A 72,089-nucleotide genomic window follows, 5' to 3' on the forward strand; every position below is an offset into this window, starting at 1 on the left:
ATTGGGACACAGATAGGAGATTATGGGAAAGATGAGGAACATACAAGGTATTTGAGAGAAGAAAATTATGGGTGGGAGTGGGTAATAAGGCCGAACCTGTATGAGATATGGGAAAACTGTAACCACTATCCACCTTTACCTGATCTGTGCCGATGTATTCAGTAGGAGCAAGAAGATGGGAAATATCGTTGGTCATATGATGAGAGGCACCGCTGTCAGGAAGCCAATCATAAGTGTAAACTGGTGCAGCAGTGGTAGCATAAGCCGTTGGAGCAGAGCCTTGCGAAGGGTTGGGTCTTGAGTTCCTATTAGGCGGCTTCTTCCGAGGAGGCTTAAAGTTGCGATCAAAACGATTCCAACAGTCTTGGGCAGCATGGTGAGGTTTGTCACAGAGTTGAAAAATAACAGGACTCACGACGGTATTAGGTGAGGATACCTTCCCACGGTTGGAAGGAAACTTGACTACATTTGCTTGAGGCTGCATAAGAGACTTATTCTTCTTGTCAATATGACGTTCATAAGACAAGAGGTGAGTCTCAAAAGTTTCAACAGTAAAACGATCCATTGATGTTTGGAGAGAAGCATAAATAGTTTCAAAAGATAAATCAAGTCCATCGAGTAAGATATGGTGAAGTTCCATATCGGATATAGGGTGGCCAGCAGAGGTGAGGGAATCTGCAAGTTGGTTAGCATGGGCTAAATATTCTGTAATAGATCTGTTACCCTTTTGAATATGCTGGAGTTCACGCCGAATAGCCAAAATATTAGCCTCGGATTTGGAGGCAAGCAACTCATCGATCTTCGTCCATGCCGTAGTACTAGAGGTACAACCACGAACTTTAGCTAGAATAGGTGCCGAAAGGGATGAAAATAACCACCCAATGAGGATTTTATCTTCACGAATCCAAGTGGTAAAGACTGGATTTGGAAGACCACCAACAACAGCAGGTGGACGAGGCTTCGCGCCTGTGAAGTAATGTTCAAGATCATAACCCTGGAGATATGGTTCAAACTGTGCTTTCCAAAGCAAGAGATTCATGTTGTCAAGTTTGATGGTAATTGCATTTTGAAGAGATGTCATGGCCGATTTGAAAGAAGAGGTCGAAGACGAGATAGAAGCAGAGATACTATGGTTAATAATGGGAATAGTCTCTGAGTTGGTAGAAGCGGAAGAGCTGGAAGTGGCCATAGGATCGATGTTAGGATCATACCAAGTTGGAACAAGGTATTTTCTGTAGGTTTCTCAATCGATAAGAAGAACCCAAAAGAAGAATATATTTATAGACTAGTCTGTACATAAAGAATATATGTTGTCATAAAGAAAAACTAATCCTGGTTGTTCACAGAATGTACAAGGGTTGGTGACTGACATGCTCTAACAGTTATCATAGTCGATACTTATAGATAAAGATAACTATCAATACCTAGGATCGATGGCCAAGATTATTTCTAATCAAAATATCTACGACTATTATTCACTGGGTATTATGGTCCGGTACCTTCCGGGAATTTTCTTAAAACCGGTCCCTGCACCTATCCTAGACCGGTTCTGGATATCATTCCCGTTCCCTGTACCGTCCTGATCGGTTCCTCTTCGGTTCCAGTCCTCCGATTCCGGTCCGGTTCTTGTGCAGCCTTACCAAAAGTGGAAGGAACTTTCTCAAGTTGACTCCAAAAAAAGTTACATTTTACCCCTCAGGGGTATTCGTGCAAAATCAACTAAAATTGAGAAGTATTTATAACATTCCACTAAATTTATATACAATAATTTTTGTTCCCTATATTTTATTCTTTAAAATATTACTCCCTCTGTCCTAAATTATCTGTCCTAATTTCTACTTTGGTCTGTCCATTTTTATCTGTCCGCTTGTTTATAGACATACTTTTCCCTTAAACCATAAAATATACCATTTATTTTTAATAATCATAAAATCATTTTTAATATAAACTTAATTCAAAATCTTAAAAATTATCACCATATATAAGGAAAAAAACTTCCTCAATATCTTTGTATTAATTGTCGTTCTTTTTTTAAATTAAAACACTTATGGATAGTTATAAAATTCCTAATAAAATTTCTACTTATTCTTACATAACATTTTCATATGTATTAATCTTTTCATCTCTTTTTTTCAAACACCATGGAAGAACATAATCTAGACTATCTAGTTTCTCTAGCTATGACAAAATTTCGAACTCATGGTCGAGTATATTTAAAGAGGAAATAATCTACAATTTCAATTTTTTTCCCTCTTAAATAAAAATTCCAAAGGATCCAAAGTTTTAGTGCAGGAAACCAAAATCAAATGGAGGAAAAAAAATTTCTTAAATTGTGGATTTCATAATAAAAGCAGTTTAATTTGCTTTTATTTCTTAAAACATTTCCTAAGATAATAATATTATCCAATTTATAATTTTTAACAATATTAATTTTAGTTTTGGTAATAACATAACATTAAATAGGCTAGTCAAGGGCTAGTCATGACATTTTATAGGATTTCCTTAATATCTTGACAAAGACAAAGCGGACTGTTAATTTAGGCCGGAGGGAGTATCATTTTAACTTTTCAAACCATCTTATATACCAAACTTTTTCTTTAAATTGATTAATAATAAAAGTAATTACTTAATGTTAGTTTGATATTTTGTTTCAATAAAGTACCTATAATAAAAATTGGTAAGTAAAATAGTCTTTTTTCAAATAATAGTAATAATTAGTAATCTAATATTATATACATATTTATTTTTAATAGTATAAAAATTAATTGTTTTTGAGCCCAATAAAATTTAATAAAACTATTTTTGTACATAGCTTGTTTATATCATTTACTATAAAAAAACAGTTAAATCTGACATTTTACAAACACATTTTGATCGCTTTTTTAATCAGCTTTAAATTTAATTTATATTTACCAAACGTTGAACTGCATTTTATACACAACACATAGAACAATGGACAACAGAAAAGCACTTTTTCAAAAAGCACAGCAATACCAAACTAACCCTTTATCTCCTCGGAAAACCTTAATGTCAAGTTCCAATAATGCCTTAATTGTTAAAGTTTATCTCAAGTCTTCAAACCCTTATGCGTAATGGCGCCAAGCTCTCAATCCCAAATATCCACCATCACCCATAACATGCAAAGGGCTTCCATTGGCGGATGTATCTCTATACCTACAAGAAAAAAAAAATCTAATATCAGCTGAGGAAATTGACGCAGCTACTTCCAAATGGTCAAATAGCCTTATTGGTAAAATCATATCTCATGATGAGCTTGATATTGAGGCTATCAAGAAATACTTTTCAATCAAATGGAGAAGGTATAAAAACATGAAGATGAAAACCATGGTCACAAATCTTTTTGTATTCAAGTTCACCAAGAAAGAAGATGTAGATGATGCTTGGAGTAAATCCCCATAGAATATTATTGATCATCTGTTGGTCCTTCGCGTATTTTGTTCTGACACTTTACTAGCTGATTACAAGTTCATGCACCAAGTGTTCTCTGTGAAAAAACAAAAACTAGAGCTGGAACATCTTGATAATTTTATTATTGATAAATTGTGTAATGAAACTGGACGGATGACTGACAGGAGCCATCTTGTATGGAGGAAAAAAGTGGGTAAGACTATCAACGCAAACATTGAAGTTAAAGACGGTTACTATGACAGGTTTCTAAGGAAAATCTACCCCGAGTGTTATGTCATATACATAACCAAGATGAATATGCAGAATTAGCTCACTAGCAAACGATTTTCAGATTCACCACAGAGGATGGAAACAGTTACTATGCTATTATGCGGAACATGCTCATCTTATGCAAAAAAAAATCACCAGTCTCCAGAAGAGCAAGCTACAACATCACAGTCTGGAAGTTTTGCAATCAGCAATATTGGGCTCATACGGTTTGAGCCATCTGAATTTGAGATGGGGCCCAACGACCCCAAAAATAGTGGCCCAAGGAAAACAAGAGGAGTATAAAAGATTCTCCATCGTTTTCATCTCATAATTCCCAAATCAGTCACCCTCCTCAAACCTAAGAAACTCAAACTACTGGAAATCATCAGATTCAAAACCCTAATGTGGTGATGATTAATCCGCTGTTTGTGACTATGAGCGATGAGAGCAACAATCAAGCAGATAATTCCTTTGTCAATCGTATTGATACAGAAATGGTTTCTTTGGAAGAAGGCGGAGTTGATTCACTCTTTGTAAATCGTGATAATGCTCTAAGAAACAACTTGTATCTACAAATCAATTTATTATTCTTATCCTCTTTAGTCTAATTTTTTATTCTTTCCCCGATTTTAAAAATCCAAATTAGGGTTTCTGAATTTTTAGTAGAAAAATTTAGAACCCTTATTGATTCAATCGGATACCTCGTTGTTTGCGTTGATTTACTGCCTAATTGCATACTATTTCACGGTAATTTCAACAATACATCATTTTATTCTATCACAACGTACTTTCCCCTTTGTAGATGCAGTTGGATGCTCTATTGGTGGTTCTGTAAGATTCAATTACAAGTGTTTGTTTACCCTATACTTTTTATTACTGTTTATACTTTTAGTTTCCTAGTTGCCTGAAATATTAGGGTTAAACAAATATTAGTTATTGTTTATGTTAGTATCCTGCTTATGGTTCCACCAAAAAACACATTCATATCTATAAACTTCAACATAAATAACACTTTCTTGTTTTGTGTGGTGTATATTATTTACTCTGGTTGTTTTGCCTTCACTTTTTTCTGTGGTTATCAATATAATTTGATTTTGTTGCCTTGTTATATTAGATAATCATTGCAAGTCATCTTTAAGTTGTGTCTTTGTCTCTTTGTTTATCATAACATTAGGAGAATTTTGTCGTGGAACTGTCAAGGTCTCGACAACCCTACAACTAGGACTTCCTAATGGAATTTGATCAAGGCTCAAAAAAAGTGACATGATATTCCTTTATGAAACCAAAAATGAGTTTCCTAAAATGAATTAATATCTTAGGAGATTCAATATCCTAATTCTTCGATTTACCCCCTTCTATTGGTATAGATTGTGGCATTTCCCTTTTCTGGAAATCAAGCTTCAACTGTGAGATTTTCCTCAGCACGGACAAAATGATCAATGCCATGATATCTGATAACCCCAGCAAGCCTGAATTCCTTGCAAATTTTTTTATGGTTCTGTGTACCATGATGAGAAACTACAACAATGGAATTATATTGAGAAAATATTGGTCAAAGAATTAATATATCATGGCTCATTATGAGATCTTAATATTATTGTGCATGCCCATGAGTGATCTTGTGACTACTCATTTTCATGTAGTCTACGTAATGTGAGTAGCTCAGAAAATCCGGTACTAAGTAGTATGGATACCTCAGTTGAACTAATATTGTTGAGTAATAAAAGGTACTTTCGAAATGAGATCTGCTTAAAATATCATATACTAAGTAAGTAAGGATACTTCGCAAGAGCAGATGCTAAGAAAATAAAGGTATCTCTGTAAAACAGAGACAAGTAAGCAAATAAGCTAAATAAAGAGATGTCTCAGATGACCAGAGACAACTCCGAGAACAGAGATAACTCAGAGAACAAAGATAACTCATAAAGCAGAGATAACTCTGAGAACAGAGATAACTCAGTAAGTAAATCACTAAGAGAGAAAATAATGTAAGTGCAACTAAGTTAATAAATCACACAAGAGATTACGTGGTTCGGTTAATCTTAACCTACGTCCACGGATAAAGATGATAAGTTTATTATTGATCTTGTTACATTTGGGTGGAAGAACTCCATTAAAGGAAGTATGAAGCTCTAGTAAATAAGAGAGAAAGTAGAGAGATTAGTCTTTTCTCTAATCTTAGCTCACCCCAAAGTCCCCCTTCTTTGTTGGTGAAGCTTGGTATTTATAGCCTCTTCTGCTCCAGATATATCTTTGTTGTCTTTGGGTCCATCATATCCTGATATATCTTCCGTACCAATGGTACCTTCGTTCACCGCAAACTTTATCCAATCGGACTCTGCCACCTCAGTTGACCCACGTTCCTTTGGGAACTACCCAGCCTTAGTACAGATTGTACCTTCGTTGGTCGCCCACCATCTTCAATCAGACGATGCCACCTTAGCTTCCCCCACGTGCCATCGTGAATTGTGAAACCTCCGTACAAGTTGTACCTTTGTTGGCCGCGTACCTTCGCCAGTCAGAGGATGCCACGTACTCTGAGCTCACGTGGTTGACAACTGCGCCTTCGTACTAAAAGTTGTGCAGACTGCTCAGCTACCTCTGACATACAGACACACCCATGTGCCTATACTACAACCTATTTCTTAATAATTAAGCAATCTTAGTAGTGATTTGGTGTACTCCGTTATAGCGTACTTTGGTACTCCCACCTTTAACATTGCGCCACATGTTGATAGAGATAACTTCATAACTTAGCATCCTAAGGAGAGATGTAGTGTGCGTTGTTGTAACATAATAATTTGCCCCACCTTTAATATTTTGCCACGTGGCACGGTAGATTTTTGGTATCTACAGTTTTCCCCTTTTCTTGAGGGTTGTTCGAAGAACGATCCTTGAGAAAAAAAATCCTAATCCTCCTTCATTTATTTCGCTGAAGTATCATCGAAGTATCGAATAGGTTTGCTGAGACACCTTCGAGGTATTTTGCTAAGGTACCTTTGAAGTATTGAAGTAATTTGTCAATGCAGAGAAGTATCGAAGTAATTTACTGAGGTACCTTCGAAGTATTGAAGTATCGAAGTAATTTACTGAGGTACCTTCGAAGTATTGAAGTATCGAAGTAATTTACTGAGGTACCCTCGAAGTATAGAAGTATCGAAGTAATTTGCTGAGGTATCCTCGAAGTATAGAAGTATAAAAGTAATTTGTTGAGGTAGCCTCGAAGTACAGATTCTAATGCTAATATAATCACACAAATATGTGTATGTTTGTATATATATATATATGCATGTATGTATGCATGTGTGTATATATGTGTGTATGTATGTATGCATGTACGTACCTATGTATGTATGTACGTATATATGCATGTATGAAGTCCACGCCTTTGTAAATGAAAGATGAGACTGGGGTAGTGGTTTTCACCCTTTTAAAAGTGGAGCCTTCGCTCGTTGCTTAGATATTTTTGCTAACTTTTGGGTTAGCCGTCATTCGTTCAAGATATAATGGGTCCAAAGGGTACCCCCTCTTAGCATGCAGCTAAGTTTTAGCTGAGTTTGAGCTTATTGATTAAGCGTATATTATTTACCTTTTAGTTTTTATTTCGGCTAAGGTGACTCTAAGATATCTTTTTACTTGCCTGGTATGGAGTTGTCTCCTGGTGTACCTTCGTTGTTGTAACTTCACTCCTTTGCAATGGAAGTATACCTTTTGGAACCTTTATCGTTGGTTAAGCTTTTCGTCGTATTGTTGTACCTGCGTAAATAAAATATGTACATACGCCATCTGGTATTTTTCACTTTTTGGTAATGTGTGTTATAGCATTTTGCTTGCTTTATTTACCAATATTTACGTGCGTGACATAGTATGTCACGTTTGTTGCACAATCAAGCCATCACTTGGTGTTAAGGTATGATCAACCTTTGGAGGAACATTCATCATCCTACCTAAGTATCCTTTGGCCAGAAGGTACCGTGGTGGCGAAGGTTCCTACGTGGGCAATAGTTTTCCTATAACCCTACGCGTTCAGCGCGAAGACTGCTTTATTTCGACAAGGTGTCTGTATAGAGGATGTCTTACTTTTTCTTACTGCCTCATGAAGGGAGCTATTGCCCCGAGGATCCGAGTACTGACATATGCGCAGTTATGTCTTGCCTTGCCTCATCGTCAATTCTGATGGTGGGTGTCATTTCTAACCCTTCGTTTTTGTCGTCAATTCTGACGGTGGATGTCAGTTCTAACCCCTTGTTTTTGTCTGTTTGTTTTATTTCACACACATTAAAAGATATATTCCAAATCCAAGCTTTATATTGATTTCTACGTACATAAGCATACCTTACAATTGTATTACCTTCACCAAGTATTTGTTGTTTATAGTTGATATTGTAGAGGCGCCATGATTGATGTACATTTCCCCCCTTTTGCTTTTGAAAGCTGGTTCTTGCAGCTTTTGAAAGGAAAAGTATTTGCATTTATGGAGCCTTCGTCCATGTAATTTGAGGTTTCCTCCTCGTCTTTTCCAGCTACATGTTCGACTTGGGTGGCACAAGGTACTTTGCTTGTAGTGAGATTCCCCTTGTAGGCTTCGTTATAGTTGCAGTGAGTTTCTCTTGTAGGCTCGTTCCTGCATAGAAATACAAATTCCTTTGGCACCCTCTGTATTCGAAAGGTACCCTCTAGGATTGAACTGTTGCTTCTTCTTAGTATTGAAGAATTTCTTCTTGCAATGAACTACCCCTTGCATTAGTCTTTGGCACTTCGTTTGTTCCTCAGATTGGAGAGTTGGGGTATACATATGTATACAGACTTCGTTCTTCATTGCATTTGAGTTTTACACTAGTGGGTATACAAATGTATACAGTCTTCGTGCATTTCTAGACTGGGAGCATCGCAACAGTGGTGGTTGACGGTTTGCGTCTGCTTATGCGTCGTCGTGCGACTCCTCGTAGCTGAGTATGGTTTGTAGCCTCTTTGCGTATGCGTACACCTACGCACACAGGCTTTGTTGACTTGTACATTTAATTCGTATATTTAGATTGAAAAACCCATTCTTTGTAATGGTGAGTCTGCCTTTAACAAGCTTCGCTCACATGCATGTCTAACGGTGGGGAGTCTGCCTTTAAGGGTCTTCGCTCTCATGTGTGCCTGATGCTGGGGAGTCTGCCTTTAAGAGGATTCGCTCCCATGTATGACTGATGCTGGGGAGTCTGCATTTAAGGGTCTTCCCTCCCATGTATGCCTGATGCTGGGGAGTCTGCCTTTAAGGGGCTTCGCTCCCATGCATACCTTCGGATTCAGACTTAAGTTGTAAAATACAATCATTGTTGATGTCTTTGGATCCAACTATTATGACCTCCACGTTCGTTTGTAGGTCCGGTTTGGGGGGGATTGACCTTCGTTGATGATGTTGATGCTACATACCTTTGCCCCCAGAAATTCGCAAAGCGATAAGCTTAATAATTTTAGATAAACGAAGCTTTGTCCTTCCATGCGAGTTGTATTTTGAATCTTCGTCCTTATGCTTCATCTTCGTCCTTAATTGCTCGCACTTAGATAGTACGAGTCAAGGACAGTCTTTGGAGCTATCAGCCTCCGGAGCGTTGTTAGTGCTTGTATCCTTAAGCGAGGGGGCTTCGGGAACCTTGAAGTCTTCGTTCTTCACTTCGTTGGTGTTCTCCCTTCTTCTTTTCCTTTCAAGTTGTTGTTCGGCGGCTCTTTATTCGTTCAGCCTTACCTCCGCTAGGTTGCATAGCCTTGCATCCTGTTAATCTCCCTTGATTTCAATATGAAAATACTCGATCCAAAAATAATCTTTGCTTTTTCCCAGGAATGCTCGTACTTAGATATGCACGAGCCAAGGGCAACCTTCGTTATAGTCTATGACTGCTGAGAATGTGTATGGACACGTTCGAGCCAAAGTTGCCCTTCGTATTTTCCCTTGGATTCGCGTAATTATATACGTACGAGCCAAGGACACTCTTCGTAATTGTCTTTGGTTGTTGAGAATGTATATGAATACATTCGAGCCAAAGATAAGCTTTATATTTGCCCTTGGCTGCTCGCACTTAGATATGTGCGAGCCAAAGGCAGTCTTCGTAATTGTCTTTGGCTGTTGAGAATGTGTATAAATACATTTGAGCCAAGGATAAGCTCTATCTTTCCCCCTGTATACTCGTACTTAGATACGTACGACCCAAGGGCAGCCTTCGTAATTGTCTTTGGCCGTTGAGAATGTATATGAATACATTCGAGCCAAAGATAAGCTTCATCTTTGGCCCTGGATGCTCGTACTTAGGTATGTATGATCCAAGGACAGCCTTCGTAATTGTCTTTGGCCGTTGAGAATGTATATGAATACATTCAAGCCAAAGATAAGCTTCATCTTTTCCCCTGGATGCTCGTACTTAGGTACGTATGATCCAATGATAGCCTTCATAATTGTCTTTGTTGTTGAGAATGTATATGAATACATTCGAGCCAAAGATAAGATTCATATTTGCCCTTGGATGTTCGTACTTAGATATATACGAGCGAAAGGCATTCTTCGTAATTGTATTTGGTTGTTGAGAATGTGTATAAATACATTCGCGCCGAAGATAAGCTCCATCTTTGACCCTGTATAATCGTACTTATATACTTACGAGCCAAGGTCAGCCTTCGTAATTGTCTTTGACTGCTGAGAACGTGTATGAACACGTTCGAGCCAAAGGTAACCTTCGTATTTGCCCTTGGCTGCTCGTACTTAGATATGTACGATCCAAGGACAACTTTCGTGTTTGTCTTTGTCTGTTGAGAATGTATATGAATACACTCGAACCAAAGATAAGCTTCGTATTTACCCTTTGATGCTCGTACTTAGATATGTACGAGCCAAAGGCCATCTTCGTAATTGTCTTTGGTTGTTGAGAATGTACATAAATACATTCGAGCCAAAGGGAAGATCCATTTTTGCCCCTAGCTTTGTTTACTTAGATAAGTACGAGCCACGGAGTAGTCTTCGTTTTTGTCTTTGGCTGTTGAAAATGTAAATAAATACACTCGAGCCAAAGATAAGCTTTATCTTTGCCCCTGGATGTTCGTACTTAGATATGTACGATCTCAAGGGAAGCCTTCGTTTTTGTCTTTGGCTGTTTGAAAATGTAATAAATACACTCGAGCCAAAGATAAGCTTTATTTTCGCTCCAAGGTATCGTAATTTTGACCTTCGTATTTCCATTTCCTGGGGGTAAAGAGAAAAAGGGGTAGGGTGCGTTCCTAGTAGCCCCCATTACGGAAATAAAAAACAATAAAAAACAATAAAAGTTTAGTATAGAACTTAACATAGATATGTTTGATGATTTCGTATTTAATATAACTGTCCAATGGTTGGGATTTGTTCTTAAATGAACCTCAGATTCAAAAATGACAGAGAGTACTGCAAGCTGAGTAAAAGAAGGTGTCTGCTAAAGAAAGCGACCCTCAGTTCGAAAATGACCTTAGGGATTTTACTCCCAAATTTTTTTACTAAGATTCCCTCGAAAACATAGGTATTCAGATCCAGCAAAGGTTTGCTCAGATATTAAAAAACGACAGAAAATATTGCAAGCTGAGTAAAAGAAGGCGTCTGCGACAGAAAACGACCCTCATCTCATAAATACCCTTAGGGATTTTACTCCAAAAATTTTACTCATATTCCTTAGAAAACAGAGGTATCCAGATCCAGAAAAGGTTTGCTCATCAAGCAAATAACAATAAAATAATAGCTTTTTAAGCTTTGAAAAGTATTTTTAATGGTGTTTCATAACCATTTTTTGTAGATCCGAAAGATTTCAAGGTTTAATACTCGAAAAACTTGTCAAAGAATGATAAATATTTATTAGAAAGTAAGATCCAACTCTCTTATTCTTAGATCCGATCTTCCAACGAAGATCTAAAGAAAAAAGATGATGAAATAGCAAAAATAACGAAAATCGAGAGCTTTTCGGTCCCTGTTTCTAGCGCCAAACTGTGACTACTTATTTCCCGTAGTCTACGTAATGTGAGCAGCTCAGAGAATCCAATATTAAGTAGTATGGATACCTTAGTTGAACTGATATTGTTGAGTAATAAAAGGTACTTTCGAAATGAGATCTGCTTAAAATATCATATACTAAGTAAGTAAGGATACTTCGCAAGAGCAGATGCTAAGAAAATAAATGTATCTCTGTAAAACAGAGACAAGTAAATAAGCTAAATAAAGAGATATCTCAGATGAAAAGAGACAACTCAGAGAATAGAGATAACTCAGAGAACAAAGATAACTCATAAAACAAAGATGAGAACAGAGATAACTCAGTAAGTAAATCTCTAAGAGAGAAGATAATGTAAGTGCAACTAAGTTAATAAATCACACAAGAGATTACGTGGTTCGGTTAATCTTAATCTACGTCCACGGGTAAAGATGATAAGTTTATTGTTGATCTTGTTACATTTGGGTGGAAAAACTCCATTAAAGAAAGTATGAAGCTCTAGTAAATAAGAGAGAAAGTAGATAAATGAGTCTTTTCTCTAATCTTAGCTCACCCCAAAAGTCCCCCTTCTTTGTTGGTGAAGCTTGGTATTTATGCCTCTTCTGCTCCAGATATATCTTTCCTGTGTTTTGGTCCATCATATCCTGATATATCTTCCGTACCAATGGTACCTTCGTTCACCGCAATCTTTATCCAATCGGACTCTGCCACCCCAGCTGACCCACGTTCCTTTGGGAACTACCCATCATTAATACAGATTGTACCTTCGTTGGTCGCCCACCATCTCCAATCAGACGATGCCACCTTAGCTTCCCCCATGTGCCATCGTGAACTGTGAAACCTCCGTACAAGTTGTACCTTCGTTGGACACGTACCTTCGCCAATCATAGGATGCCACGTACTCTGCGCCCACGTGGTTGACAACTGCGCCTTCGTACTAAAAGCTGTGCAGACTGCTCAGCTACCTATGACAGACATACACACCCATGTGCCTATCCTACAACCTATTGCTTAATAATTAAGCAATCTTGGTAGTGATTTGGTGTACTCCGTTGTAGCGTACTTTTGTACTCCTACCTTTAACATTGCGCCACATGTTGATAGAGATAACTTCATAACTTAGCATCCTAAGGAGAGATGTAGTGTGCGTTTTTGTAACATAATAAGTTGCTCCACCTTTAATATTGTTGAACGTGGCAAGGTAGATTTTTGGTATCTACAAATCTACTTTCTCTACTCTAACCACCATAAAATTTCCTAGTATTCAACATGTTATTGATAACTCTGATTTGTCTGATTTAGGCTATATTGGTTCTCAATAGAATAATAGACAATCTGGTCCTAATCTTATATGTAATAGACTAGATAGGGCTTTGGGAAATGGTTATTGGATGAATCATTATGATAACTCAAAAGTTTATCATATAGATTCAATAGGCAGTGACCATATCCCGATCATAATTGGAAAAATGCAATGTCTTTCCAAGGTAATAATCCCTATAAATATTTCAACTGTTGGAGTAACAACCCCTCTGTTAGAGACATTATCCATAATGCCTAATCTAACTTTATGAGAGGTTCTGTACCATACCAATTAACCAATCATCTTAGGTTTATCAAACATGATCTCAAAAAACTAGAATCTCTTGCATTTTGGTAATATTGATCGTAAGGTAAGAACTCTTGGTAATCATCTCCAAGATCTTAATAGCCTCCCTCATCCTATTCAGAATGTTAAGCAGATTAGATAAGTTGAATAGGAGTTAGAGCATTGGCAAAACGTGCAAGAAAAATTCTATGTTCAGAAATCTCGTCAAGAGTACTTTGAATATTTTGACCATACTAGTTATTACCACAACCATGTCAACAGAAGAAAATATTTTTAATCATATAAATGCTCTTAAGATTAATAGTGGTCAGTGGGTTAATGATAGATCAGGTATTGAAACCCTTCTTGTTAATCACTTTAGTTCTATAAGGACTAATTCACATCCCTATATGAATAATAACTTTATCAACTGCATTGCTCCGTGTATTTCTGAGGAGGATAATCTCAATATTCTCAGATCCATTGCACAACAAGAAGTCAGGGATACAATAAACCAAATGACGCACTTGATAGCTCCAGGGATGGATGGTTTCCCTCTAGGCTTCCATAAAGAAAATATGGACCTCCTTTTAATAGATGTTTGGAAGAATGTTAAAAAAAAATCGATAACAGACATCTTCTTAAAGAGATGAACCACACTTTCCTGTCTCTTATCCCAAAAATCAATAATCCTTCGTCGCCTGTTGATTTTCGGCCAATTTCTATATGTAATGCTAATTAGAAGATCATCTCCAAGATCATTTTAAATGAAACCACTCTTGATTAAAATAATAAGATCTTTTCAAGCGGCATATGTCCCTAATAGACATATTCTATTGAGAGAAAAGGGAAAAATGACAGGTGGGGTGTTATGGGTCTTAAGCTCAATATATCCAAGGTATTCGATAGAATTGAATCTCATCGACGTCCTCAAGTCTTTTGGATTTTCGGAGCATTGGTGTGAGCTGATTTACCAATGCGTAAGCACTACCTGTATTTCAGTCATGTTAAATGGATGTCCATGTAAGGCATATAGACCAACTAGGGGTCTGAGACAGGGAGACCCCTGTCTCGATCATAATCTGCATGGAATCTCTTTTCAGATACCTTATCCATGCTGAATTTTTTAAGCTAATCCATATATTTAAGGTCACTAAAGATGCACCTAGGATCGGTCATCTGCTCTTTGCAAATGACTATCTTGTTTTTTCCAAAGCTTCTCATGCCGATGATGAAAATATAATGGACCTGATCAAAGACTTTACCTAGTCAGATCATGAAGTTTAAGAAATTGGAATGTCGATCCTAGCCTTCCTGTCTCTCTTATCAGGTCCCTTAATGTTAAGAATATTTCCCTTAATGAAAAATATCCAGGAATTCCTCTTTTCATCACTAAGTCTAAAACTGACTCTTATATCCATAACCTTACTAACCTGTTTGACAAGAGAGTAGCAAAATGGCCAGGTGGAAATATTAACCAGGCAATAAAGTATGTTCTTGTTGAACATGTGCTCAAGGCCTCTTCAGTCTATCGCATGAATACCTTCTCTATTCTCGACAATATTATACATCAGGTGGAATTATCCCAAAGGGATTTCTGGTGGGGAAAATCCAGACATGGTGGTCTTTACTTGAAAAACTGGGCTAAAACTTGTACCCACAAGATTCTAGGGGACTTGGTTTTAAAAATCTCAAATATGTTAATATACCTTTATTTTCTAAAACTTCTTAGAACTTAATCCACTCTCAGCATGATCTTTGTTTTATGATTTTGAAATGTAAATACTTCCAAAATTGGTCTCCACTTCATTATACCACGAGTAGAGATTGCTCTTGGGTATGGAGAAGCATTTGTAGAGGTTTGAATTTTCTTCGGCTTAATGTTGTTTGGGAACTAAGGGATGGCAATAACATCTTGGCTTTCAGGGACAATAGGATACCTAATGGTGCTTAGTCCCTAAGTGTTTCCTACCCAAATTCTAACGTCTTAGTCTTTGATTTGATTGATAAAGATACTAATAGTTAGAATCTTGACTTAGTTAATGCTTCATTTACTCCCAAAATTGCTCAACATATTTAGAATACTAGAATTCCTTTCTCGGGTCATGACAGACTAATTTGGCCATTTTCTAAAAATTGCCAATTTACTGTAAAAACGACTTACAAACTGTTGTCTCGTCAATTTGAGCACATGAATAATCCACAAAATTTTAACCATGTCTATAAAGCTCCTTGGAAGTGTTCAATGCTTCCAAAAGTTCGGATTTTCGTTTGGAAGTGTTATGAAAACATTTTTCCTGTGAAAACAATGATTTGTATATTTAACTCTAGTCATGATTTCAATTGGAACTTGTGCAGGACAGTGGTGCCTGAATCTCCTGAGTATCTTATTTTACACTGTCCTTTTGCTGAAGCAGTTTGGTCTTTAACAACTTATTGTTGTCTAGTCTTCCAAGTTAGAGTTTCAACTTCTAACCTAAAATAATGGTTTGGGCAGTGATTAACTTCTAATGCCCTAAAGGATCGGGTTGTCGTTGTTTTATCCGTCTCTTGGAGTATTGGAAGGATACGTGTTCCTTCATTTTTCAAGGCAAACATTTACATCATAACACTACTGCGACATTAGCTACTAAAATTTTGCATGATACTAATTCTTTTCTTTGTAATGATCTTTCTACTAATATTCCTGTCACTTTACCTTCTTTGGGTAATGATTTAAATTATATAGTAGTTGTGTTGCTAGAAGACAACATTATTGTCTATAGTGATGTAACTTTTGACAAAAATATTAATCTATCGGGAAATGGTTTGGTTGTTAATGACAAAGCAAGTAACTATATTTGATGTAAAGTCATTCCAAGAGTAGTGAGGAATGGTGAAGAAGCTGAATGCTTGGCCTTGCTGGAAGCTAGCATTTGGGAGAAAGAAATGAACAATATCAAATTTTTCTTCATTAGTAATGCTCAATTAATATTAGGGTCTTTTAATTCTAATAATTAATAACCAGTTGTTATGGTATAATAACACCATTTTGGATGATTGCAAGTTGATTCAGAATTTCTTTTCATTTTCTAAAGTAGAGTTTCTAAGAAGAAACCACGATATTGTGGATGATATAGCAGCCAAGCATTGTAATAACTCAAGAGTGCAGAGCAAATGGTTGAGTTCTATCTCAATCTTCCTGTTACAATAACTATATGCTTTCGGCTTTAATGGAATTCTTTTCCTTAGCAAAAAAAAAAAATCCCATTCAAAATTAAAGAAAACCATTTAGATTTGAAACAACATGTTGCTTTTTAAATTATGAAAATAAGTAGTCCTCAACAACGAACTCGCTTTGCTATTTCAGTTCTTTATGTTGTTAGCTTCTCAACATGGAATTCCCACGACTGATGATCTCATAAAAAAAAGGTTTCTTGATCCCAAACACTTCTAATAGCTTGTGTAACACAGGGTTGGGACTAAACCAGTTTGTTGACATTCAAGATTTGGAACTACAGTATAACCTCTCTATATTAATATTTTTGGGCATTTACAAAATCATTAATATAAGGAGGTTATAAATATAGAGAGGTGCATATGGAGAATGTAAAATTTCAAGTTCAGTATGTGTTCAATGCATTTATAGTTGTATTATATGATGTACATACATTTTTATTGTTCCATATACAAATACATGTACATATCTAGGAGCTTGTTAGGCTACTAGAGAATTTTTGATGTTTTCTACAACTATAAATAGTACTATTACAGATAGAAGAAGATAAATTTTCAATTGTGTTAAATAAGGTGTGTTAAACTCGAGCGAGTCGACGTCACGCTCTGCAAATCGGGCGACTAACTCGTTTCTCCACTTTCAAAACTTCATCATTTTCAAGGCAATAAATCCATTAACCATGTGTTTTCATTACTTAGATCTTCTAATGATTGGTGTTTCAATAATTTTCATCTCCATTGTTAGCTATTTATCCAGTTTTGTTCTCGATTTTCAAATTTTGGAGGATTTTTTTTCAGGTCTACAATGAATCCTTTGATGGTGGATCTTTCAAAAACCCCTGAAATTCATCCATCTGTTAATTTACTAGCTGAGAAGGATGATACAAGATATGAATCTTGGAGGTTTTCATTAATTGGTCGTTTATATTTCGTTCATCTTAAATTTTCGAATGCTGCTATGATTTTTCGTAATCAATTGAAGTTATAGGATAAATACCAACTCATTACATTGGGTAAAGGATTTTTTACAATCAAATTATCAAATATTGAAGAGAAAACTTATATTACTTCTGGAAAATGGGAGGTTCAAGATCAGATTCTTAGGGTATGAAACTGGAGTCCAAATTTCAGAGAACATCTAAAGCCATGGTATGGGTTCAATTTCCGGGACTCAGTTTGGAATACTGGGATGAAGAAACTCTATTTACTATCAGTAGAGCAATTGGAATTCCCATCAAAGTGGATGCAGCTACCTTATAATTTCAGAGTGGATATTACGCGAAAGTCTTGATTGAGATTGATTTGGATAAGACAATTCCTAATAAACTATGGATAATTACTAGGTATGGAGCTTTTTCTCAAGGAGTAGTCCTCACTAAACTCCCTAAATTTTGTACTAAATGCAAAATTGTTGGTCACTTTACTACTGAATGTAGAGTTACACAATAATCTGCCAGAGAAGGCAGTTCTAATCAAATTGACAGAGTCAAAGCTATCCATCCTCAAGTTTGAAGCCTGATGAGCATTCCAAGCCCTCTAGTCAAGTTCAAACTCCTACAAACTCTAGTATTAATCCAAATCCCCACACTACAATGGAAACGGAAAATTTTGTCTAGGAAGTAACTAATACGAATACTGCTTTGGGAGTTATCGATCCTACTGCTGGCATCAATGTTACAAGTAATCCTTTTGAAGTGCTACAAGAGAATGAAAATGATCTCACTGACTCCGAAGATGGTGAAATCAAGGAGGTTAGTACAACTAATATTTTAGAATTTGGTTCTATTTCTCAACCTATTACTATTATTCCAAAAGTTTCTACTAGTTCTCAGCCAAGTGATGAAGTGGGTTCCAGTAAAACTTCAAAGAAAAAACCTCCTTTAAAGCCAACAGTAGTCACTAGAAAAGATAGTAAAGAATCTCTTAAACATATGATTGACAAGGGGATTATATCTCCTCAACCCCCACCTTTTAAATGAAGATCATCTTTTGGAATATTAGAGGCCTTAAGAGATAAAAGGCCAAAGATAAATTGAGAAGTTTAGTTAATTCAAATAATCCCTCTCTTGTTTGGATTGTTGAACCCAAAATTAAAACAACAAATTTTCACTTTAACCTCCTTGGAATGCATCATCAAATAATTCATAACTCTAAGGATAATTCTAAAGGTAATATTTGGCTTTTCTGGAATTGCTCAATTATTGCTCCTTCTATTATCAAGGTTACTAGTCAGTGTATTACTGTTGAAGTAGGTGGAGTTCTTGTTACTAGAGTACATGCTAATTCTTATACTATCAATATAAGAGAATTGTGGAAAGATACTTATGAACAAACCTTGGTTAATCTTGGGGGATATTAATATTATTTTGTCTATTGATGAGAAAAGAAGAGGTAGGAATCCCATTTCAGCCGCAATGAGAGATTTTCAGGAATGTATAGATTTTTGTGGTTTGCTTCAAGATCCTAAAAGTGGTCTGGAATTTTCATGGTGTAATGGTAGGGCTGGAAGTAAGAGAATTCTCTGCAACCTTGATAGAGCTTTATATAATTTGAAATGGTGGGAATTATAAAGTTGGTACTGGAGGAGTATCTGATCATAGTCTTATTATGGGTTCTGATGCTGCCATTCCTAAAGCTCTTAAGCCTTCTTTTAGATTTCAAAAAATGTGGCTGACTTATCCTGAATTTATGCAAGTGATTTGGAATTCTTGGAATGAAGAAATTTATGGCAATCTCATATATGTTTTTATGAATAAGCTGAAAAGACTTAAAAAAATTCTAAAGGTGTGGAATTGGGAGGTCTTTGGTGATGTAAAGGAAACACTTAAAAAAGCTGAAGAAAAGGTGTTGGAGGAAACTTTAAAACCTGATAGTGATCCCACTAATATAAATCTTATAAACAACTTGGTTACTGCTAGAGGAAAATGTGACATTGCTGCAAACAATTATAACACTTTTCTTAGAGATAAAGCAAGAATCAGTTGGATACAAGATGGTGATGTTGATTCTAAAATTTTTCCGTACAAGTATCAAGCTAAGACAAGCTCAAAATTCTATATCTTAAATAAAATACTCTTCTGGTAATATAATTACTGATCAAAATGGTATTTCTAATGTGATGATTTATTATTTTAGAACTAAGTTTGCTCAGCAGGATGTTAGTATAAATGATTCCTTCTTTGAAGCTGCTCCTAAAGTCATAACTACTGAGGATAATTCTTATTTAGAATGCATGCCTACTGAAGAAGATATTAAAAATGCAACTTTTGATCTAAATCAAGATGGTGTACCAGGACCAGATGGGTTCACTGGTGTCTTTTACAGATATGATTGGGAGGTTGTTAAAAATGATCTAGTTGCTGCAGTTCAGTATTGTTGGCAGAATAATGTCATTCCTAGTGGTATGAATTCAAACTTTCTTGTTCTGATTCCTAAAGTTCATGGTGCTAAGAATGCTAAACAGTTTAGACCTATTGGTCTCAATAACTTTTGCTTCAAAATAATTACGAAGATTGTTACCATGAGAATCAATAATTACTGACCAAAAATAGTTTATCCTCAGCAATGTGCTTTCATTAAAAATAGGAGTATACATGAACATGTTCTGCTTGCTTCTGAGCCTGTTAATTAATTACCAGTTAAAAGAAGAGGAGGTAATTTTGGGCTTATATTGGATATCTCTCAGGCCTATGATACCATGAGTTGGGAATTCTTATATAGAGCTCTTATAAGTTTTGGCTTTTCCATTAAATTTTACGATTGGATTATGGTTCTCCTCAACACTACAAAAATATCTATCATGCTAAATGGAGGTCATATAGGATTCTTTGGATTTGGAAGAGGACTTAAGCAAGGTGATCCTCTTTCACCAATCCTTTTTATCATATCTGAAGATATCTTAAGTAGAAATATTCACAAAATGGTTCAAGATAAGAAAATTCAACCAAAGGTGATAAGAAATGGAATTCATCCTACACATTTATTTTTTGCTGATGATATTTTCTTGTTCTGCAATGGGAATATGAGGAGCATTACTCATCTCAGAAATCTTTTATTGGAGTACCAAGCTGCAACTGGTCAAATTATTAATACTTCTAAAAGTAGATGTTTTGTGGGTGGTACTTCATCTGTGAGGAAGAGACAAATTGCTGATTTTTTTTCATATGGATATCTCTCAATTCCCTGAGAAATATCTAGGTATAATGCAAGTAAAATTTGTTCATCTTTGGCACTTAGTGGAATATAAGCAGCTTAGACTATCTACTTGGAGTGGCAGACTATTAATTTTTCAAGCTAGACTTACTCTGGTAAAATCTGTTCTTTGCATTATTCCAGTTTATAACATGTCTATCTATAAATGGTCAAAAAAAGTAGTAAATACTTGTGAAAGAATAATTAGAAACTACTTGTGGTCTGGCAATGCTGAGGATAAAAACCATAACACTCTTAAATGGATCAAAGTTTGTACTTCTTTTGAAGAAGGTGGTCTGGGTATCAGGAGGCTAGAAACCATGAACAAAGATTTATTAATGAAATTCCTCTGGAAAATGCTTCAATCTAAGGATGAATGGGCTCTTTTCTTCTTAGCTAAGTACACTGACAAATCTGGAAACTGGATCACTTATTATAAAAGCTTTTCTATTTGGCCTGGCATTAAGTGGGTAATACAAGAGTTTTATGATCTTACTAGATGGGAAGTTGGTGATGGAAGACAAATATCTCTCTGCAATGACATATGTATTTTTGATGAACCCATAAGTAAAGTACATCCAAATCATCCTCTGATTTCTCTAAATATTAATCAGAAAGTTAGCAGTTTAATTGTGAATGGCCAATGGATGATTCCTGAAGATTTCCTCCATATTTTTCTTGCTGAGCAACTCCCTGTTCTCAGAAATGGTGCAGATACCTTAATATGGAGTAACAGTCATTCTGGTCTTTCACAGTTGTTGATGCTATGAAGAAACTCAGTTCCCCCATGCCCAAGTTGTATTGGTACAAAAAAATTTGGAATGCTGCAGTACTGCCTTCTACTTCAGCTAACATTTGGAAAATTACAAGAGAAGCTTGTGCAACTGATGAAAATTTGACCAAAAAGGGTTTCAATATGGTCTCTAGCTGCTACATTTTCCACACTGACATTGATTCTCTGAATCATATCTTATGGAATTGCAACTTCAGTAAGCAGTTATGGAATTGGCTGGGAGGTATTTTTTGCTTTCTCAATCCACTTTCATTTGAAAATGTTCTTAAAATAAGTAAATCTTTTAGCTCAATGATAAAAGAGGTATGGATTATTTGCTCTTACACTATCATGGTTGAATTGTGGTTCTTAAGAAATAGCATTTCTTTTGAGAATGACAAGCCAAATTTTACTAAAATAAAAAAAAAAATCACAAGAACTGTACAGGACTGCAAAAGAAGAATGAAAGACACTATGTAGGGTTCTGATATTGAAGACCAAATACTGAAATTCTTCCAATTACAGTACAGTAAAATGAAGAGAGTAAGAATTATTGAAATCTTTTTTTGTCTCCCTAATATGGATGAAGTTCTTATGTGTTGTGATGGTGCCTCAAGAGCCAATCCAGAGCAGGATGGATATGGATTTATGGTTAGATTCAACATAGGAAACTTTGCTTATGTTGGGTCAGGTGGTTTGGGGATTCTTTCAAACTACATTGCTGAGTTTATTGCAAGTATTAGAGCTTTGGAATGGGATTTGGAAAACCAGAAATTCAAGGTGATTCTGCAGACATATTCTAAAGCTTGTGTTGCTGCTTTGATGAATATATAATAAGATACCATGGTTCCTGGTAGCAAGATGGCAGAGAGTTATTACTGGGCTGTAATCCATTTGTTACAGACATGTGTATAGTGAGGTAAATTTTTCAGCAGATCACTTTACTAAGAAGGGAGTGCATCTTCCAAAGGGACAAATTCAGTGCTACAGAGATAGACCTACTTCCCTCGTTCAAATGGAATTCCCTGATCAACCTTACTATAGGTTTGAGTAATTTTACATTTCTTATGTTTTTTTAGTTTAGTTCCCTTTTTGCTCTTTCTTTATAATGGGCCTTGTTGGTCTTGTAATTTTGATCTCTGATTTTTAATAAAACTGCTTTAAAAAATTAAAAAAAATATATTTATTTTCTTTCAAACAAATCAGAATATCATACAATGATAGGAAAAGAACTTATATAAATGATAAAATTTGTATAACAAGATTTATATTCTTTCATTATGTTGTCGATTATTGATACATGGAGATAAATTCCTTAAGACGAGACTGCAAAAAAAACTACTCCATTAATATTAAACTGCAGAGGTTATTACTATTTATAGCTGGCCCAAGTTGAAATCATAATTTTGTGTTAATACGTAGAGGTTACTAATACATGGAATATCAATATAGGAGGTTCTATTGTATTTTATTGGAGGCTATTATTTGAAATGGTACGGGGGAGTCGGTAGCAGCTCCACTTCGAGCTTGCAAGTTAGGAGAGGAAAAAAATAGAGACTGGAAAATCTGTCCTTTGCTCATTTATGCAGTGTGATATTGGTCTGTCTGGGAGAGCGTAATAGAAGGATCATGGCCAGTAAGCTACCAAGAACTGAAGGTGTTATCATCAACTAAGTCAACAGTGCTATTTTATCTTTGGGGTTCATCTGGAAAATGGTTTCACATAACACCATTTCGAGACCTGGTTACGCGTTGAAAAGTGACTATAGATTGTAATTAAGAGAACGAAATAGCAATACTAGACACACTCGTATATTTTCGATGCTTTCTGATCAATACAATTTGATCAAAACAAAACAAAAAAAAAGGAACAAGAAATTAATCGCCACCTTCTTTCCGTTATATTTTGTCGTGAAATTGGAATTGTGATGGCTCAACAGTCCCTGTACCGGTGAATGTACTTAAAAGTAATCAAATGACAGATTGTTATTTGTTACTACCAACTAGTTAATCAGGCTCCCAGGATGATGATGCTCCTTAATTAATCATCCAGTAAGGATGTGCTGAAAACAGAAGTAGGCAAGGAGCAGGACAATGATGATGCTCTTCTCGTTTTGAAGTTAGCTTTAAAACAAGCCTGTCTTAGTTTCTTCGTTCTGTGATTCAATTCTATATCCGGGAATTTCTCCATCCTCCTTATATCTTCTTCTAACATTTCAATATCTCTAGGATCACAATAACCCATTTCCTATATAAAACGTTTTGAGATCAAAAGCCTTAGTACAAAAAATGAATTTCTTATAAACATTAACATGGCATTACTACTACAGAAAACTGTGTGCATATATGCATGTAAAAAGAAGAGGATAGTCAGTATAATTTACAATATATATATATATACACGTAGTTGAATGTAAGAGCAGATGTTATAAAAAGAATCCTAGTCGAAACAACTTGAAGTTCAGTTAAGAAAAAAAAAAACACCGTCAAAAAAAATTGAACCCCTGCAACCACTATGAGTATTGAACCCCTGCAACCGCTATGAGTATGAGCACGTCAAAAAAAAAAACACCGTAGCTAAAAGCTGTACGCAGTGAATATAAACAACGTTACATGCGGTGTGTTGTGGTTATATTTACCTTTAGATTGTCAATGAGTGACTTCAAACTTTGGATTTTCCTGTGAAGCTGTTGGAACAAAGGAGAATATTTGGTTTCTCTATTTATGATTGGCTTACACTGCAAGAAAATATTCTCTAGATATGTTGCTATCTATACGAATTTGTGGCATGTATAGGATATATATATACACGTCTTGTAAAACCTCCATTGATAATAAGAAACCCTAATCATTCTTCTCCCGTGGACGTAGGCTATAGCCGAACCACGTTAAATTGTGTTTCTTCTTTAATCTGTTTTAGTTAACTGCATAACATCTTATGAAGATCCAATATTGACTGCATAACATCTTATGCATACTGCATAACATCTTATACATACCAACATGGTATCAGGGGATCGTTAACGATCATGGCCGTTTCTCTGCAATCAAGTTTCGTTTCTCTGTGTGTTTACTATGGCACAATCAGATCATCATACTAGTTTGCGTTTAACCTCTGTCTTGATGAATGATGTCAATTATGTCAGCTGGTCTAGGGCTGCTACTCTTGCTCTTGGGGGTAAAAGAAAGTCTGGGTATATTGGTGAGAATAGTACTTGTCCAGATGCTAAAGATCCTAAGTATGAAGATTGGATTGATGATGATCAACTGGTTCGCACGTGGCTTCTCCAGTCGATGGAACCACATATTTCGGAAATTTTCTCGTTTTCAGAATCTGCAAAGGATTTGTGGAAGTCTGTTGCTAGTCTGTATGGATTACGGAATAATGCTGCTCAGGTGTTTGAGCTGAAGCGTGAGATTGCTGAGGCTGCACAAGGTACGAAAAGTTTTACTGAGCATTTTGGTTATTTAAAAAGGAAGTGGGATGAACTGGATACATATCGTCCTCATACAACTGATGCCAAAATTCTCTTAAAGAGGGTTGAGGAGGATAAATTTTTTGATGTGCTCAGTAGCCTCACATCAGAGTATGAATCTCTTAGAAGCACTATTCTCATGAGTGTTGAATTGCCAAGTTTGTCTAGTGTCTGTGCGACTGTGCAACGTGAAGAGACACGCAAGAAAGTTATGAATCTTGTTTCTAAAAGCATTGTAGACCTGGATGCTGCTGAATCCAGTGCTCTTCTGAGCTCCAGAGATGATAAACGAAGATCCATGCCATTATATAAGGACAAGACTTCTCGTGCTAAGGGTAAGAGAGAAGTTTTTCATTGTGATCATTTTAATAAAACTGGTCACACCAAGGATCGTTGTTGGGATATTTATCCTCATCTTAAAGCTAATTTTGACAAAAATAAGCTTGCTCGAGCTGCTGTAGCTGACAATTCATCATTTACCATAGACCAGTTGAAGGATTTCTTTCACCAGTTGAGTAATAAGAATGAGCGCAAGGCCAACCATACTTCAGGTAACCTGCTATCCTTTCTTACTACGCCTGTTTCCAACCGTCATATTTGAATCATTGATTCAGGAGCTACAGATCATATGGCAAATGATCCTTATTCAGTTCATGCATTTATTCGCAGCTCTCATAAAAATGTGTCTGTTGCTAATGGCTCTACTGCTCCTGTGCTGGGCAGTGGGAAAGTGCATTTTTTTCCAGATTGTCCGCCATCTAATGCACTTGTTGTTCCCTCGTTTCCTACTCAATTGTTATCTGTTGGTCAAATCACTAATTCTCTGAATTGTGATGTTACGTTTACCCCTACCTCGGTCATCTTTCAGGATCGAAAGACGAAAAAGACGATTAGTAGAGGCATCTTTTCTCATGGATTGTACCTGTTACGCTCTAGTGACATGGCATGTCTCACTCACAGATCAACTCCGCAGTTTCTTTATCATCAACGACTTGGACATCCTTCCAGTCGTGTTTTGTCTAGGATTTTTCCCACTTTTTATGTTCAGTCTCAAGTCTGTGATGTTTGCCAGTTTTCTAAACAATCTCGTTTTCCATTTCCTAACTCTGTGACTCGAGTTACAATGCCTTTTGAATTAATTCATTCTGATTTATGGGGTCCTGCTCCAATTGATGCTTATGATGGGTATAAATATTTCGTTATCTTTATAGATGATTGGTCACGTGCTACATGGATCTATTTACTCAAATCCAAAACTGAAGTTTCATCTGTATTTGTGGATTTTCATTGTATGATCCGCAACCAATTTGATGCACAGGTTAAAATTTTTAGATCCGATAATGGCACTGAGTTTGTCAAAGGCCCTCTTCCAGGTTATTTGCGTAGTCATGGTATTATCCATCAAACCAGCTGTATTGGTACTTCACAGCAAAATGGTGTTGCTGAAAGTAAACTCCGTCATATTCTGGAAACAACCCGTGCTCTTATGATTCAGATGCATGTTCCAAAGAAATTTTGGTCTCATGGTTCTCTGACGGCCACTTACTTGATCAATCGTCTGCCTAGTCGTGTGCTTGAGTTCAAATCTCCATTAGAGGTTTTAAAACATCATCAGCCTGACATTTCTCATCTTAGAGTTTTCGGTTGTGTGTGTTATGTACATTTACAGGCAAAGCATCGTGATAAACTGGATTCACGGGCAACTAAGTGTGTGTTCTTTGGTTACTCTTCTACAAAGAAAGGATATATTTGTTATCATCCACCCACTAGAAATCTACAGATTTCTCGTGATGTTGTGTTTGATGAAACAGTGGCTTATCTTCAGTGTGATTCTGGCAGTCGGTCTCAGGGGGAGTGTTATACAGATTTGGCCCCACTTCCAGTTATTAATGAGATACCTACTGCAACAGATTCCCACAAAGATAATGGTGATGGGGTAGAGTTGGTGGACTTACCTACTGCAGTGTTGGATGTGCATAATGAAGAAGTTCATGAAGAAGCTTCAGACAATAATGTTAATGTTACTGATGATAATACAGGACTACAAGATGTGCCGCATCAAGTTCCAGAAACTGAGGTTATGGTTCCACAACCAGTGGTACCAATTGTCAGAACCTCAAGTCGTGAGAAGAAGGCTCCAGAGAAATACAAAGATTTCTTTACATATCATTCCGTTGCGTATCCTATACAAGCACAATTAACTTATGATCATGTAGGTTCTTCACACTCTGCATTTCTAAGTGCTATATCCAGTCATCAAGAACCTAAAAACTATAATGAAGCAAATTCTAATCCAAAATGGAGGGCACCAATGGAGAATGAGTTACGTGCCTTAGATGTAAATAATACATACAGTATTGTCAAGTTGCCTCCCGGGAAGAAGACTGTTGGATGTAGATGGGTGTACAAAATTAAATACAGAAGTGATGGAACTGTTGAGCGTTATAAGGCAAGATTAGTGGCAAGAGGTTTTACTCAGAGATATGGAGAAGACTACACAGAAACTTTTGCACCAGTTGCAAAGATGAATACTTTTCGTGTTCTTATGTCTCTTGCAGTTAATAAAGATTGGAAATTGTTTCAAATGGATGTGAAGAATGCATTCTTACAAGGTGATCTAGAAGAAGAGGTGTATATGAGTATACCACCTGAACACCCTCGAGAAGGAGAGAGCAATATGGTTTGCAAGCTTAAGAAGGAAATATATGGTTTAAAGAAATCACCACGTGCATGGTATGCAAAGCTAAGTTCAGTACTCATCCATAATAAGTTCAAAAGGAGCTCTGCCGATTCTTCCTTGTTTATTAAAAGAAGTAATCTTGGTACAACTATAGTTCTAGTGTATGTTGATGACCTTGTGATTACAGGAGACAATCAACAAGAAATTAGAAATCTTAAAGCAATGCTTCATTCCAGATTTGACATCAAGGATTTAGGAATACTGAAGTATTTCCTGGGATTAGAAGTTGCTTACTCAAAGAAGGGTATTTTTCTGAATCAAAGAAAATATGTGTTGGACCTGCTGAAGGCTACAGGAAAAATGGGAGTAAATCCTTGTGATACTCCTACAGAAATTGGCAACAAACTTGATAATGATGGTGATGTGTTAAGTGATATTGGGTCATATCAAAGGTTAGTAGGCAAGTTAATTTATCTCACTGTTACCAAACCTGACATAGCACATGCAGTAAGCTTAGTCAGTCGTTATATGCATACACCTCGTGTTAAACATCTAAATGCAGTAACTAGGATTCTACAGTATTTAAAAGGATCACCAGGAAGAGGAGTTTTGATGACAAAGAATGAATCCTATTCAATTTCTAGTTACTGTATAACAGCAAATTCAGATGTTGATTATGCTGGATGTCCAGTTGATCGTAAATCAACAACAGGGTACTGCATATTCTTTGGTGGTAATCTGGTTACATGGAGAAGCAAGAAACAAAATGTTTTTTCTCGATCAAGTGCTGAAGCAGAATACAGAGCCATGGCTTCAACAACTTGTGAGATTGTTTGGCTGCGAGCATTACTTAAAGATTTGGGTTTTCTGTCACCTCAGCCAGCTAAGATGTTTTGTGACAATCAAGCAGCGATACAAATCATATCAAATCCCACCTTTCATGAGCGTACAAAGCACATAGAAGTGGATTGTCATTTTGTTAGAGAGAAGGTATTGGCCAAAGTAATATGCACTCCCTTCGTTCGTAGTCATCAACAACTGGCAGATGTTTTTACTAAGGGTTTACCTGTCAAGCAATTCAATGGAATTCTATCCAAGTTGGGCTCCATTGATATCTTCGCACCAACTTGAGGGGGAGTGTTGGAACGAAGGAGAATATTTGGTTTCTCTATTTATGATTGGCTTACACTGCAAGAAAATATTCTCTAGATATATTGCTATCTATACGAATATGTGGCATGTATAGGATATATATATACACGTCTTGTAAAACCTCCATTGATAATAAGAAACCCTAATCATTCTTCTCCCGTGAACGTAGGCTATAGCCGAACCACGTTAAATTGTGTTTCTTCTTTAATCTGTTTTAGTTAACTGCATAACATCTTATGCAGATCCAATATTGACTGCATAACATCTTATGCATACTGCATACCATCTTATGCATACCAACAGAAGCCATCTATTAATATTCAGTTCTCTGCATCTTTTCTTCAAAGCCGTCAAGCCGACATTCATTCTCTTTGCTGCTTTCGTTATCGGAACATCAAAATGCTTCGAGATGTCATCAAAATCAATGGATAATGATTTCGTCGTCGACCTCGGTCGATAAGACGCTGGGGGGTTATAAGTAATACTGGTCTTAATCATCTCTATGACCTTCATCTTTCTTCGTAAAACTGAAACCACCTTCAAAAATTTCTCTGCTTTCCATTTTTATGATATCTGATGGGTAGTTCTGAATCTCCTGATCATGAGAAAAATTAGGGTTACCAGTAGAAACTTTAGTAATACTGTTACGTGTTTCATCATTGGGTGGAGCATAATTCAATGGTTGAACTGATAGATCTTCTAGACATCCGGATGGAAAGTATTCTTCTAGAGAGAGAAATTTAGAGTTCATGATTTTGAAATCATCAGTTATGTTGAATAGTTTGTGATCATGCTGGGTTTGATCATATAGAATAGTGTTATCCATCATCTCCGTTGATAAATCAAAAGGTGGATTATCATAATATGTAAGTTCATAAAAAGTTGAATTGTTGTTATAAAACTCTTGATGAATATCAATGGAAGGTGGGATTGGAAAGTCTTGCTTCCTGTGTGAGAGAGTGAGAGAGAGAGTTAGAATGCATGGTACTGTGCTAGCTATATGTGCTATGCATGCAAAGGAAAAGGAAACAAAAATAGAAAACAAATACAAGGATAAGTAGAAAGCTTTCTTAATATATATCTAGTCTTACCATGTTGGTGGCTCAGGTACTGATTCCCCATTGCCAAACCAATCAAAAACTTGTTCATTCTCGATCTTTACATGGCCAAAATGGTTGATTAGATCCATATTTAGATAGTATACTAAAGAGAAAGTGAGAGTGAAACTTAGAGAGATAGAGAGATGTTTTTGGGGTTTGAAATAAGAGAAGAAAAGAAATTATACTGTATAAATACAAAAGAATTTGTAGTTCGTGCAAAAGAAAATTATTGGGAGTTACAAAAAAGGATTAACTCGGTAGAATTTGTCGAGAAATTGTTATTAATGTCCATAATAATCAACCAAGAAATTAATTAAGGATGCTGGCTGTGAATAAAGTCTTCCACTTAAATCTATGTACACGTATATCAATCTACCGTAAGTACACTGATGCGGCAGATATATGCTTTATTTTTAGGGGAGGAACTACTGTTTAACGATGTAAAATAGACTATTAGAGGTGGTTTATAACAGCGGGTGTAGATATTGCAAACGGAGAATTTGTTGTCGAATATTATGCTTTTTGTATAGCGCTTCAAAAGAAAATATACGAGCATACAAGAGGAGAGGATATATGTTATGTTTTGCGGTGAGATAAGGAGATACTCCCTCCATATCTATTATATAGATGGAATTTTCATTTTGCCTTGTACCATTATATAGGCGGAGCCAAAATTTCAAAACGAATTTTTACTTATATTATTCCTATTTATTTGCTTGGGAATCATCACAATTAAATATATGTCTCTAATATTGGGAATATGATTAAGGATAAAACAGAAAAAAAACATAAAAATTTATGAAATTCAAAAAGTTTCTTAATCTAAGAGAACTTGTCCCTCCGCCTATACATGTGGTATAGGGAGTAATAAATAAATTCAATGAAGGAGGTTACAGCACAATTAGCGTGGGTAATGAGGCATTTAAGATCTCCGGTTCATAGAATCAAGCTCTCTCTCTACATATATCTATCTAAGTCGCTAATGATAACTTTTTAGGGATTAGTGATTACGCGTTATGAGCCTTTTGGAAATGAACGAAATGGCTGCAGTTAGTCAATGACAAATATTGCATGTAGGGGTGTCAACGGGTCCGGGTCTTCCCGGGTATCACTAGACCCGGACCCGGACCCTATTTATAAAGGTCGGATCCGGGTCCTAACGGTTCCGGGTCCGGTTCCTACACTTGTGGATCCAGAACCGGACCCGTTTAAATATCCGGGTACCCGCTGGTTCCGGGTACCCATTGGGTCTTAAGAAAACTATTAAAAAAACCTCAAAAACTTAATATTTGTCTCTTTTTGGCTTGGATTTAAATAATTTTTATAAAATTTATTATTATTTCTTATTAATGTACTAAATAAAGATTAAATGTAAGAGAAAAATTTAAAACGAGTAAAATATCAAAGCTAAAACTAGCAAAAACATGAATAAAAGTATGAATAAACGGGTACCCGATACTCGCGGGTACCCAACGGGTATTACCCATTTGGACCCGTTTAGATTCGGGTCCAATCGCGTAATTACCCGTCGGGTCCTAAGTTGCTAATGGGTCCAATTTTAGGACCCGGAAACGAACCCAAATCTACCGGATCCGGTTCCGGTTCCGGGTAATGGGTACCCATTGACATCCCTAATTGCATGTTCGAGATTTCTCTTTGTTGGTGGAGTACATGGAGAATCGTAACCGCCAAACAATTTCTGGGCCGTTAAATCATGGTGACTAGTTTCACAGATTATACGTCATGATGATAGCATAATCGCTGCCTCATGGTGACTGGTTTCCCGGCTAATACATCATTTCTTAGCTGAAGTATGATTTCTTAGGACATCTCTAATGAGACTAGTAGACTACCCAAATATGGTGGTTTGCTTGTCCATGAGATAGGATAACCGACTTTTGTGCGGTGGTTCGTAGGCAACTATATGCACGAATTTTCCGAATCCGGATTATACGTGTACCATATGCGTACGAATAGAATCCTGATTTAGTTTAGCGAATTTTCGGTCTAGAACGAATTATACGCGTATTCACAAATTAATGAACTGTACTTCGGATAATACTTCTCCACATCATCATTTTCTATTGTGTTTTAATCTTTCACCATCTAACATTTTTAGAAAATGTGAATAGTGAAGGATTTCAAACCAACGATCATGAATATGCCAATGTAGCTCATTAAAATCATTAAATCATGATAACCACAAGTCAGATTATGTTAAAAATGATATATTTTACACGTTAATATATGATGGATTTATCTTTGCATGTTCATGCTTCTAAAATGAATTATACACATAACGAATTATACACATACGTATGTCGCTACAAATTACTGTCGAATCACGAACTGTGGACCGGATAGTTGACCGAGTCCAGAATTTACCTAACCGTACGTTGTCATTCCGTACGTTTCCTGATTCCGAATTGCTAATTAGGCTTAGGCTTGAGACTCAGATGGACAATCCCTTTTATTTGAGGATTTGTCCATCCATTTTGAGCGTTTGTCGCTCGTCGCTATTAACAAAAATAGGCAAATTTGTTTTTTTTGTCGTCATTATTTCCATGAACATGTCTGGAGTGATTTTAGTCCGAGAAAATCGGTATTTGGTAATGAGTGGAACCACTCCACGGTATGGTCTATGCAGGACTATTATCCTCAACAATAGGGTCTAGTGGAACTGATTTGAAAAGGACACACAGAGGATCCATTCTAGTAAGTAGAACCCAGTAACAATGCTCCACTCCAATCTAGGAACATCGTAAATTATAAATGATTTAACACGATCAAGTTCCAACAATTAACCTTGAAATGAGTTATTAAACTAGCCGAAGAGAATAATTTTATTCTCATAAAAAGATAAATCAAATAGAAAAACTAATTATCTCAACCATTAAATGACTAAAACTAAGTAATTAGCCAAATGTTGCAATACATCGTGAGTTGCAGTCTGCAAAAGCGAGTTCGACTATAAATTCCGGGCCAGATTTCGAGTAAACGAGTGCGTACAAAATGAAAAAACCTACCGAAACATGTACTCCAACAGCACTGACCAGATTGTCGGCAGCACATTTACAATTTACCCAAACTGTTATATGATAGGGGCCATCTAATTCTCGGGATTTTTGATAAGGTACACCGTATACCATTTTGCAGTTTAGTCCAACAGATCAACGGAGTATGAGAATATGTTGGGGAGTTCATTGCCGAGTTTGCAAACTTGCAACATCAAATAGCAAGGGTACCTTTGCAGACTTGCAACATCAAATAGCAAGGGTGCTTATTAATTTGAATGATCATGTACATCATGAGATCGTTGTCCCAATGCTCACAGCGACTATTAATTAACCTTGATGGTCTCTTTTAAACATTCAAAATAACCAAAAAGATAGACACGACCTTAAGTTTTTCACATAAATGAAGTTTGGTTTTGCAGCGATTTTACAAAAAATAAGAGGAAAGTAATACAAGGTTTTATTACATCAAAACATGAACTCTGTGGCCAATTACTTCCTTGATACAAATTGCCTATTGATTTTTGCCAGTCATACCCGCAAGCACCTGCAGAGATATAGAGGGATTTCAAATGTCAGAACAAAAGCGGGAAAAAAAAAGAGTTAGAAATCTACATCGGTGAATTTCAGAGAAGAGGAACAACGGCATTGTAGTTCGTAATAGGCATGCAAAGATGCCTAAAAGCAGACCTCATCCTAAAAAACAGTCCGGCAGAAGAAAAACGTTACTGTTTTACGACAAGTTTTAGCTTCTGTTAGTGATGTTGAGTACCGAAAAATCTTAATATTCACTAAATGTCTTTGGTTCTGGTGCTGATATAGATGTTTTTGTTCAGCTGTTGTATGAATCGAAAAGTAATACCAGTTCAAACTGACATCAATAGTCTTAAATATGAATCCAAAACCAGGAGAATCTTCCCTACTCCTAATCCTTCTATATAATATAAATATAAATGCATATAATTTGAGAGTCAACGAATAAGCAACTCAGATGTTAGAAAAGTTTTAACAGCTCCAGATCATGTAGCACATTAAGATAAACAAAAAGAGAGAAGAAATGCTCAAAATATCAAAGCAGAACCAAGGATCAAGGAGCATAAAATGTTACCTCTTTTAAAGCAGGCTGTGGAACCTGTTTAGATGATTCAAAGGAATCCAGGATAGGTCTGACCACTGCTGGAAGGAAGAGCCCTGGAGGTTGTTATTTTTTTAATGCAAAGGAGGAAAAGTGTTAAATAAGAATCAGATAAAACTCCAAAAACAATCAATACTTAGCACTCTTTCACAACAAATCACTAAACATGCTATTGATTGGTCCAACAGACTCCATCCCTGCCTAATAGCTTGAATTTCAGCGAGCATACAAGTATACAACTATAAACCTTTGTACCATAATGAGCCGAACCGAAGACGTTATAGTTCACACTGGATCAATTATGCTAATTAAAAAAGAGTATGGCTTGATATGACATGGTGTGGCTACCTCAATGGGGTAGAGAAAGGCATAACCACAAAGAAATGATATGATTATCCCCTTAATTGCCAAAAGGAGGCCCGGCCTATTTTATACTTAATTGAGAACTATCGGATTTTAGGAGACTAAGATGTGCTAATGATTGGTTTCCCCCTGCATCAGTTAAACTGGAGCTGGTTACTGTTCTGTGTTTAATCAGAAGGACAACTTTATGAGGCGCAAAATTATCACCTCGGCTTGCAATGCAGCCTCCAGACACCCAGTTAGTCTCTTGTGGCCCTTTTTAGTTTAAATGGTCTGCTAATCATGTTATATAAAAAGTGCTAATTCATTAACAGTGTTTACTGATGAGTGTTATGTTCGTATGACCGTGAATTTTAACTGAAACTTCCCTATATAAGAAGTGTGTATCATATACTACATTCTTAGGAGATACAAAATGCTAAATAGATAACTAATACACAAAGATAAGCTTGTAATACAACGACATAGAGTAGTATCACCTAATCAACTCTTTATCCATATGCACAGACAGCAACCAATTCTTTGCTTATGGTCAACTAATTTCAGTCCTAAACACAAAAACAGCAGTAATTTTCTACGTAATGATTTACTTCTGAAGAGGATGGGGACAATTGTTCATGACATGAACTTTCCCAATTCTTACATATCCAACTTATCAAGCCCAAAATCCCAATTTCAATGACAATACAATAGTAAACTAGTTAGTTCATTGACTCGTCCACGTTATCAAGGTTAATCCTCAATTTCATTCATGACTAGTTAGTCCATTCTTCATAGCACAAAAATGATAGTTCACCAAAAATTCATGAAACATTCACCAATAGAGATTAAATTCCATCAGCTTAGTAGCTAATTCGATATTGGAAACCTAAAAATGGAGTTTTCCAATTAAACCCAAAACAGATTTGAGAAGAAAAAACGACAGATTTGAATCCGTCCGATCAACTAAGAAAGTTAAATCTAACATTAAATACAAGAACCCCTAACTTTGAGGACGTCGATTGGTGATTTTTCAACTAAATCTGTAGTGATAAGAATGCTGATCGGAATAAAAATCTAGGGCTATATTTGAAGGTAAGGACTGAAAAATAATCTTACCAACACCAGCGAGGAGACATGAAGCTGCCACGACTGGTTCTTGGGATACGAACATCTTCAGTTTCTCCATCACCGGCATCTTTTCCTTTCTCTCTCTTCTCTCTCTCAAAAATGTTCTTCAGCCTGTAGTTCCTTCCTACTTTGACCCCTCTAGTGTTTTACTGATGAGTGTTATGTTAGTTTGCATGACATAGTACAGGCCTCCAAGTAAGGACTGTTTAGTCTAGTAGCCCAAGCCTTGCCCATGTTGCGTAAGGCTTGATTTCAGGGTATTCCAAGTCCAATTCGTAGGCCGAATGTTTTTCTTTTTCTTTCGTTTTCCCCTTAATAATAGGAAAGAAAATAGGGAAATATGGGACCACAATAGTTTGGTCCATCGGGAAAAAACCCTCTATGGACCAAAATACCCTTCTGTATTAATTTCTACTAATTTTTTGTAACAGTTCATTTTGTCTAATTAATTCCGGAGTTCATTCTTTCAAATGAACACCTAATAAAACCAAACTAAATCACATATGAAAATAGGGTTCATTCTGTAAAATGAACACACACAAAACTTCATTATTATGACAAAAAAACAGAGTTCATTCTTTCAAATGAACACCTGATAAAACCTATATGAAAACAGAGTTCATTCTTTCAAATGAACACCTGATAAAACCTATATGAAATCAGAGTTCATTCGTCAAAATACCTATCAAAAATTAACTAATTCAAACATAAAATTGAGTTAATAATTCAAGATCTAAAAACAGAGTTCATTCTTTAACATGAATACACAAAAAATATCCACAAAAATCAGAGTTCATTCAAAGATCTTCAACAGAAGGAGATCAAATCCTCTACACGAGTTCATCTTCAACAGCAGCAGCATATTTCTAGGGTTTGACGAGTTCATCTTCAACAACAACAGATTTCCAGGGTTCATCTTCAACAGCAACACCAATAAAGAATGAAAAAACAGATTTGACGAGTTCATCTTCAACAGCAACAACACGAGTTCATCGTCGTCTTCATCAGCAGATTTGAGTTCATCATCTTCAAAACGTCGTCTTCAGAAAAGCATATTTGAGTTCTTCCACACGAGTTCATCTTCAACAACAACAACACGATTTCATTGTCGTCTTCATCGGCAGATTGAGTTCATCATCGTCTTCAACAACTTCCACAGATGCAGCAGCAGACCAAATCTTCAAAAATCGTGCACATCTTCAACAACAGCAGCAGCAATGACGAAGAAAACACATAAATCTTGTTTACATCTTAAACAGTAGTAGCATCATCTCTGCAAATCTTATTTAACATGAACTTAAAACCCTAGAAATCTTCATCTTGTTTCACATGAACTTCAACAGTAGCAACGTCATTTCTTGTTTCACATCATCTTTGCAAATTAAAACCCTATAAATCTTCATCTTTTCTATGCAGTAGCAGAAAAGAAAAACACAAAGAAAAAAAATAGATCTGGAAAAAAAAAGGTGAAAGAAAGTAAATCTGAAAATGATTTCTTTTCTCTTGATAATTGAATTATTATGGGCCCAAAGGATATTTCTGTCCCTACCAAATGATAATTATATCATGCATGATGTCACTCTAGGACCAAACTATAATTTCTAGGACCAAATAATAATATATTTTAAAAATGGACCAAACAGACAGTTGACTAGGTCAACAGGACCAAACTCACTCTAATATATTATTCCTAGGATTAATTGGTATTTCCTACAAAGAAAATGGTACTGAAACATAGCTAAATAAATTGTTTGAACCTTTCTCTATCACCTAGCAAGAAAATAAAGGGACAAATCACTCAGAATTTACTACTCCCTCCGGTTCTGGAAACAAGATATTATCATTTATTTTTTTAATTTTAACTTAAAAAATAGGCCAAATTAGAAAAATGATAGTATCTCTTTTCCCAAAACAGGAAATATCACTTCTAACATGTTTAGCTAGAGTGTCAGCACAATAGTTTGCATCTCTTTTGCGCGAACTATATATCCATTCCCTCACTAATTTTAATCTAAGTAAACAATCTTGAATTAAACTGGAAATTGTCTACTTTGTACTACTAATAAAATCATTGATGGCAACTGTTATTTTTTACTATCGGTCTCCAAGTGCATCTTTTGGATTGTTTTTAGAATTGCATATTCAATTTCTTTTAGGACAATTGTAGCCTCTGCATGTTCCTCATTTAAAGTTGTTGGAGTTTTGCATTTTGCTGCTCCAAAAGTATTTGCAAAACAAATTTCAAATAAACTTATTCCCATAAGATTACTATTCGAACTATTATCAAAAGAGGCATTGACATTTATTTTTTCGAAGTTTAAGTTTGAAGGTTTCTAAGCCTCCTTCGCATTAGTTTGAATAGGTTATCTTGTTTCTGACTTCGAAAAAACTGACTCACATTCATAATTGTTCTTTTTCCCCTTAACTTCCAACTTCATGGAGTTTAAATGCAGTTTCCTATCAAAAACAATATCACATTTATGCTTCCAAATTGTCCACATATATAGGCATATAAATCTTAGAGATTATTAGTAAATAATATCATTGAAATGGTCATCAGTAAACCAAGTTATAAACCATTGCACAAAGGAAGATTTAATATATGTAGCAAACAAATTTTTACCAAGAGCAAACTATATCACGTGGGTTGTATGACATTCGGAAAAGAGATGTTGTATGGTTTAACAAGAGTCATTATATAGAGGATTACATGAGATGGTGGAATCTATTTGGATAAAATATATCTCGAACTTTTCGCGGACAAATCTTTAACATTTTTAAAAAGGTATCTTGAAAGAGGCCCAAAAGAATATTGTAAATGTATGAGCCATTATTTTGAGATTTTAGACTTGTAAATGTATATACCAAACATTTAAACATATTAAGCATGTATACATGTATGAAACAACCTTAACGGCTTTCATAGATATTTTCGGTAACAGTAAATAAATAATTCTTATTAAAGATTTGGAAGAACTAAGCAATTGTGGAAAAAAATATTTAGGTCTTATCTATACCCAACAAACAGAAACAAACCAAATGACATATTGGAAAAAGAAGCAATGAAACAAAAATCATATCATCGATAATGGGATAGTCACAATATCCTTGTTCCTTTAATAACCACCCTAAATATGATAAGCAAGGTATTAACCTTACAAATGTGAATGTAAGTGAAAATGTTAAAAATCTTTTGGAAATACCTTAACTTTTGGAGTTAATCCTTAATGAAGCTTATGCAGAAAATTTATCGGCATCCAATAGAAGGGGTCTAATTTCATGCACTATCTTTGAATATTGTAGTGTATTACTAACTGCAAAAAAAAAAATCTATTTTTTAAATATGTATAAATATGTTCTACAGAAATGTAGAAAGTCAAAAAGAAAAATTGTTATCATAATTATTCAAGTAAAGTTAATTATACTACGACTGCTAAGAATATAACTAATATGGCTGCTAACAAACTCCACCTCCAAATAAAACTAATGCATTAGCTAGCCAGTACATACATTTATATGAATTTTCATGTCTGACCAACACCCTTGATAACGACAATAAACTGTATAAATGTGAAAAAAATTAGTACTTGCATCAACTGATCTCATCTTTTAAAAGAATTCTTGCAAAATCAAATCGACGTATAAAGAAAAATTATTAGGATTCAAATCAAATTATATATTTCAGTAAATGCAACTCAAAAATAAAACCGGTAGATCATAAAATATTTAAAAAAAATGTGACATAAATTTGTTGATAAATCGAGACATTCATGAAAAATAAGAAGATAGAAGAAGCTTACGACTCCAAACACCACAGTAATTAGTTTAATTTTGTTTTTTCAAATAATTGGGCTTGACGCATCCATCTCGAACGATCTTTCAATGATGTCTCATTCTGAGAATTTGACAACTCGTCCCCGGGATACTTTTGAGAATTAGATATTCACAATAATCTTGACCGAATCTGTTGAGATAACCTTCTTTAGGAGATATCCTAGGGTTTACGTGACAGACCGAAAAATTACGTCTAACGCGACAGGGCGCGTAGGCCATAACTTCATGATGCGCCACTATGATGCTAGTAACTGGGACGTGAAGCTTCTCTTCTTGATTCGCAAATGCACGTCCATTTTCCTTTGAAACATGCTTGGAAAGCATGATGCAGCTTCTACACTGTTCCAACTTACCCTTATCCTGCGAAGGGTATAAAGCTATAAAGGATGATGTCGATGCATTTTTACATGCATCACTGACTGTCGAGTCTTGCCCAAGCATATTTCATGCCTTGGAGTTGCGCAGAGGTCATTGCAAGCCTATTTCGAGCTCCCTTTACTTATATATGCATTGTCGAAAGCATACACTGATCTTGCTCGTGCCAAGGGTACATCAGTCAGGCTCATGTTGCACTAGCCTTGCATCGTCCTTGCGATGCCAACGGATTATGCAAGATCCCCTAACTTGCATAACGATATAAATTGCTTTCCTGGCCACGCTCAATTCGTCATTGGTGCATGCCTACGTCAAACGCCTTGATAGGAAGTATGAGCATCCAAGAAATGAAAAGTCACTTTCCTCATCGATTACGAAACAAGTTTCGTATGTCTACTTCCTAAAAATCATGTAGTTAAACATAGTCTTCGAGGTATGGAATCAACCCGAAAGTTCAACACACTGACTACAAGTTGTCAGTTAGTGTTATGCCGAATCTACAAAGTCCAAATATACTATAATCTGTAATACATTATACTAAAGGTGTGTAAAACATCTAGTATATGATACTTGGGACTTTGATCACAATGAAATAATCAAGTCACCAATACTGGGGATACATATATATACTTATTATGTTAAGTTTTCAATCTAAACAACTTGAAAGAAACGTAGATAAAAATGGAACAAGTTAAGTCGGTGTTACTAACCTCGAACTAAAGGATGATGTGTTCATTGACACCGATACGTCTTCAGGTTCTTCGGAGTAACAATAACGCGTCTCAACATTTCTATTATTCCTAGTATAACCTAACGAAGTTGACTCTAGTAATCTATTCAAGCACCTTTGAGTTTTGGAGTTAAAATATGACAACCAAAGTTGAAATACCAACACTTGGTGGGTTCAACCAAGGAATGCTCTAACACATCTTCCATGTGATGCAGGTAGCTTATGCAAGATCCCCTAACTTGCATATTGGTTAGCCCTTTTTCCTTGCAATGCCCAAATTGCAACTGGTGCATGTATATAGAGTAACTTGATAAGAAGTATGAGCATCCAAGGAATGAATTGTAATTACCTTATCAAGTAAGGAAACAATCATATTTTGCCTCGCATTTGCGGGCTAGATGTTATGAGTTGCCAAAATGCCTGCAATCACCTCCCAATCAGGTGACATGAGTGATAAAATGTTGAACCACAAATGTGTTGCATTGCGGCTTCCTACGCACCCAACCCATACCGTAAAGGGATAAATCACAAACGGTAGTTCATCCATGTTGGGACTATCAATTAAATTCAACTCGTTTTGCAATTTCAAAGTCTAAGCAAAGCCTAGTTCGTATGGGCCAAAGGGTCATTTGCAAGATATGCATAAGACCGTGCATAATTGATCCTTCCTTCGTTATGCATCATTTCGATACATTCTGAGTTTTGCAACACACAAAAATGATGTTTATGCATCATGGAGCTATTTCAAGTAAGCAGCACAACATAATAATGCATTCACGTAATATATGCTTTACCGGCCAAGCTTTATAGCTTTAGGATGCATCTTCACTTAACGCACCTTAAACCAACACTGCTTTCATATATATATATATATATATATGTGTGTGTGTGTGTGTGTGTGTGTGTGTGTGTGTGTGTGTGTGTTATTAACTTTTTTACAAAAAACAAATCGGGAGTAAAGTGACATATACCAAGTCCACCAGCTTCTGCGACAATGAATTATGAAAAGATGCATCATAGTGATGTAATTTCAGTTCTACGCCAGTGATCAACTTGCAAAGTACAATGCAATGTAGCTTTTCGCCGGCATCCCACTTAGGTGATGCACCATAGTGGTGCAATTTTAGTTTTGAGCTTATATGCCCTGCATGCACAAGACATGTAAATGAAGATTCATCTCATTCAATGGCCATCATGCGAAAAATAAGGGTGTAACACTTAATCTCCAAGTTGTGCGGATTAGCTGTTCCTATTCCGCTAGATATTCAAGATCCCATTTCTGGGATCTCTCTGATATAACCAATCATGTGTTTTATGAAAGTTGTTGGTGCGGTGGCCTCTACTGATGGCAGTGGTACTTCCGGAGCTATGTAACTTGAAATACATGCTGGAGAGGGTAATGGCTCCAGTGTTGGAGGAAAAGATGATGTTTCACGTCACGATATGGTGCACTTATAATGTTTTTTGATTTGGTTTATCATGATACAAAATAATTTAGTTAACAAGAGTTTCTTCATCTTATTAATTATCCATACAAGAGAATCATAAAATTCCATGATTGGGGATTATTTTATCTGAGTCAAATGTATTCGATAGTCTAGTTAATATTAATTTAATAGGCGAGTAATCTATATATTCCTCAATCCGTTTAAGAATGGATTATACTAGTAGTGTGATGGTGCATGTTCAACGGAAAAATGTTTAACATAATATATTTATCGTAGTTTATCCAATGATTATAATCAGTTGAAAATATGTAACATATGTAAATTGGTTTAGTAATCCGTTGAACAAGGAAAATCAACCTGTTAGAGTATTGCTCGGTCGAACTCGCAGGTGTTGCTATCTCAAGCATTTTTGTCAATGTTAGTGATCAAAATTATAAGTCTTGATTTCTAGTCTACTATAGCTAAGGTCTCGGACTAGGATAGAAAGTGTAGTTGAGCTCAAGAACTCCATGGAAATCATCATACAAAACGAAGGGCTACTCAAGGAACCGGTGGATCTTCATCGACTAAAAGGTATGTGGAGACTTGAACTTATCTATCACCAAAAAGTCTATTTATCTCCTATCTTGAGACAAAAGTCGTTTTGCTACATAGACTTAGATTATACACATTTAGTATTTCGAGCCGAGTTTATCTCGCCTATTTATTTCTCGAAATATGTGTTGGTAAGCTTTCGCTTTAGACAAGTTCATCTTTGCCTGGTGACGAAAGTCATGACAAGTTTCAATCACTTTGGAAATTGCTTACTTTGACGAAAAATAGTTTGTGAATAACAACTATATAATAAAGTCCTCTAAGAATGTTCCAAATGATTCAAATGGGAGTTTAGATAATATAACCATTGGAGGTGTTTGAGGGTGAAAACGGTTTCTGCTGATTTCGGTAATTTCGTGTATGTGGGTAAGCAACGAGTTTAAACCCTAAACAATGTACTGCAAAGGAGTACTTTGATTCGAGAGATCCATCTGTACAAATCCGGCCTAAACCAAGAAATGGCCGTTCCAGACTTGCTTCAGTCACAAAGTGAAGGAGAAGGGTTGGTCTTAGGGAGAGAAGCGAAGAGAGTGTTGAGACTAGAATAATTGATTCTGGAAGAGTAGTTGTATGACGACTTGTATCAGAAAGTGAAACGCTAGCAGATTGGGAAGCTAACAAGTGATTTCTGAGTGTTGTATTCCCCTGACCAAAACTTGTTCTTTGGTGGAAATAGGTGAGACCTATTTATACAAGTCGCAACAAAACGTACCTTGGTCTCGTAAGAAGTGGAAACGGTTGAGTAAATGGAAGAAAGCGGAAACGGGTAACGCCTGGAATTGGTGTTTCCATAATGAAGGAAATGTTTCACCATTACTTCTTGTGTTTACTAACCGCCTCACTCTTATGACACTTTCTTGTAACGGGCGTAGTGTACGCCGCATGCTATAAACCGCCAGACCAATACCCTGATGAGCATCCCCCAGTTTATGACATGTTTTGATGTCTTGAGTGTTTTCGTGGAAAACGTGTAGCATGTTGTTTGGAAAGTTAATATTGAGAGGCTTGCCAGTTCGGTGGTGACCTTCGACGGCCGAGATTTTGCATCTTGAGAGGAAGGTTAGTCGTTGATTGTGGTTATCTTCCGCTGGTAGCCAGTGGCATGGCAATGGTGTTGGCATGGCTTGCGCATGCTCTTGGCGTGGCTGATTAGGGTTTGGTGTCGTGACCAAAGAATTTGCATAGCTAAATGTGTGTCATGGACAAAGATTTGGCAGCGTAGCTAAAGGTTTCCACGAGTCGTTTGGTGTCAAGTTTGTATGGCTGAAATCTGCATCTTAGGAGGAAGGATAGTCGTTGATTGTTGCAACCTTCCGTTTTTGGCAGCCAGCGGCATGGAGGCATGTTTGGCATGGCTATGGTCAAATTAGGGCTTTGGTAAAGAGGCCAAATTAGGGTTTTGGCATCGTGGCCAAGAGTTGGCACCGTAGACAAGATATTGCCACAAGTCGCTTGGTGGCAAGTTTGTAAGGATGAGATCTGCATCTCAGGAGGAAGGGTGGCCGTTGATTGTTGCAACCCTCCGTTTGGCGGCCAGCGGCATGGAGGCATGGCCAGCACGGCTCGTGCATTCTCTTGGCGCGGCCCAAATTAGGGTTTGGCACAAACCGTGGAACTTTGGCATCACGGCCAAGAGGTTTCCACAAATCGTTTGGTTTGGTGGCAAGCTTGTACGGCTGAGATTTTCATCTCAGAATGAGGGGTAGCCGTTGATTGTTGCAACCCTCCGTTTGGAAGCCAGCGACATGGAGGCATGGCTTTGGCATTGTTTAGGCGTGGCCAAATTAGGGTTTGGCGTAAACCGTGTAATTTGGCATTGGGCCAGGAGTTGCCATGCGTTTGGTGGCGAACTTGGACGGCTGAGATTTGCATCTCAGGAGGAAGGGTAGCCGTTGATAGTTGCAACCCTTCTTTTGGTATCCAGCGGCATGGAGGCATGGACGACACGGCTTTGGCATGGTTTAGGCGCGGCCAAGCTAGGATTTTGGCATAGTTTTAGCCGCGTCCAAAATTAGGGTTTTGGCATAGTTTAGGCGCGGCCAAAATTAGGGCTTGGTATTGGTCCAAAAGTTGCCACGCGTTTGGTGGCGAACTTGGTCGGCCGAGATTTGTATCTCAGAAGGAAGGGAAGTCGTTGACTGTTGCAACCCTTCGTTTGGGAGCCAGCGGCATGGAAGGGAAGCGCTTGCGGCTTGGAAGGGAGCCGCTGGCAGCGTGCAGCTTTGTCTAAATTAGGGTTTGGTATGCTGAAACCCTAATTAGCGCCCTTTACTAGAATCACTGTAGAATTCTCGTGCGAACTCTGATTTTGATGGTCCTCCCCTCCATTCTGCACGGAAAAGAATTTCCTATCTCTCCACATGGGAATATTTAGGTTTTTAGCTCGTTCTGGAGGTGAAAAAAACCCGAAAGTAAAACTCAGGAAGAATTCAAGAGGGATGTTGGCAGCCAGCGACATGGTGACATGGCCGGCATGGCTTTGGCGTGGCCAAATTAGGGATTGGCATTGGTCCAGAAGTTGGCACGCGTTTGGTGGCGAACTGGTACGACTAAGATTTGCATCTCATAAGGAAAGGTGGCCGTTGATTGTTGCAACCCTTCATTTGGCAGCCAGCGGCATGGAGGCATGGCCGACATGGCTTTGGCAATGTTTTAGGCAAAGCCAAATTAGGGTTTGTCCAGCAGGGATGGCATGCCATTGGCGTGGCTGGCAGGGTTGGAATTCCTTTGGCACGGAGATGTGGCTGGCATGGCATGCCATTGGCACGATGGTGCGGCTGGCATGGTTGGCATGCCTTTGGTGCGAAGATGTGGCTGGCATGGCATGCCATTGGCATGATGGTGTGGTTGGCATGCCTTTGGCGCGGAGATGTGGCTGACATGGCATGCCATTGGCACGATGGTACGGTCGGCATGGTTGGTGTGCCTTTGGCACGGAAATGTGGTTGGCATGGCAGGCCATTGGCACGATGGTGCGGCTGGCATGGTTGGCTTGCCTTTGGCACGGAGATGTGGCTGGCATGGCATTCCATTGACACGGTGGTGCGGCTGGCATGGTTGGCATGCCTTTGGCGCGGAGATGTGGATGGCATGGCATGCCATTGGCACGGTGGTGCGGCTGGTATAGTTGTCATGTCTTTGGCGCGGAGATGTGGCTGGCATACCATTGGCACGGTGGTGCGGCTGGCATGATTGGCATGCCTTTGGCGCGGAGGTGTGGATGGCCTGACATGCCATTGGCACGGTGGTGCGGCTGGCATGGCGGCATGCCTTTGTCACGGAGATGTGGCTGGCATGGCATGCCATTGGCACGGTTGTGCGATTGGCATGGTTGGCATGCCTTTGGCACGGAGATGTGGCTGGCATGGCATGTCATTGGCACGGTGTTGCAGCTGGCATAGTTGGCATGCCTTTGGTGCAGAGATATGGCTATTAGGGTTTAGCGTATCGAAATCCTAGTTTAAAATATGTGGCACGCGCGTTTGGCACGTTTGGCTAGTATGCGCGCCTGGCATGTGCAGAGATGATGCCATTCAGTACCGAGGGCTCTGCCGCGGAGTATGGCGTATACATAAAAAAGGTACCCCGGTAATTTTACGCAGACATGTTGAATGGTTCAATAAATGTGCTAGTGGCGACATTATTACTCAAGTGTGACGTCACTGTTTGACTAAGGTTTTACGATTTTAACCCTAAGCTAAAAACCACCATCAAGAAGAGGATATAAGCATTGTTGTTGAAACACATATATGTACAAGTCTTTATTCCTTGAACCGAAGTTTGCGAACTTTGTTGATCAAGTGAACCGGAATAGTGGCGTGAGCTAAGTCCGTGAACTGGCGGAAGTTCTCGCCCGAGAAAATCTGCTGGAGTTTGTGAACTCCTTCTGGGAACTTAAGTCCGCGAACCCAGTCCGCGAACTTGGGTAGGTTATATATAAAAACGATGATTGTGAACTTATCCATATTAACTAAGGAATGCATTTGCAAACCGTGGCTATATAGTTTATAAACCGATTCGAGTGAATCAAATCGTTTTTGCTTCAACTGTGTCATGTGTAGTACATAAGATTTCCTAGCAATTGAACAACTCTCTAACTAGTTCATTTGAGTCATTTGAACTAGTTATGGTGAAGAAGAATATGGTTGATATGAAAATTCTCATATGGCTAACCATTTGGTTAACTATTGTTGAACCAACATATGTACAAGTTTGGGTACGGTTACACAAGCCTAGAAACGTACATTTCATTTGTGTGTAACAAGCTATGTTTTCGATCTAACGGTTGAGAAATATTAGCTTGAATCTAATCAGGTTTTCATCTAACGGTGAATATTGAATGCTTTGTTACCAAGCTAATATTGATTGCAAACCCTGATTTGAAAGATTATATAAGGGAGAACTCTAACAACTGGGAAACCTAATCCCCACACATTCTGTGTGATACTAGTTGTGCTAAGCTAGAGTCGACTCTCCTTTAACCTTTGGTTTCTTCTTCTAAACCAGATTAACGACTTAAAGACTTCATTGGGATTGTGAAGCCAGTCGATACTACTTTCTTGTAGTTGTGTGATCTGATCTTGTTGTTTCTATCGTACGAGTACAATCGTAAGGATTGGCTTGAGATTAATATCTCTGATAGGCAAGATATAAAAGTAATCACAAACACTTCGTCTCATCGTTTGTGATTTCGCAATACCTTTTTTCGATGCGTCGATTAATACTATTATGAGGTGATTGATAATACTAGGTTGTTCTTTGGGAATATAAGTCTGGTTTATCAATTGGTTCCTGTTCACCTTGATTTATCAAAAGACAGAACAAAACTCGTAGGTATATTCGTGGGATACGGATTTATCTATTATCGTAGACTTTTCTGTGTGATACAGATTTGTTTATTAAACTCTTCGACTTTGGGTCGTAGCAACTCTTAGTTGTGGGTGAGATCAGCTAAGGGAATCAAGTACGTAGCATCCTGTTGGGATCAGAGACGTATGGGCATAATTGTACCTTGGATCAGTGTGAGATTGGTTGGGGTTCAACTACAGTCCAGACCGAATTTAATTTGGAGTAGGCTAGTGTCTGTAGCGGCTTAATACAGTGTGTGTTCAATCTGGAATAGGTCCCAGGGTTTTTCTGCATTTGCGGTTTCCTCGTTAACAAAATTCTGGTGTCTGTGTTATTTCTATTCCGCATTATATTTTGTTATATAATTGAAATATCACAGGTTGTTCGTTGTTCAATCAATTAGTATATCCGATCTTTTGGTTGTTGATTTAAATTGATTGACACTTGGATATTGGTCTTTGGTACCATCCAAGTTATCTCTCTTGTATTTGATAAAGATTCGTAGATTTCTGTTTGCTTGAGTAGAGATCAAATCGAGACATAGAGATATAAACTCTTTAATATACTTTTCTATTGATTGAGTCTAACTATCTAGTTGATTCTCATAAAAGTATATTGGAATTTGTCCATACAGATTGTTGTGCGAAATATTGGGTGTGGTTGTTAGACCCCCGCTTTTTCACAACCATTAACCTATTAATAGGTGCATAATTTAACACATTTTACTGTCAATTTCTTATGTTTTATTTGTTAGTTTTCGCGTAAATTTAGTACCTTTGTTTTATATTTTGTGGCTTTTGTACGTTGAGTTGTCAAATAGGGGTCGAGACACACATCAATGTACAAAAAACTGATCAAACCAAGAAGGAAAATGGTCTCTAACACAAGCACAAATCAGTTTCCAAAAGCCTAAATTTCAGTTGACTCGTCTGGACATGACTCAATTGACTCGTCTGGATATGACTCATTACATCTTAATCTCAGTGATTACGCCTGACTCAAAATTATTACTAATATTAATAGAGTTGTAAAAAAAACTTTGGAACCCAGTCATATATATGTTCAGCGAGTGTAAAAAATAAACTGACACCTGACCCGCATCAAGTTAGATCCAGATCCGAGTCACCCAAACAAATTAGGTGTAAGTTTGGGTCGGCCAATTTATAAACATCCCGTAATATGCTCAAATGACTCGGACTGTATTAACTCGGCATCTAGGAAGGAATTCAAAGACCTTAATTATCCGGTTGTGGTTCGAACGTGTTAACAACTTCAAGGTTTTTTAAAGATGGTATCACCTTAACCTCCTCTCTTTTTCTCCTTAAAAAAGATAAAGCCAAATGTTTGTCAGTGGAGCCACAAAAGAAGAAGAGAATGTGTTTTCTGGTAGGAATTTGTAAGCTGGTTGGTAAAAGAGTGGACCAACTAGGGGGCGCCATTTTGGTTCTGTTAACCAAAATTGTTGCCTCTTACAAGGAACTCAGTCTAAGCTTAGAACCCATACAATAATACTCTGGGACTAAAAAGTCAGTTTGACTATTAGGTATGAACTTTTAATAAAACGATGATCACTCACTAGTACTCCATTTCCACGGTACATCCAATTAATACCTTACTTTTAATCATCTCCCATCTAAACAAAACCAAATAATTAAAATCCATCCATCAGAATGGCATTTAAGGTCTTTTAAGATCATGCTAGGGTGGTCTCAAAACAAAAAGTATGCTACCACTGTTCATCAAAAGAATGAATATGCATTTTGCATTTGCCTCTCAAATAGAGATCATCGGGTGTTAATAATAGTCATCTTTCTAATTCGTTCCCAGTTGGCACCACCACCACCTACGGTAGGTTCAAAATTTATCATCATTATCTGAATTAAAATAATTGGTCACTGGGATATTTTTCACGGGCCAACTCCTCCTAGTATTTCTCTGTTATTGCTTCTAAACCAAGACAGGAGAAAGGAAGATAGACGGACAGACAGACAGACAGACTACGAGAGTTTTTTTTGTTGGTGTAAGAATTTAAGAATTAGTTTCCGCAAATCATGGTTTGCTGACAACGTGCTCTCCTTTACTCTCCTCAGTCCTTATTATTGATTTGTGTTGTCCCTTGGACCTTTCTTCATCGACAATACATCTCTCTCTCTCTCTAACCCTCTCTTAATAAGTCTCTCTACCAACTAAACTAGTCCTTGTATTCCAACTTTACCAGAATAACAAACAACTTTATAAGAAATCTCTGCATCAACTTCATAGTCTTTGTTTCTTTAGCTTTTTTAGTAGTATCGGCTAGCTTACTTTTGACAAGAGTATATATCTCCTCATGAATAATAGCTAGTGGGTTTTATCTTTTATGTCTTCAAGTGTTGAAGCAGCTTAGAAGAAATAAAGATTAGTAAGAGACCTTAAGTAAGTTTTCTTCAATCGTATATCGTCGTCATCTCCGTTTTCTTTTTATTTTAAGGAATTACACCATCTTTCCTGGGTTTATGTTACTAATGAAGAGTCTTGCTGGTTAGTTGCAGAAGACCTTTTCAATAGAGCCGTTGTTTGATGATGCTTTTTTAAGAGTTTTATTGCCTTTGGAAATATGAAAACTGGTTTTGTTTCATGCTTTGCAGAAGAAGGATACCCCAAGTTAAGATTTCCCTTCTCACAATGAAGACTACTACCATGTCTTCATCTACTTCTTCTACGATATCGATTCCTACGCAATCATCAAACTATGAAGATGAAATGTTTATGAACAAGAATTTGCTTTTCTCGGATAGTGTCAAGGTAAAATTTACCCTTTGTTAACTTGGTAATAAATGGTGCTACTTAAGCAGACTTGGATTCTCAATGTATTAATTCTTCTTTTCTCAAATGCATTTGTTCAGGACTTGAGAAATTTGAGATCACAATTGTACTCAGCGGCCGAGTATTTTGAAGCAGCTTATCCTAATGACAAACAGAAACCAATGTATGCTGTTTTTTTTTTTTTGATGGAATGTTTACGGATTTTTTCCACTTTTATAGCATGTGCACTGATTTAAAACCTCTCATTTCTGGTATCATACAGATTGGTCAGCAACTTGAAAGATTATACTATTAAAGCTCTTGTTAACACCGTCGATCATTTGGGCTCATTAACAAATAGAGTGAACCTTCTTGTTGATGAGAAAGTTGATGAAGTTTGGGCGACAAAATTACGGGTCTCTTGCATTGAGCAGGTACCTAATTAATTTTATGCATTCAATTCTCTTCTCGTATTTGATGTCTAGTCTGAAAATTGTGTTGTTTTTTTTCACTCAAGAACAACAGTGGAAAAAAGAAAAATTTAGAGGCCCGAAGTCAATAAAAAACTTGTTTTGAACATATCCGAAACAGATTCATCCTGTATTGACTTCTCACTTATTCCATGCAATTAGAGATTAAGAACATGTCAAGCGTACATTGATCATGAGGGATTTGCTCAGCAGTCCTTAGCGATAGCGACTCCGAAGCATCATAAGCGGTATATCTTGCCAGGCAAATACAAATTCCCTGTATTCTTATTTCGTGCATTTTAATATAAACCCCGCAATTTAAACAATAGATAATGCTAATTATATTGGCATTTTGAACATCTTAAGCAGTTGGGGAATCTGTTTTCTCTGCTGGGCATACTATATCAGCTTATCAAGGGAGTCGCTTAGGAGATGAAGATAATTGGGATAAGCTGAAGAATGGTATAGTGTTATCCCGATTTTTGATTGTATGGTGTATTGGATGCACTTTTTAAACATTTTGACAACCATTGTTCCTGTTTTAGCTGTTCGAACGACATTCAGAAATGCTCCATCATCGTCACTTGGGTAAATTGCCTTTCTCTAGCTTATACCACCAACTGCAAACTCCATGCTGCCAAAAAAACCTACAAAAACTTAGTTTGATTCTTGTTTCAGAAATGTGTATACTCCTATCCCCACTAAACCGACACATCAAGGACAAGCACAAGAAGATGAAGAAAATTCGAAAAAGTTGAACAACTGTAAGCATAACTTTCACCATTCCCTGGTATCCCGATTTATTCATGTCATTTGATTGTGTGATGTGATGATTTATTTTATTTGTTTTTGGAGCTGTTCAAGTTGCAGTAAAAAATCCCAAACCTTCTTTAGTCAGGTAAGAAAACTTATCATGTGCAATCCAAGTCTAAAGTTCAGTTGTGTTTATGTTATTGTAAAAAGCATTCTCCTAAATTGACTTGTTTGGTTTTTGCTGCAGAAGTACACGTTCTCCATCACCTACACGTAAAACACCACAACCTCCGGGGCACAATCATGAAAAACTGAATAATGGTATTTAACTCATTCATTTTAGTTTGCTGGTCAACAAAATAAACGGAGCTAGACTTGTCTAATTATGTGATGTGATTGTTTTGCTCTAGTTGTTCGAGGGACACTCAAAACCCAACCATCTTCGGCCGGGTACTTGATACATATGCTCATTGTAGTTTGAAGCAACTATTAATATTTAATGTAACGGAGAGTTGTAAACTTCTTCTTTTCTTATTTGCAGAAAAGGACGTTCACCATCGCCTACATTGCTTTCTATGCAACACGGTCTGTTTTCTTTCAGAGGTATTTGTCCAAACAAAAGTGCATTGCATGTGTGGTGAAAGAGAAATATAAAGCTGATATTCCAAAGACACTGATACCGTATTACTAATCCTTTTCTTGTTTCCTATGCACTGGCGATAAGCAGATAAGCAAAAAGTGTCTGATAAAGAACCAGACTCACCTCGCTCTAAATTTCCACTCTTACGTTCTGGATCTACCTCCGCTAGATCGAGCCCAAAGATTTTGAGTAGATCTACAACTCCTATCCCGACTAGATCGATCACTCCTATCCTGAGTAGATCAACAACTACAAAAATCCCTTCTGGTAATACAAGCAAACGGGTAAGTGAATTCTACCTTTACTTAGTGCAAAACAAGAAGAAAATTGATTCTAGTTTTTTTTTGTTTTCTGTTTTTCTGAAAAGAAAGCCGGACCTTATTACCTATACAAACCATTACAATATTTTGCTTAAGAATCTTAGACGATACGCATGGGTGTTTGTGAAGCAAGTTTTTGTCCTTCTTAGCTATATGGTCAGCTATGGGATTGCGTGAAAGAGTAGACTGCATCTATTAGGCAATACAGTCACTGTAGACATGAATTGAGCCTTAGCTCCAACAATAAATGAACTGCCTGCAACAGGCCAGAAGCTTCTGTTTGTCAACTACTATTAATGTGCTTGCTCGAGCTCCATAATCTACCTGCAATTTTGTAACTAACAGAACCACTATCAGCAAAATTGGCATTAGGCTTCATTGATGCATGAACATAAATTTGTTTGGATGGCCATTAGTAGTCATAATGACTAAAGTGAAAATTGTGTCCATAGGCAAGGATAATCAAATAATTCCCCCTTGTTATGACTATGGCCGTGATCATTGCTGTTCAGTTGAGGTGTCCTAGTTTTTACTTGGTTCATGTTTGAGTGTTTTGTTTCATAAACTTTCTGATAGATGTACGAGGTTGATAGGAATGGTAGGTTTGTTCTCAGAAGTTTTTTCGCCTGCAGTGCACTCCTCCTAGATGTGCTAACAAGCTTTGTCAATTCTCCTTTTCGAAGTTATTTACGGGCTTGTTAAATACTTAATTCTAGGTTCACCAAAGATCTATTACAGACTATGCAACAATTAAAAGCTGTCATAATTTCCTAGGAAAGGCTATTCACCAAGGGATTAATCTCTTTAACCGTGTCATGTACAGTGTCCTTCGGAGCCTCCGAAGTCATTTATAACACGTGCCTATGCTGATACGGACCATCAAAAAGCCAGTGCTGATAAGGACAACCACAGAGATATTGAGCAGCATCAAAGTAAAAGCAAGCGCATACTCAAAAACTTACTCAGTCGGCGCAAGTCAAAGAAGGCCGATTTGTATACCTTCTTGGATGAATATTAAAAGGAACAGATGTTCTAAACTGACAGCGGCAAAAACACTGCCAAGTTCCATCCCGATCGGTCCATGGCGCCGAAAATATGTTCATTTTTTATTTGTCAGTGGCCAATGTTTTTGAGGTGCTTTAGAATCCGTCTGTCTAAAAGTGTTCTAAGAGGGCAGTTTAAGTGAAGCATCAAAGTAGATACCTTGTCTATAGATTGTTCTTTTATCCTTGTTTTAATACCCAAATTGTACTTAACATGTAGCTTTCTTTCGGCACAATACCCTGACAAGTTTGGCTTTTGCATCCCGAACACAATTGTATTTTATACACGTTACGCCAGAAATTTTGTACGAATCAACTTATGAAACTATCTATTACTTCATGAATACTGTCTTAAACATATAGCAGAAAGTTTGTATTAGAGCTACAGCGCAACCAGATCAAACCAGATACTGATGAACTGTGTACTCATAAGCCAATGTAACAACGTACAAAAATAAGCGAACACAACAAGAGACTTTAAAGGTATGAAAGCATACAATACGTCATAGAGACCAAGTTTCCAGATACCACCATTTCTTACAGTAAACATCATCAGTTAGCACGCAAATAAATTTTCATTTAGAATCCCCACCGGTTCGAACAGCACCAAAAATAACATCACAGTAGGCACCCACAACTAAAGAGATTGTTCTGTTTTGAAGTATGTTACAGTTGCCCCATATATACACATTTACATTTGTACATAAAATTCATGCATAGGAACCGTTTTTTTTTAATCTACACAAACATGTGAGAACTTCCAGACACCAGTCATGATGGAATGAAAAACCATCTTTGTTTTGGAATTACTTAATCTTCACCTTTGAGAAGCACTTCCTGTTGGCCAAGACCCCACACCTGTTACTATGACTAAACTACAACTATGGTGTGCCAGGAGCAACGCTGCACCCATAGCGTAAAATTACTGCAATGCAGCAGCTGGAGCAACCATGTGCCAATGCTACCAGACTAGAATAATGGTTTGTCAGTAGCTGCACTGCACCCATTTATAAAATCCATACTCCATAGTAACCCTGCACCGGTTTAAAATATCGGTAGCAACCATCCCATGGTCCATCCTAGTAGCAAGCCTGCACCGGCAAGACCCAACCCCACAGCGAAAGCAAAAGCATATCTACCAATGTATTTCAGTGGGTTCCTCTTGCCCTTCTTGGGCCTTTGTTTATCCTTCTTTCCTTGCCTCCCTATGTTTGGCATCCATGGAAGGTCCATTGGAAAAATCGGCTGGTCTTTGTTCTTGAGCTGGAGGCAAATGTTTTCCAACTGTAGCAGTTGAAGCCATTGTTTGTATGCAAAGAGATGTGAAGCTTGTTTAAAGAAAAGCTTGACGATGTCTTCCTTCTCATGGTAAGCTTGCTGGGCTGCCTTCTCAGCTTCTCTTGCCCGTGTTTGGGAATGACGAAGTGCCTCTAACAACTCTGCCTTGCTTGGTTCGCTCTCAGAGGTTCGATGCAATTCTGCTGAATCCTTGCTGGTGTTACTATTGCTGTTGGTACTACTGTAACTGACATGCATTACTCTTAATATTTCTGAATAACAAGAAGAAAACACATACCAATATTTCCATGCATGTTGTTTTATGGACTGAAACAAAATCAATTATCAGGAGCGAGAGAAGAAGAAACTCGACTACTAAGAATACAAATGCTGGATAATCTCAAAACTTCAGTTTGATATATGTCGAACATGTGTTCCTATCACCCTCTTCAAAATAATCATATCTTCCAGCACTCCAGTTATAAATTGCAATTCAATAAACTTTGATGGCTGGTTAAACCTAAGCTTACATCAGATAAGAAATAGTAAAACCAATTTACTCCTACTCTACATTTTTAACAATTGCAAATCAACAGGACCCCAAATTCATGTATTTGTTATTCTACATACTCGGACTGTGTGCAACAGGCACACTCGATCCCAGAATATGTACAGTGGCATGTTAGTTGGCTACTGCAAAAATTGGCACTTATCCCATGAAAATTGACACTTAACTACCAACACACAAGAAACTTAAAACCATAAAAAAAGGAAGAAGTGAACAGAAAGAAAAGAAAAGCCTTGAAGGAAAATGAAAGTCTACAGAAATACCTGAAAGACTTCTCTGAATTGTAAAGTGAGTGCCCTTTTCCACCAAAGCCACATGTGGGACTACCATTGCGAACAGTTTTGCTTCCCTTCAGATCCAAAGATGAAGAAAAGATCCCACCATGATCAAAGTTTTCAAGACCACTAAATGGGCCTCTCCTTACTTTCGTGCTCTGTGGTGGAGGGAGATCGCAATTTTCAACGTGCTCCGTAGATTTTAGGGCAACCAAAGAAGCCAATTCGTCTTTATCCACTGTGCGCCACCAAGGCTCAGACTTTCCACCTCCTATCCAAGGAGTTTCAAAGTCAAAATTTTGTTTCAGTATTAACTGATCAATTGAGTCCAAGTCCACTAACTCATCATCCTTGTACCAGAAGTCACCAGCATCTTTACGTTTCAGAGGCTTTTGTGTGCTGTTACTATTTACAGCTTTAAGCTCTTGATTTTTAGCTTCTGCGTCATTTTTCATGCAAGTCGTAGATACCCTCCAGTGTGGATTTATGTGTCTCTTATTTTCTTCGATTATAGGGGGATCTCCTATATATTTGGTGGTGTTCACCTCCTCAGTTCTTGAAGACTCGAGCTCATCTAAGGAACTTAGCTGTTCACCGGCGAAATCCTTTTGGTTCCCATAGTTGGGTTGTAGCTGCAGCCACCATTTTGTATCAGGAGGAAGATTTGAATTCGACAAGTTCCAGTTCAGATGCATAAAACCAGCATTAGAATGATCTGAACCATTTGATGTGTCACCAGAACCCGCATCAGCCTGTGATTCAGAAGAAGAAGAGCAGCAACCTAGTTTTGGTGCTCTCTTAGCATCTTCTTGGACCATGCAACGATTAGCTGTGCGCTGCCATGCTGCCCTAGTTTCTGCTGCCGCCATTATGTGCACATTTCCTTACACATTCTACTGTTATGCATAGACATATATTTGGTGAGAAAGCTAAAAAGATGTTAATATGGGTTAGATGTAAAGCATACAACGTCACCTTTAAAATTTCCTCAGAGAATCGAAATCGTGAAGAAAAGAGAGAGAGAGAGAGAAGAAAAGAATCAAAATGCACAAAACTTAAAGTAGAATATACATATGAATTTGACAAACTATTACAGCTCTGTTGTTCTGCATATTTTCACATTGTAGTGGTGCAGAATATGCAAAATTTCTACTACCTTTCCCATTTGAATTGTCATGGTGCATGAAAATCCAAGTTTCTATAAGTTCCTAGAGAAAGGGTAAAACATACTCCGTAAACATAAAAGACTTGGTAAATAAATGAAACGAAGCCCAGAAAGTTAGAAATAATTAAACCATCTTGTTATGCGCATGCGAGAAACAGAGTGAGACAAGCCAAACACTAATGTGGATACAAAATATAGGCAAAAAGATCTAATACTAATTAAGGTTAAATAATTATGAGGTCTCTCTCTAACTCATGATTGAAAAGTTATAGAGACGTGCGAAAAGCATGACCGGGGACTCTCTTTTAGTCTCCTCTATCTCTAAAGATATGATAAAGTAAGGATTATTATCATATTTATGATGACTGAAATTCCAACAAATGTTTCTGGAAACACATTTTATACCAAGTTAAGATGTTGTACTTAATCCAATCTCGACCGTAACAACAACACTAACAACAAAATAGGATTCATTCAGGCACCATATAACCATTTTGGCAGTGAAATCCAAATGAAAGAAGTAAAAACCTCAATTCCCAGTTACCCAGAAACCATACTTGAACAATTATTACTTATGAACAACATCATCAAAACTACTGTGAATTATAAACTGCTTAACCGTCCTAAATCAAAACTAGAAACTCAAAACCTACTTCGCTATTTCCTGCGGAATTAGTACAGAAACTAAAAATAGGAAATAAGGGGTTTCCACCATAAAAGACCAAAACAAGACCCAGATCCAATATCACCTAAGAATCTTCAATTAGACATCAAAACCATAACAAAAATAAACAAAACAGAAAACCCATCTCTTCAATTTCTTAAAAAAACCATACGCTATAAACTTAAAACCCTTGAAACCTCACTTAATCAACTAATGATCTACAAAAGTCGAACCAAGTTTCAATTTTGAATGAAACCCGAGAAAGTAAATATAAACTAAATTCGCAAAATCGAGTAAAAGGAAAACATAATACTACAATTGAAGAAAATAAGTTAGAAAAATAAAACAAAGATTATACCTGTTTAACACTGATGAATACTTTGATTGAAGAGATCAAAAGATATGGGGCAGTCGGAATTTCCTTGACGCGTAATATAAAATCAATTTATGTTTTTTTGTTGAAAGATTACAATAAAATCCACAGACGAGAGAGAAGAATGACGCTTGTATGTGAGTCTTCTTCTTCTACTACTACTCTACAATATTTTTTCTTTTTCTTTCGGTTATGGTTATTATTTTTTACTGTTTAAATATCCAAACTTTTGCCTGTTGTTTCTGTGAAATCCAAGGGGGCCTATTGTTTTCCGGAAATGCTATTCCAAGCATTCTTCATCACACTAATCACCACTCAACTGCTAGGTGTTGCCCATGCAGTGGTCCAATTTATTCATCCAGGACCCACCCTTAGAAAAAGGAATATACCATTTGAGAAATGTAGGGTTCAGATGTTATGAGCTGTGAGTAGAGTGGTGTTTTGTGCTGTGAATAGCACGACCGATTGTTTTTAGTTATTGTTCAATTTAACCTACTTTGGTGGCTTTTTCTTTCTTTTTCTTGTCTGTTTGATTTTTAGTACGTTTGATTTAACACCATTTGACTTAAGTCAATGTAGTCTTCACTCAAATTATTTTTCTTGACATTTTATTTATCATGTGTCGAGATTACAAGGTATTTGATGATCTGTGATATGACAAAAGCATGCACAGCACACCAAGAAGCAAGATACCGAGATCATTGAGCTTGAAGTTGTTGGTTAGTTTAAGCTTATTTCTCCTCTTTTTATGGCAAAACAAAACACGGTACATTATTTATATGTCCCTATTTTTGACATCCATAAATATATCCTTATACAATCATAAATTTGTCCTTACCTTTTAATAATTTTATCCATTTAAAATTAGATTACCTTAATACCTTCACTCATATAATGTTTTTCTTTATTTTAAAACGGTTCGCGGGTTATAACCCCTTTGGGGTTATAACCCATCACAAAAAACCCACCCAAACAAAAGTGATACAAAAACCCCAAATATCATAAACTGTCTAAACTATCCTTTTAGTATTTAAATCATCCCAACAAAAACAAAAATCAACCCCACTTTTAAATTTTATTATACTATCACCACCAACAACAACAAACCACCAGCAACAGCGCCACCGCCGACCGCCACCGCCATCACCGCCGTCGCCAACCACCACCGCCGACACCCACTACCGTCGTCGCTGCCGCCAACCACCACCGCCACCACCACTGACACCAACTACCACCGCCGCCATCACCGCCGACCACCGCCGACAACCACCACCACCGCCAACCGCCGCCTTCGCCACCTCTGACCACCGACTATCGCCGCCACCACCACCGATACTGAACATTTGCATCACTACCACTACCAGTCAGCACCACCGCCAACACCCGCCGCACCGCCACCAGCACCACAACCACCCACCACCACCACCACCCAAAAAATTAGATGAAACCGATTTTGGTTTCATCATAAATACGATGAAACCGATTTTGGTTTCATCTTGGTTTCGTGAGAATTCACCTGCAAGAAAATTTTTAAGAGGTATTATACATGTTCATGGATAGAAATACATTGTTGAAATACGGTGAAACCGATTTTGGTTTCATCGTAAATACGATGAAACCATAATTGGTTTCTGCGCTTCAACAACAATACCACCAGTTATGTCTCAAGACCCATTACTCAGCTTCACCTGGTATATCTTTCCATCTAGGTTTACAGGCAATTCCTCATTGTATTGAGGCACTTCATTGCACCTGCAACTACAGATTCACTTCAAATCCCATACCCACTGCATTATTGCCTTCCATTTCAGTTCAAGCTCATACCTGAACACCACAAATACTCCATCTCAGGCTTAGTTTGATCTTCAACTGGACCTGCAATATCCATATTAATTCAACTAGAGCAACACCAGCTGCAGTTCATAATCACCACCAACATAGGCATCTCAGTTCTTCTCTACACTCTCAACCTGCAACTGTACTTAAAAACCATTCTCAAGCATCATCTTAAACCATTCTTCATAGAGAACCAACTCAAAGCCAACACCAGTACCACCTTCTCTATAATATTAACTTCAGCTGCAACCGGAGCTTACTAGCAGCATCAAATGAAACTCGTCACAAGACCCTGTCACTGCAATAACCATATCAAACCCATCACTGTAATAACCATATCAACAATACCAGCAGCTACACTTGCACACTGCCAATCTGAAAGCAGCGGAAGCAACATCTCCTAGCTGACTCTACTCAGCTCCACAATCCAATTCACCACCTGCAATTGCTTCCCATTTCAATTCTAGTCATCATTTTTCTCTATTAAACCTTCTTTTGGACCCTCTCCTTCACCTAATTTCAAAATCAGATTCCACTGTTTCCAGAACAGTTTCCCGTTTCCCTTCTTCCTGTAGTAAAGAAGTTTCATCAACTTTATTCATCCCAAGAGCAGTCCTTAATGTCTCCATCTTTCTCTCCTTTCTAGCATCAATTTGATGGGTCTGACTGAGTACCTGACACCCTGAATCAAACAAAAGCAGTTCCAACATATCAGTAATAAGATATAAGAATATTGGCCAACAAGAATAGAATAGTTAATTTTCTCTTTCCATATGCTCAAATCATCTCAAGTAGGTACTCGGAAATTAAAAAGAGCATGTTTTAGGGAGATGTCTCCTTCACTTACGCTGCACACAAGTGTCGGTGCAGGAGTCAAAAGAGGGCCACACTGTGGTACTTATACAAGTTTTCAAGTTCAACAGGGGCACCTAGTCTAACCACTCTAACCATAGATGATAACTATCAGATTGAACTGCAAAATATGACTTTGAAATGTATGCATGGCAGCTCAACATTAACAAACCACATAATGTCAACTGATAAGTTAACTGTGGAAATGCAACTTAAGTTTTCAATAATTGCACAACCAAACAACTTGTACACTTTCCTTAACCAGTTCTTTAACTGGCATGGACTTCAATTAAAAAGTTAGCCCATAAAATGGACTTCACTAAGAGACAATAATGCACACTTCATTGATCTCAACATTTTAGACTAAAGCACTTAGACAAACTTCAGTTCAAAATTCATCTACTATTAGAAAAATCAATCCACCAACAAGCAACATAAGACTAACTGTGATATTCATATCCCGTTTCCACCAACACAGAGCAAACAAGGGACGAAATCTTGCACCCGGCAAGTTAATCTCACTACTATTTGGTATAACATTTTCAAGAATAAATCTAATTCATCATCAAACATGTAAATGGAATTAAATTTACCAAGTCAATAAATCCTTACAGTAACAATCAAAATCAAATTCTCAAGAATAAAAACCAACGAAATGTCAAACAAAACGAAATCTGGTATCCAATTCAATTGAAAATTAGTGAAATGATAAGATTTTTTAATACTTCAAACTTCAAATTACCATTCTAAATCCACCGTTTCTCCCAACACGAGCAGATCGTCATCGGTGGTTCATTTCCACCATGAAATCAATTCCTAGATCTAATTCCTAGACCTTGTTACAAACATCACCACTCCATCATCTCTTCCTTGAAAAATCGATCTCAATCATCAATTCGTCACAAACCCATCTCTGTTCTTCAACTGAAGTTAAATCGCAACCCTAATTTCAACAATTAAGGGTTAAGGGAACGAAGGTGGTGATGGCATTGAAGGAGGCGGACGAAGGTGGTGGTGGTGGTGAGATACGAAGGTTCTAGTGTGGTCGGGGAAGCATAAAGTTTCTGCTGGTGAGATCTGGTATCGCTGCTGGTGGTGATGGTGGTGGGGAGAAGGAGAGAAAGAAAGAAGAAAAAAGAAAGGAGAGAAGACGAAGATGGAGAAGGGTACGTCTGGGTTTTTTCAAAGTAAAAAAAAATAAATTTGCTAATTATTATTTGAGCTGGGGTTTTTGTGTCACTATTTAGTGAAACTGATTTAATTTGTTAAAATTAATATGGGTGGTTTTTTTGTTCCTTTAAGTTGATCATCTAGGGGTTTTGTCACTAGTTTTGATTTTAAAATGAACAAATTTTTTCCTCTACCACTTCACCACCACCACTAGCACCATCACCACCAACATTCAACTACCATTCCACCACCACCGTTCAACAACCACCACCTACCAACCGCCACCGCCACAATATTTCACCACCACTCCTTAACCACCACCATTACACCACCACTAGTTCGTCGTCGCGCCGCCACCATTGGTTTAGATATTTTTGTATCAACAGCAGTAGTTGATCCAAATAAAAATAGAACCAACAGTAGAAGTTGATCCAGTTTAGGGTATCAACAACGATAGTTGATCCAAAAAAAAAAAAAGGATCAACGGTAGAAGTTGATCCAATTTAGTGAATCAACTACCATTGTTGATCCACTAAATTGGATCAAAAAATAAAAGTTAATCCATGTAAATAGAGTGAATTTGGTGTGAGTCGAACACGCATCATCTGACATGGAGTCATTCATGCTACCATTGCACCATAAGTTCAACATTGGAAGAAATTTACATGATTTAAACTACAAAGCATGATTATACTTATCCAAGGAAATATTGTCAAGAATATGAGTTGAAAGGATCAACAACAGTAGTTGATCCATAAAAAATTGGGTCAACAAAAGGAGTTGATCACATAGATGGATCAACAACCATAGTTGATATCATAAAAAATTGGGCCAACAACAGGAGTTGATCCCATTAAATGAATCAACAACAATAATTAACCTCATAAAAACATAAACACCATTCAAAGCAACATTTATCACTGCCCTAACATCCACCACCACTGCCGCAAAACACAAATAACCACCACTACAACTATACCTTCCACCACCATCAAAAACATCCAACACAAATACAATTATAATATTGTCATTACCACCAACCTAAAAAAATGCGTCAACAACAATAGTTGATCCCATTTAGGGGATCAACAACAGTAGTTGATCGAATAAAAATTGGGTCAACAATATGAGTTGATCCAATAAACGGGATCAACAACAGTAGTTGATCCAATAAAATTAAGTAGGTTACTGAAAGGACAATTGCTATACCTGGAACACCATCAACATATTGAACTCGATCTCGAACACAGATTCAAACCTCCATTAAAATAGCACAAATAGTTCCCATCACCAACTGTGACCCAAATCAAACAGAAACTTCATCTTTTTTGTTGATCTAACTCGATCTCAATCTTAATTTCATCTTAGGAACCCTAATTTCACATTCCGTTTTTCAATCTCTCAGTTTAGACTTCACAACAGCAGAACATATTAACCTTAATAGATCTGTTGATAGCGGTTGCGGAGGTAACGGAGGTGATGGTGCTGGTTTTGGTGGAGGAACTCGAGATGATGATGATTCTTTAATAATATAACTCGATCACAATCTTAATTTCATCTCAAGAACCCTAATTTCACCTTTCGATCTTCAATCTCTCAGTTTAAATTTAACAACAGCAGAACATATTGACCTTAATAAATCTGTTGATAGTGGTGGCGGAGGTAACAAAGGTGGTGGTGCTGGTTGTAGTGGAGGCGATCAAGATGGTGGTGGTGATGGCAACGATGAAGATGGTGGTGGCGATGTAGATGAAGATGGTGGTAATCTCGATCGTTTTTCTCCGGATGAGAAATAAAGAAGATAAGAAGAAGCGGAAATGGGGTATATTGGGAAGTCCCTAAATTGTTGATGGCCCCCTGATGGGCTTATAGATAAAGAGGGACATAATTATTATGTGATAAAGATATTTGTACAGACCATCAAAAGTAGGTACAATAATTCAATTACCACAACAAAATATAAGCTCAAATATCCAGATTTGGGCTTATCTTTACTTCGTCAGTTAATTTTAGAGCAATCCTCATGGAAATCCAAAGGAGTTGGTCAAACTTTATAGAAGGACGACGTTTCAGTCAATTATGGTTGACGGACAAAATCGGTTGTCCTTTTATGTTTCTTAAGTTTCGATTTTTACTTCCAATTTTACCCCTCAAGTTAATAAGCTAACCACAATTACTCTTAATTCAGTTTGGAATATGGATAGCTTTGGAGACCCGAATCTTGCATATGCGACAGATTAATTAATTTCTTTTTCTCCAACAGAAAGGCATATCTACCCTACGTACTTTTTCCTATAGAGCGAATCACCGATCTCCATAGGACTCCAAAGTTGAGTGTCGTTAGCAAGTGATGGAGGAACCCTAATTTAATTCTTTAATACTTCAATGGATGAAAACAACATACAAATGGATTATGTGCGTTTGATATAGTATCCAGATAATGAAAATATATCAAAAGGAAGCACAAAAAAGCCTCACAAAAAGTCGGAATAAGAAAGCAGAACGATATAGAACAAGTCATTATTTTCAGAAATATCACATTCCACGAGAAACTACGCGAAATATAAAATGAAACCCAGAAATTTCTTCTCATACGTGAAAGCCTTTCTAAAAAACCATGGAGAACAAATAATTGATTTACCGAAATCAAATCAACCAACCCAACTGCATGGCTTAATCTTTACGGTGGAGCAGTCGACAACGGAAATAACCACAAAAAACGTGCAAATATCACACATTGATTTTCCAACTTAAAATACACTACACTCTGAAACCTATTTGCAACGATTTTATGATTTTCGAGCCCAAAACAAACACCTACAGCAAAATATTTTTTTTATAGCTTAATCACCCAGTATGCCAAAAGGCACATACATAATACCTAACATTGTGTATCATCAACCACTCAAAATATTGAAAGAGGCAGTAATTCAACACACAAACTAGTTCATCAAGAATAATACAATTTACTACATAGATGCATCAAACTTAATGACAAAAAATAAACAGAAAGAATAAGTATACATATCAATAATATGAATATTATATAGCATTCTTAGGCCAAAAAAGTCAGTCATACGTCTTAATATGTAGGAGTTGACATTTGTGTTATTTTGTAAGCAAATATCACATATTGATAATTCATTCTAAACAAAAAATTTGAGTTATGGTAAGCGGGAAGAAAGCTTTATTTGTTTATGTACCAAAGGGGATAAAGTTGAACCTTCATCATATCCATGTAGTATAGGTTTGGTCGATTCCATATAAGAATAAATATTCATCTACTTCACCAACTGACCATGCACGGTGATTTAAACAATGCATAAATGGACACAACATAAGAATTCATCGTCCTTCTTCTGCGGATGGTGGACAATATACTGTAGAAATGCCACGACTCTGTCTATATAAGGCTTTTTCGTACAATCACTACTTGTCCGGGATGTATCAATTCTGAAACACAAAGAAATTCTGAGATTTCAATAACCACTTCATGAATAACGTAATTGTACTCATCTAAAATATATATAGATATACTCAAGTTTATCATCCCAACATGACCCTATAAAATAAATTAGGTAGGGCACTAGATCGATGTATAAAATAAGTTGTGTTTTCTGGTCCGCAAGCGTATAAATTAAAAGGGGTAAGTGAGGGGGGACGGAAGATGAGGAAAAGAGAAGACAATATGCACTTGTACCCCATTCAACACATTCTGTCATGGAAGCATTTGTAACTCCTAACTTCACACCAATTTAGATAAAACCTTTGCAGTATCCATGAATTGCGACAGTCTTACTTCAGCTTCTCATTACAAGCACATTTCAACTTCTAATCTCAAACTATTGGCCTGTAACATAAAGTAGAAATTCAATTAACATTACTCAATTCCTGCATATGAAAAAGACCCGGTAATCAAAATCTGTGTTGAATTCTTAAACTGCAACCAATCTCAACTCCCTTCTTTAAAGCATTTTATCAAACAATGGATGAGCAATCAAGTGAAACACATTTTTTTACAGGAAAATACTATGTTTTGATTAAAAACCGTTTTTCTTTGATTTGGCAGAAGCTACATCCTGAATCAAGCAACTGAGATTTTTTTAACAACCGTTCAGTATAAATCTGTTTGACATAATGCTGTAATTATATGTGAATACGAGGGTTTTGTAGAAAATTGAGCCTAAAAGGTTTTTTATATTTTGAATGGATATGGATGGTTAATTGGTCGATTCCAATCGATTCGGCGGATTATCTGAATAATTTTGAACTACTAATGTGTTCATGGGAGTATAAATTAAAATGGGTAAGTGATTAGACAGTCGTATATATTAAAACGGGTAATTAGTTAGGTGATTAGATCTATTCAATATGAATTTCAGTTACAACATACACCAAACTTCGGAATTTGGAAAAAAAATTATCTAAGAATCCCTAAAGTTCATCTAAATTGCACAACAAAAAACCTTAAACATTTTTATCATGCATAATTTTTTATAACCCAACGGTTAATTTACATTGAGCAAAAAAATAAAATTATGCTCTGCAAAAATGCTAGAAACCGAAAATTAGAAAGGGAAAAAGAGTAGGCAAAGAGAAAATATACAAAATACCTTGCTTTTGATCTTGATGTATGGCTTTTTCAAGCTGTAGATTAGTTCATCCTTATCTTGTGCTTGTGATCTTCAAAAATTTCTCTGATGCATTGGAACTTTGGGATGTGAAGTTCATACTTAAAATCAACAAGTTATTAAAAATTATTAGATCTCTCCTGGAAAACAGTTCTATTTTATAGAGAGAATCATACATGCATTTTGTTTCCAGCATCACTCAGTATAGGCTTAGTTTATGAGTATGGATTATTTAATTTCACCCGTGACTGGTTTGGTTAGGCTAACAGCTTAAGGGACTATTAAGTCATTTTCTATCGATTTTGTACCAACCAGCTCCATCGAGTTGACTCTGTCCATCTGCTTAGCAAATATCAAACCTTGTCCGTCTGCCACCAAAAGTAGAGACCTTTAGATTTCTATGACGATAGCTCTTAATTTTAAGTTCTTTTTGTAGTATTTTTTTTTTCTTTTTTGCATCTAAAAATTGTTAATACACTACACCAAATATGGGGTTTAGCAACTCATATTCGCAACAGCTTATCGTCTGTTGCGAATTTTCAGTTGCTAATCTTAGTTGCAAAATAATCGCAACAGTTTCTTATAGTTGCGATTCGCAACTAAATCCAGTTGTGCGCGTGTGGAAAACTAGTGTTGTTGCCTACACTTTTTAGCTGACTCGGTCTAGTTGGCTATTCAGCCCAATCAGATCAAAACTGACTCGGCATAACATTATTATCAATTCACTTCTTCATTATCGAAAAAAATCTCATCCTCAGTTCCTCACTTCACTTCTTCTTCATTCTTTCTCCAGCAAACCCTAGCTCTGAAGCTGCCTTCATTCACCACCACCACCATTGAATCTCTTTTCTTTTATTGTCTCTATACGAAAAGATTGCTGAATCTGTAGATCTAATCTTTCTCAAGTGAAAACCCTAACACCGTTGTTAAGGACGATTTGAATCACAAAAAAAAGTGCAGCTGAGGAGTTATTCGATACTATAAGGTTAGGGTTTTCTTAAAACCGATATATTTCTTAAAATTCCTAGTTTGATTTGGTTGATTTAGTGTACGCCTATTTATTGCAGTGTGGTTAGGGTTTTGAATCTCTCGGGGAGTCATCTTCATCAAATCATACTTTGTAAGAAACAACAAAGTTTCAATTCGAGTATTTATGTTTGATTATTGGTTCTGGGGATTGTTTATTAGCATGTTTTAGGGCTTTTCTTTTGTTTTTATGACTTACTGCTAATTTTGTTTTTTTTTTGTTTTATGAGATTGATGATTTTTGGTAGGATTTATGGAATATGTTATGATGAGGTATACTATTGGTGGTGCTTTAATTAATCTTCTTATCTCTTTCACAAAATCAAAATGTTTTTTTGATTTTGATTCTCCTCTGGGTTTTCTTATTCTCTTGGAGTTGAGCATTCTCTATGAGCCTTATTAGACATAATTGATATGTGTTATTTCTGAAACTTGCTTACAATTTGCTTCGAAATATTTCTTTTTGGTTTGTAAAAGAATCGCAGATTTCTGAAATTTATATAGGATTTAAGATATATTGATTTGATTTGGGGGCATCCTTGAGCTGTGCCCTTGGATCCCTATCCATCTAGTCTAGTACTTAACAAGTGGAGTGTTGCTGACTATTTCCAAGGGCGCACAAAAAACAAAAAACAAAAAAACTATTGTATTTCATTTCTCACGCCAGCAATGTAAATTGTGAAACATATTTCAGCTCAATCGAAGACAAAATTACAAGATAATGATGAAGCGCAACAATCCTCAGGTGATTCTGCTGTTACCATGTACACTATGTACCTTTATCACTTCATCTGTAGTAGCAACATCAGATTCCTGCAAAGCTTACCCATCAGAATCATGAAAAACTTGGAACAGTGTTGATGAATAATTAGTTCCAGAGAGAAGGGAAGTACATGGGAGGAGGAAGAATACTTGATATTAGCCATACTTATAGAACTACTATGCCTTTTTGGGGATCTACAGAAGGATTAAGTCAATTTTGGATCTCTTGCTAATAATTTCGAGATGAAGTTGCCTACTCGTACAGGTACTCATGTTGATGCATCTGGTCATATTTTTGATCATTATTTTGATGCTGGGTTTGATGTTGATACACTTGATCTTGAGGTTCTCAATGGTATAAACCCCACCCCCACTCTCTTTATGTACTTTCTTGAGACAAAATTGTTATCATTGATGCTATTGAATTAATTGATAAAGGGTTCTGCTTTTAACATCATGATAATTTTGATTGGCCCTGCTGACAATCTTGTTTGTTGGTTTCACAGGTCCAGCATTCTTAGTGGATGTTCCAAGGAACAATAATATAACCGATAATTTTCGACACCCAAATCAACTTCTGTAAATTCAGTTTACCATGATTAATTGTCACTTTACATGTTTGTGAAAAGTAAAAAATTCTTTGGGTGCAGGCTAGATTACAGAACATTAGATAAAGCATCCTTTGGTTGACTTAAAATTTGCCAATTTTTGACTTGAATCTTACTACTTTAGGATTTGAATCAAAACCAGAGTTAGCAAGAATATGGTGGAGAAACTGGCTTTTTCTTGTTCAACCTTGGAGCCCAAAATCCTGTGGCAAATCCGAAACAACAGAACTGGAAAGTTACCTAAAAATCAGGACGCTGAAATCGCTTACAAACAGCATCTTTTGTTTGTTAACTAGTAGTTTAAAAATGTTGTTTAACCTTGGCCACCTTCTTGGTTCGCCAACAAACGCAAAAAAAAAATTAAACCAGTTATAAGTGTATTTTCTTTGCATTTAATGTGAAGTTTTATGTACTTCTTTATTGTTGGTGAAATCTTAATAGTTCAATGGTTAATTAGATCATAACAGTTTCTTGCATGTTACAGCTGAAGTTATGAAATCCTTACACGTTCCTAAAGGAGTTAGGCGCGTGCTTTTCAGAACATTAAACACCGATAGGTACTTCATAGTTTTTCTTATCACAATGTTGTCTAAGAACTTACCGATATTATCTGCATCATTTTGGAAGATGTTAATTTTCATACAAAATTCTGTGATGTAATTTTGGTAAAGTGACTATCATGATTCATAATGTAATATATCAAACCTTTTAGTCGATTAAGAGGCTTTACTATCTTCCTGCTTGCTGTTTTCAATGACATTTGCTTTCCAGGATTTAGTATAAACTATAAAGACTATCCACATACCTAGTGGTGTAAAACTTCAGTACTCCCTTCAGCGATCAAGAACTTTTTATTGGAAGAGCTAGTTTACTTGTTACATTCATGGTTGGATCACAGAAGATTATCATATCTCCGTTTAGATCTGCAGTTTTGGATAAAATTCACATGGATTATTTCTGGCAATTGAAATATGAACCTCAGAGTTTGTGACATTATGCACGCACCGTTCTGTATCCTCCTCATATCTTAGTGACCTGCTTTATTTAGTAGCATCTGTATAATTAGGTCAATTCATAACCAATTACTGTTTGCAACTCAGGAAGCTCATGTGGAAAATAGAGTTTGACACAAGCTATGTTGGATTTATGAAGGATGGCGCAAAATGGCTGGTAGAGGATACTGACATCAAGCTATTGGATGTCCTGACATTTTGGTACTTCTTCTTAAAACAATATATACATAACATTATATGGGACTTCATCTCTAAGATTTATTGCATCCAACATACTATTGTTCTTTAGTTTTTAGATTTTATACCAAAGAAACTATCTATTCTGTGCTGGTGCAAATGACCTCGTGAATTTACACTTGAGAGATGCAAAATTTCTTTTTGGCAGCAACCCCAATTCTAATAGTAGAAAACTAAGAAAAGATGTTATTCAAAGCCAATATCTACAGATCACAAGGGGTTCAAATGCAGTTTCTGCGGTTGAAGGGGTACAAATGTAGTTTTTAGTTTTACTTAACATTATTTGATTAATTCTCTTACCTACATGCATGCGCAGGGTTCTGAATCCAATGTTTTTTGTTTCTGATTCCGAGATTTAACTGGATTTTACCCACAAGTTGCTTCTGAATTCAATGGTATTTAGTCGTCTGAGTGTATATCATGAATCCATATGTTTATTGCAGGCTTTTGTGAAGTTTATCTAACCGATAGAAGTGGCATTTGCTTGCTTCAGTTAGTGTTTTTATCACCTTGCTTGGTGCTGACTTCATGAGAATGAAATCTTTCACCAAAGTTGAAGAATTTGCGGAGACTCTGGTAAGTAGTGGTGATTTTTTGCTTTAAATGAAGTTTCCTCGCTCGTTTGATATTGGTCTATTGCTATTCTTATTTGAGAAGTCGAAATCTATTTGATGAACAGGTGCATCCTTAAGACTTATCGCATGCAAAATTTTCAAATGGTATTCATCCATCCAGGAAATTTCTTTGTTTCTATGTAAAATGCTCCCTTTTATTATTATATATTCCGTGATGGGAATTGGAAGTTGATTTGTTTCACTTTTTGTCTCAGTAGGTAAAAGATAACGGAGAAGAACACGAAGAGCATGGAACCCAAGAAGAAGAGGCTGTTGAGGTCGATGTTGATTCTACAGATGGCGTTGTTCTTGTAAACAGTAATGAAGACGAAGAAGAGTGGGATACGACTAATGAGAGAACCTTATCATCTTAAAAGAAATTGGTTTGGCTAAATAGGTATGTGCATTTCTGAAGCTACTTTGAAACAGGAAAATAAATAATTTACGCTAGCTTTCGTTTTAGTTAACCTTTTTCATATCTATTAAACTTAGATATGGAAGAAAAACAGTAGTCCTTGAGTTCTGAAATCACCTAGAAAGTGGGAAAAAATTTCTTTACCACTAATCTTTTTAGATAGCCTTTTTTAGTTTCAGTGTCAGTGAAAGTTGTTATTCACTTATACAATTCTTTTTGACAATGGCTTCTCTGATGGTGTACATGGGTTTTGCAGGTAGCAGATATGAGCAGTAAGTGCCACTATTTACAAGGCTGGATATGAAGCAACAAGAAGCTATACTTTTTTGAGCATGTAGGTAATGAATGTTGAGCTTGTCTCCAGTCTTGTGCCTTTAAGATTGTTTCTACTACTGCTATTACACTTCACATTACAACTGCAACTGCAGAATTTCTATATTTTGAAAACATAGGAAACATTTATATACTTGTCAATGATGCTTGGTGTTTATAATTCAATGTATGAAATGACTATGTATTGCCTAAGTTACATCTCTTAGAAACTTATGGTTATATGCATTGAATGTTTTTACCTAAGAAGAGCTGAAGAATTTCACTGTAATTCTGCCTGAAATTGTTACAGGGGAATCATTTCCAAAACAGAGAAACTGAAGAATTAAAAGTTGATTAAAAAGTAAATAAATAGTGGTTTTGACTGGTGCAAAACCTGATTTTGACCAGGTCAAAACTACTATCTTTTTTATGTTGCAAAGATTTCGCAACTGTATGCAGCTGTTGCGACCATCTAATTTCGCAACTGTTCGAAACTATTGCGACAAATTCACGTTGCAACAGTTAAAGTTTGTTGCACCGAAAATTCGCAACAGCTTATGAGACGTTGCGAAATTTTGCAACATCAACTTTCGTAACAGAGCTGAACTGTTGCGACTCCATTTTGCAACTACCATCTAGCGTTGCTAATCTCTAAAATTGGTGTAGTCAATAAAAATCACTATTGTCCGCAGAGTGAAGTATATGATAACTAAAATGTCACTAGATTCCATGGGATTTCACGTGGTAAACCTGGATAAGCTGGCGTTGGTAATGTTGTTATTGTTGGGGTTTTGTTCCGTATACAAAATTATATGGCTGAAATTGGACTTTAGGTGACAGTTTTTGAAGCAGAGACAGTGATCTAATGCTGTCAAAACCGTGGCTAAAAGGCTATTTCGGATTTGGAGTGTCTACAAGGTTTACTTGGATTAGGAAACTTGTATGACGGTTTAGAGGAGTGTTTTCCAAGTTTATGGTTTCCTAATTG

At 36.8% G+C, this 72,089-nt stretch overlaps 3 protein-coding genes and 1 long non-coding RNA gene across 12 annotated transcripts; 2 read left to right on the forward strand and 2 right to left on the reverse strand.

Moving 5' to 3' along the window:
• Positions 1-33,096: 33,096 nt before the first annotated feature.
• LOC113358425 lies at positions 33,097-35,607 on the reverse strand. The gene is made up of 3 exons (XM_026601987.1): positions 35,452-35,607; positions 33,964-34,046; positions 33,097-33,402 (listed from the first exon to the last, which is right to left on the reverse strand). Exons 1-3 carry the CDS (start codon positions 35,528-35,530, stop codon positions 33,370-33,372), a joined length of 195 nt encoding a protein of 64 aa, XP_026457772.1. The 5' UTR covers positions 35,531-35,607; the 3' UTR covers positions 33,097-33,369.
• Positions 35,608-48,980: 13,373 nt separating this feature from the next.
• LOC113362033 (protein ABIL2-like) lies at positions 48,981-53,629 on the forward strand. Of its 5 annotated transcripts, none has more exons than XM_026605057.1 (14): positions 48,981-49,140; positions 49,920-50,076; positions 50,178-50,260; positions 50,360-50,510; positions 50,709-50,808; positions 50,916-51,008; positions 51,092-51,134; positions 51,225-51,310; positions 51,411-51,444; positions 51,547-51,620; positions 51,710-51,749; positions 51,841-51,902; positions 52,027-52,223; positions 53,083-53,629. In XM_026605057.1, the coding sequence occupies exons 2-14, from the start codon at positions 49,957-49,959 to the stop codon at positions 53,275-53,277; spliced, it is 1,278 nt and encodes a 425-aa protein (XP_026460842.1). In that variant the 5' UTR covers positions 48,981-49,140; positions 49,920-49,956; the 3' UTR covers positions 53,278-53,629. The 5 variants fall into 5 exon arrangements, with proteins under 5 accessions (XP_026460842.1, XP_026460841.1, XP_026460844.1 ...); XM_026605056.1 differs by lacking the exon at positions 48,981-49,140 and adding an exon at positions 49,211-49,707; XM_026605059.1 differs by lacking the exon at positions 48,981-49,140 and adding an exon at positions 49,236-49,312.
• A 181-nt stretch (positions 53,630-53,810) lies between these two features.
• Positions 53,811-57,816, reverse strand: LOC113358426. 3 transcript variants are annotated; one of them, XM_026601990.1, is made up of 3 exons: positions 57,611-57,816; positions 55,412-56,319; positions 53,811-54,821 (listed from the first exon to the last, which is right to left on the reverse strand). In XM_026601990.1, the coding sequence occupies exons 2-3, from the start codon at positions 56,290-56,292 to the stop codon at positions 54,347-54,349; spliced, it is 1,356 nt and encodes a 451-aa protein (XP_026457775.1). In that variant the 5' UTR covers positions 56,293-56,319; positions 57,611-57,816; the 3' UTR covers positions 53,811-54,346. The 3 variants fall into 3 exon arrangements, with proteins under 3 accessions (XP_026457775.1, XP_026457774.1, XP_026457773.1); XM_026601989.1 differs by having other exon boundaries at positions 53,811-54,827; positions 55,412-56,316; positions 57,611-57,814; XM_026601988.1 differs by having other exon boundaries at positions 53,811-54,827; positions 57,611-57,813.
• A 9,067-nt stretch (positions 57,817-66,883) lies between these two features.
• On the forward strand, positions 66,884-71,225 carry LOC113362035. 3 transcript variants are annotated; one of them, XR_003365504.1, is made up of 9 exons: positions 66,884-67,099; positions 67,182-67,234; positions 67,835-68,257; positions 68,409-69,067; positions 69,611-69,724; positions 70,204-70,336; positions 70,440-70,479; positions 70,590-70,771; positions 71,046-71,225. It is a non-coding gene; the product is annotated as an uncharacterized LOC113362035 (long non-coding RNA). The 3 variants fall into 3 exon arrangements; XR_003365503.1 differs by having other exon boundaries at positions 67,835-69,067; positions 70,418-70,479; XR_003365502.1 differs by having other exon boundaries at positions 67,835-69,067.
• Positions 71,226-72,089: the final 864 nt, after the last annotated feature.

Source organism: Papaver somniferum, chromosome 3 (genome assembly GCF_003573695.1).
Source record: "Papaver somniferum cultivar HN1 chromosome 3, ASM357369v1, whole genome shotgun sequence".
Taxonomy (NCBI): domain Eukaryota; kingdom Viridiplantae; phylum Streptophyta; class Magnoliopsida; order Ranunculales; family Papaveraceae; genus Papaver; species Papaver somniferum.

Excerpts from the sequence above, each read along its gene's own strand:
- LOC113358425 (XM_026601987.1), bottom strand. The coding sequence starts at position 35,530 with ATGCCGGTGATGGAGAAACTGAAGATGTTCGTATCCCAAGAACCAGTC. Across the intron at positions 34,047-35,451 it reads ATGTCTCCTCGCTGGTGTTG|GGCTCTTCCTTCCAGCAGTG; the intron begins GTAAGATTATTT and ends AACAACCTCCAG. Across the intron at positions 33,403-33,963 it reads CACAGCCTGCTTTAAAAGAG|GTGCTTGCGGGTATGACTGG; the intron begins GTAACATTTTAT and ends ATATCTCTGCAG.
- LOC113362033 (XM_026605057.1), top strand. The coding sequence starts at position 49,957 with ATGAAGACTACTACCATGTCTTCATCTACTTCTTCTACGATATCGATT. Across the intron at positions 50,077-50,177 it reads TTTTCTCGGATAGTGTCAAG|GACTTGAGAAATTTGAGATC; the intron begins GTAAAATTTACC and ends GCATTTGTTCAG. Across the intron at positions 50,261-50,359 it reads AATGACAAACAGAAACCAAT|ATTGGTCAGCAACTTGAAAG; the intron begins GTATGCTGTTTT and ends GGTATCATACAG.
- LOC113358426 (XM_026601989.1), bottom strand. The coding sequence starts at position 56,292 with ATGGCGGCAGCAGAAACTAGGGCAGCATGGCAGCGCACAGCTAATCGT. Across the intron at positions 54,828-55,411 it reads AATTCAGAGAAGTCTTTCAG|TTACAGTAGTACCAACAGCA; the intron begins GTATTTCTGTAG and ends AATGCATGTCAG.